The following is a 50535-nucleotide window of genomic DNA, read 5'->3' as shown; positions in this document are numbered from 1 at the left end:
ATCTAAATGAGACTTAAATTCGAATCTTTGGGGACGATCATTTGATATTCTGGGGGGGGGGGGGGGTGTGGGGAGGGGCAGGAGGATTTGTTTTGGATCGGTTATTTTTTTTCAAACTAAGAGGACAGATTATTCATTTTCTGCACTATTGAAGCAAGATTTTTCATTTTCATTAAAGCAAGGGACTGATTATTCATTTTCACAACTATATTTATGACATTCGAAAACATACAATTTTTAAATAATTTGTTTATTATAAATAATACATGTATAGTTAGGTCATTATGTACCATTTAATCAGAATTAATCATCATCATATGCAGAAGTGAACCTTCTATATTCCCAACTGCATATGCATGTATTGCATACATACATAGTATTAAAGTTTGTTTTTAACTAGCCTATTTTAAAAGTATTGCCAACATATTTGGCCGAGCGGAGCGAATCCAAAAAAAAAAAAATTGAAGGGTTATGGAGCCGCTGTAGGCTCAAGAAGCTATAGAACAAATGATGCAAAATCATGCTTCCCAGACACTTTCTTAATCTGAAAATGCAACTTTTGTTTTAATATTTTTTTTACCAATATTTTGTTCTCAAAGCAAAATGTATAGATTTAATGTAAGACTAAAATTTCTAGGGACAACATCAAAAGACCAATATGCATGATAAAGCAAAAATGGAATTCACATAGTTAAGTCTGTGGCTGCTGGTTTTTTTTTTAAAAACTCATGATCAATTGCATAACAAAATTAATAGATTACAAAAGGAATGCACTAACAGAATACAGAAGGGCAATCAATGAACAAAAGACAAATCAATAAGAAACATTGATCCAGAAAAATCAGGACTAAGTCTGAGGGAAAACAGAACTTGCTTCTTGCAAGTCACTCGCCGTGAACACAATTTGATATGGAGACAAGCGTTTGGTTATGAAATTTCCTACATGAGGCATTTGCCTCAATGTAGTAATAGCCCTGTAAATAAAAGTGAGGTAAGTGTTCCTGAGACAATATTACATCAAGTTAAGTGAAACCAATATTCAAACATTTCAAGTATATTTAAATAATATTTATGCTTTTATTATTAAAAGATTTGGAAAGTGTTTCCCGATTTTTTTTTGAAAAAAAAGATGAATTTATGAAGAATCTGGTGCCATCTCATACTTTCGATTAGACCTGCTGAGTTATTTAATTTCAAAACATTGCAAGTCAGGTCAGTCATTTTCAAACTAGCACAGAACAAACCATTTATTTTTGTAATTATCAAGGCTGAGTTATTTATTTTCAAAATCCACCTCCCCCCACAGAATATCAAATGATCGTCCCCTTACTCAAATTCTACCTCAAGAAGTGACTCAAATTCAAAGTTGTAACTAGAACTCTGCCTTTAAATGTGACTCGAACTCGAAGTACCAGTCGAAACTCAATGCTAACTAGAACTTTAATTCTAAGCATGACTTGAATTCGTAAACTAACTCAAAGTTTCACTCAAACAGTAACCCGAACTTTAATTTGAACACTAATTAGATGGATGGCCACACGCATTCAAGGCACATACAACGTGGAAATCTATCTAAAAATAGAACAGGTTTTTCCGAATTGGTCACGTGGTTTTACCTCATCAAGTAATGGTATAACCACATCAAAGAATGACAGGACAACATCAAAGAATGACAAGACCACATCAAATAATTAAAAAAACACATCAAATAATGAAACAAACACATCAAGTAGTGTAAAATCGTCAAATTTTGAAACATCATTACGTAATGTTAAAACCATATAAAGAATAGACAAATCATCATTACGAAATAACAAAACCACATCATGTAATGAAACAACTACATTACGTTAAGTCACATACACATCAAGTAATGTTAAAACCACATTGACTAATGACACAACCATATTAAATAATGATGAAACCACATCGAGTAATGACAAAACCATATATTTGAGTAATGACAAAACTATATCAAATCAATACGAAACCATATCGTGTAATATCGAAATATCATTAAGTAATGACTATTCCATATTGAGTTATATCAAAACATCATTACGTAATGTCAAAACCATATTAAATAAAAACAAAATATCATTAATTAATAATAAAACAACATTAAGTAATATCAGAGTTCCACATAACATGCATAAGACAGTTGTGGTGTTCCATAGTTACGTGTCCGTTATACATCCGTTGGAGGTCTGGAAGATAAATTCACAAACGGACTCCTACCGGACGTTTAACACTGGTTTTATAGAGTGTAATATGAGTTTAATTTGATCATAAGGTTACCATAAATAATTTTATTGATAACAATGGTCATTTATTCCAAGTTACATCAGTCTGAAAAACGAAGCAAAGTTGAAAACTGTAGAGATTTGTTAAGCGTGTAATCTCCGTGGAATAGCCAATTCTTAAAAAACATCAATTTTGAAAATAAATTCAACGTACAACAGATCGATATCGTTGTCAACATTAAATTTTAGTACAACTTCAATCTTTAGATATACATATTATGGTTCATAAATGACGAAATCGTCGAAATGTAACCTCCGTGGAATGTAATCTCCGTTGACATTTTGGTAAAGAGTGCTTTCTATCACGTCCGCACTTTTATCGAGTATGGCATGCCAAATAAACATATTAGATAGTTTTAATGGATGGCGGACAGAAGAAGACACCATGTAACAATTTTCATAAATCAATTGTTTGAGTGTAACAGAGTTGCTTCTTTCTCAAATCTAGAAGAAGAAAAAAAAAACGAACCGGATGTTTTTATATCAATTGTAATGCATGTAAATAATTTAGATCTGTTTTCAATATTTAAGATATAAAGCTTCTATGATTAATATAAATTTGATACCGAATTTAATACGATTTAACAATTATGCAATTGCAAGAAGCTATAAAAATTGTTCTTTCTTTTTTCGTGTTGCACAAGGAGAGAATTTAAGCTTTTAATTTCTTTCATCGAAATTAGGACGTCGGTTGAAAGGGCATGATACTTTGTCCGCTACATTTTATAACAACACATTGTACAACATTCTTTTCGAAATTAAAAGCAGTTAAATAGGTTAACAAAACTATCCGTCAAAATGCTATATATTACGGTCTGTATTAGGGGAGGAGATCTACGAGGCCCCTCATGGGGGGGTCCTAGTAATCACATAATCACCATTTTTTTGCCAATATAATCACATAATCATTAAATATTTGCTTATCTTTAGTAATCAAATAATCATAAACTAAAAATACAGTCCTAGGTAATCAAATAATCATGAAATATTTGGCTTAATAATCAAATAATCATTAAAAAAACGGCCAAGTAATCACATAATCAAAAACCCCATGAGGGCCCTCATCTACATTTCTGTATTCTATAATTCTTTTAGTCATGTTTCTCTATTCAGTTAGAAATATATGCCCTTCTATGTAAAATTTTTGGGTTCATTTCCTGCATTTGAAAACTTCCGTATATAACATTTTGACAATATATATTGTCTTGTCTGTATCAAAAATATACGTATGACGACACTACTCCGTATAGCCCCTCTTTTTTATTCTGTCACTGTACTGCATAAATGATACCATGTTTAAAATAAGTATAAAACTTGGTGAAAAAAAAGTATTTCAAATTCTTCGAAATATTTAGATATCTGGGATAATAAACAAAAGTAAAGATGATATGAGGTATATTTTATCATATTTTCCTTGCGATTCGAGGTACTAGTAATGAGGAGCTGAACGTTCAGTTTTATAACAGTGACAGTACCGGTAGCTAACAGACATTAAGAGAAATCGCAAATCGAATAAAATAAAAATTTGATCACCAAAAAGATTTTATCATTGATTACTTATCTGTCCAACAAAATATAGAAAGAAACATTGCTTACCAATCAATTGTTTTGGTGAATAGTGAAATATATTTAATATATGTTGGTACTAAAAAAATGTTACACCCAAAACATTGAAGGCAATGTCTGCCGTCCTCGAGCATCAGTATGAAAATTAAGACGTACGAATTATGACAATGTTTTGATTCTGCAAATCCTTACAATTCCAATCAATGGTCAATTTATATATTTTGGAATTATAAAGATACCTAAGGTTTTAAACTCCATCAATCAATGTTACATTCGACTGATTTGACTTTTCTTTGTGTGTCATTTTCGTCATACATTTTGTATAGCTCATCAACTCTTTCTATTCTTTCATATCTTTGGATTTCAAATACTTGTCGCTGAGGCGTAAATGATGAAGATAAATCAAAGATAGTGCCCGATTCGGACGCATGAAATTTATAACTTCTTTTTTCGACCACTATTGCAGATCTTTTTGTTGCTTATTGGATTATCGCGGTCTGACATCTGTCACGAACTATTTTTTTTAAGGTTAATAAAATTAAATAATTGCTGACGCAATGCACGAGAAGGATGTAAGGTTAAATTTGCTTACAATAGGAAACGAAATGACAAGTTAACTCATGCAAGATCGTGATTTTGGCGAAAAACACTGAACGGTTGCTTATGAATGTATAAAATTTGCGTCGCTTATTTCATTTGACCAGTTGCGTTTACAACCAATTTGAAAGTTCAACGTTTCTTTCGAAATGATCAACTAGAATATTGTCAATAATGCATTTATGTGCAGAAAACGGAAAGTTTCATTTATCTTTAAATCATTTATTTCTGTTATTTTTAATTCACCATATTCTTATTTTTCATAATTATTTTTTAATCTATAAACCACCTCCTATATCTTTGATTAATTCAAATAACTATATGATATTCACGCGGAATATGATGCATAGTACTATTAGTATAAGAGGATGTACAAAAAGAAGCTGTTCAATTGGTCGTTACTGGTTGTCTAAAAAGTCGAAGTTGCGAGATTAATAGGCTACAACTAACCAACAAAGAGGATGAATAAAATATCTATGAAAAATGATTTTATATTTATATTTTGCTGGATCATTTTTTGTCGTGTCTCTCTCATCATCTATTCTTTTTTTTAAATTCTTTATCAGCGAAAAACGCATGTAACATCTTATTTATTTGTTGAATATTCTTCTCCCGCTCATAAATCTGCATGAAGTATTTGCCACTGTACATTCAGAAAACATCAATCAATAAATCATATCTCCTCTAAAGTTGAAGTAATATACTAACTGTAAACATTATCAAATAAGTGATTCGTTTAAATTTTAGTCAGATATTATCAGTTACACAGTGTTAGTGAATACGATGAATTCGGGGTCAGTAAATTCCATAAGGGGTTTGAGCGAAAATTGAACCTCATATGGAATTTACTATCTTTATTAGTGGAATTTTAGACTCGAGTCTCATTTGCAATCATACTACATCTTCTTCATAGTTATATTCAAGTGTTCAATTGTTCAATTTTAAGAAACATACTCCCATTGGTCTGCTATATATATATAAAATACTAATAGACCCTTCTCGTCTCTCTCCTTATTGTTTTTCCAAATTTTTAATACAATTAACAAACAGGTATTAAGGAATATCAAAGGAAGTAACCCATCAAAGATATAAGATCATACAAGGGTTGTGCTTCGACTTCGAAATTTTTTTATTAAAACAGTTCAAAGCAAGAAATTCATGCGTTATACGCTATACTTGTGCATTTTGAAATTAAAACAGTTGATTTATATATATGTTTTCGATATTAATATGACCACATCAATGATAATTCATGGTAACACAGATTAGTAAATAGGATGATGAGGAAAGAGAGGATTCAGTGGCGAATTATATGGATATTTGGGTTAAAAGCATGTTAATACGATTTTATTATTTCTTCTGCTTTGTACAGGACTGAAATGCTAAGTCGATTGTTTATCGTACTAGTTCATACAGAAAAGGCCAAATTGAAGATTTATCACCTTTATATGTGTTAAAGAGATAACAAAAAGACTTTTATATATATATTTATATATATTAATAATAATGCAGACATGACTGAATATCATGCTTAAATTTCAACTAACAAGAAAAAGAAATAAAAGTTTACGTGAATCAATAAACAAAAAGTTTTTAGCATTTTGGCATTGAAAATCACGACGTCAAAGGAAGTAAAATGACGTTAAATGTTTTTCTTTTTAATTGTTTTATCATCTAAACTGTCTCGATCATTACAAATTAACGGTAGCACATTACATGCTGAAATTTATACGGTGGATAGAATATACTATGAAGATGTTCTATGTTCTTTATAAACAAGTTTCGCGGTAATTTATATTTTATCATTTTTTACTCTGACGTTGGGCGCTTTAACGGAGAACTAGTGTTAACGGATAAAACGGATGTTGAACGAATGAGAAACGTACATTTATCGGACGTATAACGGATAAAACGTTTCACATTCGGTCAACATCCGTTTTATCCGACGTCTAACGGACATGAACGGATTGAAAAAAAAGTTATCCGTTAGGCATCCGTTGGAGCTATCCGTTCAGGTGTGACCGAGGCTAAAAGTGAAAGATGTTATATAATTATGTTTGTTGCTGTTATACTGGTTGACAGGTTACATTTTGCAATATGAGTGCGTGGTTTTGTGCGGTTATATCCATGAGAGGATTTGGGCTATCGTTTAGATCTGTCATATATAGTGTTTTTACATAAGTGGGATATTTTGTGCTTCCTTTTAGTTGGAATGGTATTCCACACTGACAGCAATATCAACGGGGGCTTGATTTTTTAACAATATGGATAAAAGTGATATATTGGTAGTGCTTTCATACAGATGAGAGGTTGAATATTATCAAGTGTTTTTTGTATATTCTAAGGGTATGTGTTAATTCTTTAGCATCAACATAAATCAAATATATGTCTAATATTATGATTATATGACATTATTTGATAAATGTTTAAATTTGTCACAAAGATTGATTGCTTCTTCAACACGGAGCCTTGGCTTACATCGAACAGCAAGCTATAAAGGGCCCCCAAAATTACTAGTAAAAAAACATTCAAACGGGAAAACCAACGGTCTAATCTATATAAAAAAAGAGAAACGAGAAACACGCATGAAAACATCAACAAACGACAACTACTGAACACCAGATTCCTGACTTAGGACAGGTGCAAACAATTGCAGCTGTCCTACGTTTTAATAGCACCCTTATCTGAAACAATAGTGTAAAATCACAACATAGAAAGAAACACTATAAAATATCAAGTAAAATGAGTAAACGCAATCAAAAGACATATTAACACAAGTGAACATACAAGGAACGAATAAAATTTATCTTTGATACAATGTAAATACAAAATCAATAAAATAAAGGATGAATAATTAAAGTAACAGTATTATAACGCTGTGAAATGATACAGTAACCTTGAAAACAATATGCCATTAACAACAACATTTTACCCAGGTAAATGGAAAAAAATGCGTTTAGGTATACAGTATAAATGGAGAAAGGAAATATTTTTATTTACAAATTAAATAATTTTGATGTTAATAATACGAAGAAGTGAAAAATACTAGTAATAGTAGTAACAAATGCTTATGAAAGCTGGTATATAGACCATATATAACCCTGAATAAGTAAACATTAAATTACAAAAAAGCATTACAAATAGTATTAACAAGCCAAATTAACAAGAAAGTACAATTTGAGAGTACTTGCAGTTACTGACAGTTAGTTTAGTCAAAGGCCAAAACAAATCAATAATGAAAAATATTATGCATCAGAGACTAAAATCAACTAGAACACATCACAGGGATTTATTATTTAACGTCATGGACAGTCAAAAGAAACATGACTTGTGCAATGCCAAAAAAAAAAGGATCGACAGCCAGTAGGATAGTTGGGAGTCGACCTCTTAATAGGTAAAAATGAACATGGGTGTGTCTTTATACATCCCGTTTGAAAATAATACAAATTTAGTTATGTATTAATTTGCTGATAATAAAATCGATATTAGTGCCAATGTTAACTATATTCAAAGATCTAATTACAACATTGGTAAAATAACCATTACTAATAAGTATTTTTAAAGGTTCGATGAGTTCACACGAATCACATAGTGATTTTTGCGCTTTTGGTACAATATTGCCTTAAAATTTAGGATATGAAATACTGTTTTTAATAAGTTTCCTACAGGTACAGCCAAATTTACTAATCAAATGTTTGTATCTATGAAAGAATTCGGTAAAAGTTTAAAGTAATTTATGGTAGCGAAATCCCTTAATAATTTACTAGTGATGCATTGATTACATTCGTTAAAATCTATGACACTAATACACACGCATGCATGACGAGAGTTGTGATATATAAACACCGTATGCTGGAGCTAAATGAACATCGCCGTCTCAAAAAAGAAAATTAACAATAGGGAATGAATAATCGTCTCTTTTCTCGTAAATTTAAGTATGGAGTTCCATTTAGAAATTGAAATGACTGAATCTAGAAAAGGACAACTACTGCTGTTTATGTTAGATTTAGTTAAAGTAAGTTCTCTTGGGGTAAATTTCGGTATTATATTTAGAAAACTCTGGATTATTTAACGAGAAAAAATGTCATCCAGATAACGGTAGGTATCGTTGAATGTATCAACCAATTGTAACAATGACGTGTCTTTACTCAGTTTGGTCATAAACTGAGATTCATAGCAATACAGGAATAAATATGATATTAAAGGTGCGCAGTAAGTGCCCATAGGAATACCTACTACTTGTCGATACACTTTATCGCCGAAACGTACGTATATGTTATCACGGACAAAAAACAAAATTCGGTCTTATATTACAGCACTTAACCTCTCACTGTTATATAAATGGAAGTTTTTTTGTGTTGTCATCTCAGTGGAATAATGTGTGGTCATATAAATTAGTAGGAACTTTAGTTTACCTATGATCAATTATTATAAATCCACTAAGAAGATGCAAATATCCCTCTTATATGACAGCACCAAACCTCTCCTTTATACTGTGATTTTACTTGTTTTTTCGTATTAGCAATTTTGCTAAATTCAAGTCCTTTGGCACGTTTGCAACTAGCTCGAGCTACACGTTCAGACTTTGCGTCCTACTTTATAATACTATACAAGAGTCTTCGGGAAATTGTTTGTTATCACAAGGGGGATAGACAAAGTTCATAAACAAAATCGACGCTTGGTCAGAAAATGCGTTAAATTGCAAAACGTTGAAGTCTGCATTTGTATTGGAATTTTCTGGAAACACAAGAAGATAAGCATTAAAACTTTGACCTTTAGAAGAACAAAACATGAATTTTCACCATCGTAACCTAGACGACCATTCCCAATCATGAGACGCGTATGGTATCACTAAGATCTATACCAACTTTCGTCCTCATACGTTTATTACTTTGTCCTTAGAGCACCGTTTAGAAACACTTCGGCTATCTTTGGACTCAACACCATATAAACAGGTCAGAATTATAAGTTTCTAAAATATAATACGATTCGCATAGGTACGGCTGTATATATCTCCACAGACAACTGAAGATTTGCTTTTGAGGGGGGATATAAGCCAAACAGATAAAAGTATCATCAAATGAAATGAAAAATAATTTATCAAGTTTAATAATAACTACCGGTATACCACATTCAAACTTAAAAACCCAAATATACCATCAACTATACAATTTTTACATGAACTAGCTATACCTCCTACCAATAATTTGTTTATAACAAAAGCACTATAAATTGGCATTCAGTTTCTATTAAATTAATGTCTTTTAACCAAACCTCACAAGAAAAAAACAATAGTTGCAAACAATATTTTGAAATTCATTATCACCATAACATAATTAATCCTTGATGCTTGATTGTTACTCGCATTCATAATTGGTATTTGTTTATTGTTGAAGTATAAATCACACCGTTCAGAACGCAACATACGCGACACTGGCTATGTTTGAGACAGGGTGACGACTTTGAAGCGCAGAAAAAGCCATTAAAGTAAGTAAAAGCATTGAAATTTATTTTTTAAGAATTGTAAGTATCACATTATGTATTGTATTATTGATGTTGATGAAATTCAAAAGTGTGCTTATAGTTTATATAGTCTTTGGTAATAAAGATAAACCGTATAATATTGCACGATAGGAACCGAACCATAATCTTTTTCCATCAAGCAGAAAGAGTTTTCTAATGCTCCGTTTTCTCAAACACCTATCCCTAGTTTTCCGTGTTTCTCGTATGATTTATATAAAGATGAATGTCTTGAGTATATATTTGCACATCATATAAGAATATTTAATATAAAAAAGAAGATGTGGTATGATTGCTAATGAGACAACTATCCACAAAAGACCAAAATGACACAGACATTAACAACTATAGGTCACCGTACGGCCTTCAACAATGAGCAAAGCCCATACCGCATAGCCAGCTTTATATAAGGATGTTTGCACATCATAAGAAGACGTATGCATTTGCACATCAGATACGTATATTTACACATCACATATGTATATTTGCACATCATATAAGTATATTTGTACATCATATAAGTCTATTTGCACATCATATAAGAAAATTTACACATCATCATAGAATATTTGCACATCACAAAAGAATACATGCACACCATATAAGTATATCTTAACACCATCTAAGTATGTTTGCATATCATATATGTATATTTGGACATCATATAACGGTTTATGCACAACACAATAGGAATTGCACATCATATAAAAAATATTTGCACATCATTTAAGGATGTTGCACATTATATAAGTGTATTATCACATCATATGAGGATATTTGCACATCATATAAAGACGTAAGCATAACATCTAATATATTATAGGATTTCTACACACCGTTAAAGAATGTTTGCACATCAACTAAGTATATTTGCACATCATATAAGCATATTTGCACATCATTTAAGGATACATGTATGTGCACATCAATAGAGATATTTTTTGCACATCAAAAATAGGTGACTGCGCATCATAAAAAGGTGTTTGCACATCATATAATGACAAGTGCACATCATATTAATAGTCCGGAATGCGGTTCGATAAAATTGCTCCCCTTGTTTATTTCGTTCTCCTGTCAAATCATGTTATTTCGCTACATCCAATGGTAAACGCTACAACGATGGGTGTCGTCAAGAAAGGTACGATTAAAGAAATCAGCTAGGAATTAGACGATCACCATTGGTATAGGTGAGTTGTTTAAAAGTTGTTGCTTTGGGATAAATGCATGTTTTGGATTAATTCATAATCAGGAATAGCTGGAAGGGAAAGAAACGTGTTGCTACGTGAACCCGGAAAGCAATGGAAGAATTTAAAAAAAAAATCTAGAGACGATCGTTCTGAGTGTGCCACCTACACATTCAAACGTGTACACAAGCACAGTATTCCCTATATATGTAATGTGTTTTCATAATTATGTGATATAGGGCAAAAAAAGGTAGCAGTTTTTGTGTCTTGTTGTTAAGCATTTACAGGGGAGATAATGTTATTTTTCACGGTGTGTTCGATAGGTTTGTTACATTGTAAAATTATATAATACACACTCATATTAAAAAAAGTGGATTAAAATAGCCTCCCACACTTAATTAACTAAATTACAATTATTCTATTTACCGTAGTGCTATTATTTAAGACTTCGGCGGTTCATATCACTTATATTCAACGTTTTTATATCGTTTTTTTTACTATTGATGTTGAACGGTTCATAGTAAAAAAAAAAGAAATCCGATATCATAAAACCGTTGAATGTAAATGATATGAACCTCAGAAGTCTGACCGAAGGTTCATATCATTTACATTCAATATTTTTTATCGAATAATTTGTTTACTATCAATGTTGAACGGTTCAACGGTTCAACATTAGTAGTTAAAAAAATCCGATAAAAATTAACGGTTCAACATTGATACATGTAGTAAACAAATTATTCTATAAAAAATGTTGAATGTAAATGATATGAAACTCTGAAGTCTTACATTATAGGACTATCGTTTATTAGTTCTTTATCCTAACTAAATGTTTTTTTGTGGTGTATATTACAAAAAAAGGGTGGGGGTGCTTTTAAAAACACCAAAATACCTTAACAATCCTACAATATCTGTTCTGTTAAATAAGTAAAGACTTGATGTCTTGCAAATTTTCGACTGAAAGGTAAACTATTAAGAAAAGAAAAAGATATAAATAGTAAATACAAATCGTATGAATCGTATGAATAATATTGGCGAACAAAAAAAGTATCACATTATGTCGACGGACAATTGTAAGATGCTATAATAAGATAGAATAAAAATGTATCGAAAATATAACACAAGAGAAATCATGAAATAACATAGTGCAATCCCAATTTAAGATGCAAACGCATCAAAAGAAAAACAAAACCACACCATGTCGCCACATGACACAAAACAAAAACCAACTGTAATCAAAATAAGACGCAAAGAGTCACAAGAAATTAAAAAAAAAATTCATTCGCGAGGAACTACCGACTTATTATACTGTATGTTCGAACACAAACATAGCCAAAATATGACACCAAACTGAATTACAAGAAATTACAAGATCAATAAATGATGTACAAAAAAAAATCCGAAAGTACAATTGGTTAACACAAACAAAAGGAATATAACGATATAAATCTTTGCTACCCCAAAGACTCAACTTCACAATGGTCAACCAATCCGGATTACTGTATAACTAAGGTGTAACAAAATGTGTAACAAAACTTTTTAAAATAATACAGAAATTATGACTGTCGGTGTAATTGTAATTGTTTAAGAAAAAAACATGTCAAACATGCAAATATTATTTAATTTTTTTTTAGTGTTAACCACTTAAAAGTCATGTGATGTTACATATATAGGACGGGTGTGTTCGATGCGTAAATTAATTAACAAAACCCCGTCATATAACATCCAACTTTGAAATTGCGTACAAATGTCAAATTTAGGTGTGCCACTTTGTGAATGGTCTTAAACGATTGACAATTCATTTCTCAAATGCAAATATTTATAATGACTTTACGGAAAGTAACTTTAGTGACATCTTGACAACCGTATACAAATTTCATTTCACTTTTCTACCTTCTAAACACAAGAGGTAGAATTCTTTTGTTCTATTTAAACCGCATATCGGACTGTTAAGGTTAATGTACTTCATATAATGACCACTGCACATCATATTAGTTTATATTTAGGGGCCAAAAAGGGTCTTACATTAATCTACTCCTTTATTGTTTATCTTAATAAACAAAAATATTTCATCATAATTACAAAATTATGATATCAATTTATCCAAAATGAAAAAAAGTTAGTAAATAAAGTCAATAGTTATCAAAGGTACCAGGATCAAAATATGCCATAAACTTATTAAATCGATTGAAGTAGACACGTTTTTCATAAATTTGAATTGTTTTACATTGTCATTTCGGGGCCTTTTATGACTGACTATGCGGTATTAGCTTTGCTCATTGTTGAAGGCCGTACAGTGACCTATAGTTGTTAATTTGTGTCATTTTGGTCTTGTGGACAGTTGTCTCATTGGCAATCATACCACATCTTCTGTTTTATATCGTCTATAGTGCGTGATAACATTTTGTGACGGAATTCGATGTTTTCTATACCACGATTCATTTCAACGCACTGTATGGCAGTATATCTACCACTATAATAATCAGAATGAGTTGTTTTGCAGTGTTTTAAGAAATGATAAAATATTTTGTATCCATGAATCATTTGTGAAACAATAAATGTTTTGAAAGGGCGTATTTTCTGTATAAAGTCTGTATTAGAATTAGTGTTTGTGCATATATAATTACACGGGCTGATCATGATAGAAATATCACTTCAACTTCCTTGTTGGTGAGCGGAAGATGTACTTGTATTTGTTACCTGTATTTACTTGAAGTGTTTACCTTTCAAATAAATGCGCACAAGCGCAAATGTATTGGTAATGTGCGCAACGTAGTACATCGACCCAGTTTACCCATACTAAGTATTATGATGTGGGCCGGTCAGTGTTATTGAATCTTACGCAATTTGGTTTGATTATCTTAGATGCTCATAAAAAAATAACAAGATTGTTATTGGCAGGAAATTGCCACAGCATTTATCAACTGATATGATATATGTACTATTATATGAAATGCAATTTGTGATACATGTACTAGATATATGATATATGAACTAAAATTAACTGATAAAAAAGCATATGTGTCTTTTAAAATGTTATATGATGATCGCCGAATATGTTTGAGGTGGCAGACCATATATGAAAAGGGGAAGTTCAAGATAAGCTATTAACCCTGGAAATCAGAGGCTAATGCTATCCTACGATTACAATAAGTCTGTAAACTGCAATTATGTTATCTAAGCGCAGCGAAATCTGCCATAAATCAAGCGACTAACCCTGGATATCAGAAGTTAGCGGTACCAACGCAAAATTTAAATAAACAGCCACTAATTATACAATGTGATGTTTGAATGTTATAAATTTCCTTCCAAGTTATCCATTCAATTTCTATAAACATACAAGTCCACTCCTTGTCCAGGATTTGTCTATTTTCTTGAATGACCGTCTCGTCATTAAAACTTTTGTACAGCTTTCCACATTGAGTGATGATTTAATCGATGTAGACAATACAAATCTGAAATAAACGAACAAAACCAAACAGCAGTATCTTCCGTAGGAATTGCATTCTACTAATTTAAGGGAGGGTGGGCGGGTTTTATGAAGATAAATCTATGGCTAAAAAAGCGACGGTCTGCTTTTCCCAAACTGTCGGCGTCAAAAGGAGGATTATGGGTAAATCAATCACTTGCAAAGATCGATTATCCAACTAAAACCCAAAAACTATTAACTGACGAAGTAGTATTACGACGGACACAGTGGTATGAGCACTACCGATAACTGATTTAAAATTTAGATTTTAAATCCTATTAAGTCGTTATTAGTTTACCTTCGAACTGTTTATTTTTTTAACATTTATATTGATGAAACATGCATGAATGTATACAATTACTTCAATGACTGTCAATCTAGACACTTTTTTAAAATTTATCAATGAACGAAAAGGTATGAAAGGTAAGAAATGCCACTTCATATATTTTCACAAAATTTTCTACATATAGAATATAGAAGTTAATTTTTATAAGAGAATTGCCGAAAAAAACATTTTTAGCACGGCTACGCCAGGTAAACGTATGTTTTATCCCCCCCCCCCAAAAAAGAAGATTTTAGTCTTTCTTTAATATTATAGTTACAATAAATCCCAATCAAAAGAAGTCAGTAAATAAAGTCAAAATATGACCGATCTGCCTATATTTGGACATTAGAATTCAATAAGATCGTTTTAATTTCATCTACAAAATCTTGTTTGACACTACAGTTTCCAGTTTGAAGGTAATTTGATTAACCGTACACATTCATACACGTTCTGAGTTAATCAATATACATGTATGAAAAAGTAAAGTTTCAAAGTAACCTAACAATAATGTAATCCAACTAAATTACGAAAGATTCAATAACTGACCGATCCACATCATAATAAGAAATAGTTTTCGAATCTATTCAAGATAAATAGAAAGTTTCGATTTCAAAAGTCTGCATAATAATTGACATTATACTTAAAATTCGCCCTTTAAAACATGTATTGTTTTGCAAATAATTCATGGTTAAAAAGTAAAATTATCATTCAGAACACGGCAAAAAAAAATCATCTGGATTGGTATTGTGGTATTGTCATAAAGTGCGTTGAAATGAACAGTGGTTAAAAAGTAAAATTACAAAAATACTGAACTTAGAGGAAAATCAATTCGGAAAGTCCATAATCACATGGCAAAATCAAATAACAAAACGCATAAAAAACGAATGGACAAGAACTGTCATATTCCTGACTTGGTACAGGCCTTTTCAAATGTAGAAAATGGTGGATTAAACCTGGTTTTATAGCGCTAACCCTCTCACTTTGATGACAGTCTCATCAAATTCCGTTATATTTACATTGATGCGTTTACTAAACAGACACAATAAATAAAATAGTCAAAATATGGGTACATCAGTCATCATCGTATAACAATTTTAAAAGGAACAATTTAACAGAACACAAAAACATCAATCTACAAACACATTCATTGATTTGTGTGTCTGACGTCAGAAAATTTTATACGTCACATAGTTAGATTTGTCGTTCAATGTGCCTAACTTACAAACAATTTTAAAATTTACATAGGCAATGTTAGCGTACAGGGTTAAAAAATCAAAAGTATGTAAGAAATAAATTTCAGAAATAGACCCGAGATTTAAAATAGTCCAAAATTTATATATAGAATTTATAAGAATCCACAAATAGTTAATTCAACTACGCGATTGAATGATTTTGACGTTTGTGGTTCAACGTATTTTGTAAGGGAGCTACCATTTGATTTTTAAGGGGGGGGGGGCATTTTTTTTTTAGCTGTAATCTCTGTCCTGCCTTTTTATTTTTCACTCTGTTTGGTCCTGGTTTTTTTTTTTTTTTTTAGATTATCTTGACTTTTTTTACCTAAATTGTCGTCCTGACTTTTTTTTTGGCAATTGTCTCATCCTGTCTTTTTGAGAACTTTTTTTTTGTCCCCCCCCCCCATAAAAATCAAATGGTAGCTCCCTTATTCATAATAGAAATATATCATAATAACATAAAATAGAACAATATCGTACTGACGGGATCTTTTAAAGTACAGAGTCGATCACGTTATAAGAACCAAAAAAATACAAAAAGTCGCATATACAAAACACACCACCAAAAAATGAAAGACAATACAAACACATTGACGAGATGTATAAGTACCGAGCCACGTCAAATGGATATCACATAAAAATCATTCAACAGTAAAAGTAATATTAATAATAGAACAAGCAAACATCGAATTACTTCACAAAATGTTATCACACGGGTGTTATTTATAGTCTACACTTGTTTCCTGAAGTAAGATTGTATGTTTACCATGTATTTTCTACCTGCACTGAATTGAATGAACGGTAAGTGTATATGCGTTATAACCTTATCAAACTGAAATACTCCGATAATTCAAATTCAAGTTTATCCGATGACTCTGTTTTAAGGTTCATGTGGACCCTTTGGCTAAAATGGCCGTATTTTCACCTCAAAATTTACTCTGAGTACCGACAAGCCTGTTCATCTGGAAAAGTTTTAAGGCATAGCATGCCCTAATAGAATTAGAATAAATAGAATAAATAGAATTCAAATGCATTGTATGATTTAGAAAATTCATAACTTAACTGGATTTTGCCGTGCACTTTTTTTCGTCCCTGCAGAAGATGATAAAATCAACAAACAGTTGAGTTTCCCTTGATACGGTCCACTCAGGTACACAGTTTAAATCACCAATTATTGTCAGGTATCTATTGTCCACCTATTGTCCATGTCAATCAATACAGCTCACTTCAATTATTACCTGTGGGGAAGTTCTCAAACCTGTTTCCCAACTTAGTTTATTTTGACACCTTCATGAGGATTGAAAAAAAGTGTACTGCAAAATCCTGGTAAGTTTTTATTTTTCTAAAACATAAAACATATTTGAAATTTATTTATCTAGGGCATGCTATGCCTTAAAAAAATTACAGATGCGTAGGTTTGTCTGTACTGATCTGTACTCAGAGAAAATTTTGAGGTGAAAAAACGGCCATTTTAGTCAAAGGGTCCACATGAGCCTTAGGCAGCAACCATTTGATTTTCTGGGGGGGGCTATGGTTTTTTTTGGAAAAAAAAGTTTGTTTCCAGGATTTGGTGAAAAAAATAATTTGTTTTGGACCCTGAGAGAAAAAAAATGTTTGTTTCACCCTCAGCTGCCACTATATGTAATGCTAAAATTGAAAGAAAAAAATTGTTTTCGGTTTGTCGCTAAAAAAATAGATTGTTCTTCGCCGAAGGCGAAAAAAAAAGTTTGCACAGAAAAAAAAACCATAGCCCCCCCCCCAGAAAATCAAATGGTTGCTGCCTTAATTAATCTATTCATTTTATTCACAATCAAATGATGTGCTTTCCGCCATTTTTAAATTTAAATTTAGTCAGCACAGCATTTATGTTACAGTAATCTTTCTAGACGTGGTTGATTTCACTCGGTACAAAATTATCGCATTCAAAATCTTCAAAATGATTTGAAATCAAACGAGAGCGCGTTTTATCAGATAAATATTTCAACGATTTTTTACGTGACGGAAAGATTTGTCCAAGGCCACATCACTTAATTATGTAAACTCAGTTTAAGGTCAAAAGTCAGAACCACGAAATATGTGTAACTACATTGAGATTAATGGGGTCAAACTTTAAGGGCTTATAAGCTTTAAAGAAAATTTTCAAAGTCATGTGAAATTAACAGCATTCGTGTTTGTTCAAGAGCATGAATAGATTTAAGAAAGAAAACAAAAATAGTCCCTGCCAATGTAGAGAAGAAAAATTGCAAGGGTTAGTTTGAACTTTTTTTTTAAATATTCACCACTTTGTCAATTTTTTGCGTTGTATACATGCATATTATATTCATTGGACATTATACTTTTTTGTTTACCCAATAATGAGATCTTGTTAGGCAATAAACATAAACATCATATTACAATAATCATTATAAAACTTGCAAGTTTTTATTGAAAATACACAAAGAAATAAAGAAAAAGTAAAATGATAGTTATGATAACATTATGTAGTGTTGTTTAGTGTAATGAGGTCCATTTTATAAAATATAGATATCAAAAGTATTTAAAGAAACAGTTAAACAAGAAATATAGCACCTGATATGTAGTTGTTTTCTTCATGACAAGTACATAGCTGTGAGGAACTTAACATCACACAATGCAGAGGTCATCAAAGGGCGGTCAGTAAGAACCAGCTACAGATATTATAATGATTTTCTCCCCAATAATGGTTCTCCTAATGACTAATGCACAGCAGCAATGGTTTGGCATTGATACTGTGCAAGATTCATTAATGGGTGGTGCTCTAAAACTCAATAAGGGAAAATTATAAGTTCAAATGATATAAAGAGAAGAAGAGGATTAGCCCATTCAAAATTTTCACATTTCTGAATGAATCTTTACAATTATGATAACAAATTCTCATTTGCATTATCCATTAACCAAATTGGGAGTTTGGAAGAGGCTAGATCTTTAAAATTCTTGCAGCAATTGCATTTATATTTACCTCTTTCTATAAGTAAATAGTGATAAAATCAACGGTACCAATTTTGTTGCACCAGATACGCATTTGGACAAAATATGTCTCTTCAGTGATGCTCGTGGCCAAAATATTTGAAATCCAAAGCTTATATAAAAGATGAAGAGCTATAATCCAAAAGGTCCAAAAAGTATAGTCAAATTCGTGAAAGGAATCAGAGCTTTGCATGAGGGAGATACATTCCTTAATTTATAATAATTTCTAATATTTTGTAACAGCAAATTTAAATAACACAAAAAATCCGTATTTTCATGCCACCATTTATATGTAAATCTTGTTAGACTTGATTTTTCCTCAATTTTTTTTTAACAATATCAAGATATATTTCGCAACCAAAAATAAATAAATAAGTAGCATATGGATATAGTTTCCTTTATGCATGGTTATTGAGATATTTATGTGCCCAATTTTTCAACTTGTCAATTTTAAGTTTTATGTTGTCAAATTATTTCCCCTTGTCAGAGGATGTTAACACTTATGGGTCAGTGAAAAAATTCCTGAGATGACATGTACCACGATGGTGTCTTTGACTCATACAATTTCTTAGAATCTAAAAATGCATCACATAACAGCGGGAAGTTGGACCCTGATTTTTCTAATCTGTAATAGTATGTTAAACCAACTGCATTTGTATGCACCTGTCTTAAGGCAGGAGCCATTCGTATATATATAGTAGTTGTCGTTGCTTGGTGGTTTGTAGGTGTTTCGTTTGAACGTTTCTCTTTTTTTATATATAAATTAGACTTTGTTTTTCTGTTTTATTGTTTTAAACTTGTCTATTTTGGGACACTTTATAGCTTGCTGTTTGGTGTGAACCAAGGCTTCGTGTTGAAAGCCATACTTTGACCTGTATTTTTTTTTAAAACTTTTTATACATTGTGACTTGGATGGAGAGTTGTCTAATTGGCACTCAAACCACATCTTCTAAAATATTTTGGCAGTCTTCCCAGCTAGGTTAAGTATTAGATAAAATACAAAGGTAACAAAGAAACAGGCCGGTAACAACCGTTGCCGGATAGTTTTTCTGCACGAGTAGTCAGGTCAAGGTCCGAGGCGATAGCCGAGGACCTTGACCTGACTACAAGTGCAGAAAAACTATTCGGCTGGTTGTAACCGGCCTGTTTCTTTTGTTACTTTTGTTTTTTATCTGACTTGTACGACGTTTCAAGAACGTAATAATACTTTTAGCAAGACTAAACATTTGAGAAACGTAGACAGCCATAAAGCAGTAAATGTAAGTTATAGCATAAACACATTTGTTTTTCATTTCCCTTCAACCGAGATTTTTTTTCATTAAAAAAAACCAGGAATTTAATAATTTGATAAAAAAAAAGAACCATTTCAAGTAAAAGATAAATGTTTTAAAATGCAACTTCGTAAAAAAGTAATTTATTAAAGAAATATTTTAGTGGTAAGTAAGATAACGTTTGATTTTTATGAATAAAACGGAAACCGGGAAAAGGGGGGGGGGAGAGGGGCTAATTCATTTTAAAATAAACAGGCTGTGATTTTTATTTTTGATGAAAAAATGCAGGATGTGCCATTCCATACCCCCATTCCCCCTTAAAAAAAATCGTATAAATCGCGCGTTTGTTGCCAAATACATGAATTTAATATGCAGTGGTGGGAGTCCAGGGGGTTGGTACAACCCTTTTTTTGACGATCAATGCATTTAAATGGGGACATACAGTTGGTCCCCCCCTGTTTTGTCCTTGATTTAGACCTGGATCCACCACTGATATAAATTCGATAAAAGTGAATTAAATGTTTATGAAAAAAATGGATTTTGTCTATATTCAGCCATATACTTTGATTTTTTTATAAATTCATGCTCGTCTCTAGATCTGCAAGTGTTGATCGGGATTAAACACGTGTTACTATATGATCCAATCGCAGCTTACCGCCCAAATTGATGACATAAGTTGAATGATTTTCTTCTAGATTTGCTGCTTATTTGGACGTGTATTACATGAACACTTTTTGTTTATAGGATCAATCGTGCATTGGTGAGTTGATAGGGATTTTATCTTTTGATATTAGATTTGATTTTTATTTACTTATTTCCTGTCTTATTTTTATTGAAATATACACGTCAGTATCATCCTTTCTTTACTTTAAGCATTGTCCAAAATACTATTCATGTCCATATATTGAAGAAAACATTTATTGACCGAATATTTTGCTTCATAAAGGGGGAAGTATGTTCTTTTTTTAGTATATTAACTATTTACTTTTCAACGCCATCACCCAAATGTTTTTGTTTAAATTAGCACCAGGGGCGGATCAAGCCATTTTAAAAGGGGGTCCAAGCCAGGACAAAGCGGGAGGGGTCCCAACCCAGGATAAAAGGGGGGGTTCCAACTATATGTCCCCATTCAAATGCATTGATCGGCCAAAAAAAGGGGGTACCCCCTCCCCCCCCCCCCGGACCCGCCAATGAGCACTATTAACGGTATTCGGAAAATCAAGAATCATGCAAAACATTAATTTGTCATCTGCTTGACCATAATAATTTTTTTCTCATAAAATTTGGGATCAAAATATCTATTTTAGGAGAAAACCCTAAGTGTACTGATATGAATAGTATTTAACTGGAAATGTTTGAAAAAAAAATATTGCAGCTAACGTAAATATTTTGTTCAATAAAAAGACAGGAAATAAGTCGGTGAACCAAAAAGTTCAAATCTAATTAAAAGTTAAAGTGCCCATGAACTCACTGATCATGCACGAGAGATTCTATTCATAAAAAGTGTCCGTGTAACAACTAAAAAGAGTCCGTGTATCGTCTAAAAAGAGTCCGTGTAACACCCGTTAATGTACTGTTTTTCTATAGCTCTGCGGGGGGCAAAGTCGTACAACACAGCATATTTAGTATTCTTTTTGGAGATCTAAGAATACATTTACAGAATTTAGTATGAAGTTTTTTCAGCAGGTAATTTAGATTTAATAAGGTTGAATGAAACAATCCCATTTCTGAATTAAGAAGACGTTTAGCGAAAAGTATCCAATATCTCACAACTGTATAGAAGGACGGGTTTGATGGTATGATAGAATACATGCATGCTTGTTTTGAGTAAAAGATGCAAAGATAAAACAAGAACTATCTTTAAAAAAGATATCCGACGTATTTAAATTTGAGTATATGTAATAAAACTATCATTTCGATAACCTTCAGAAGCACAAAGATACCATTTAAATAACGTTTTCTCTGTTTGTGTTCAGTATTCTCGGTCCTCGTATCTTTCTGTTTACATTCACCAAAACCCCGCGGAAATCTCACATGCGTAGGTCATGTACGTTCGTACAACAAAGTTTACATTAAAAATTATATAATTGTCCCGAATAAACAGCTGTCACGGATGCAAAGAGCTATTGGAAAAACAATTATTTTAATAAAAAATATAAATCTTTGTAAGATCTAGTTCAAATATTTATAGTTTTTCACTTGCTTTCTATCACGATATAATTAACGAGACGTTTTTTCAAACACAACCAAATAACCCACCATGACAGCATTTTGTCCAATTACAGAAAGGATTTTCGAGCACATGTAATCTGTTGCCATAGTTAAGCGTCCTTAAGTTCAAAGGGGCACAAACCAAAACTATACCGACAACGTCGGAAAAAAAAATAATCTTGAGACAACCTAAAATAGGCTATAGGTTCATTGTTTTTTTTTTTTATTGTTTAACATCTCACAGCGGTATAGAATGAAATTCAAAACAGTGTGGCTGTGGCCATTGATTGACACATTAAATTCATCCATTGACTGGGACAATTTAGGTGAACGTTTGTATGTAACGACCACTGCTCACTGTGTACTTTTTAAAGACACTTAAACTATGGGGTCACCAAAGTTTCTCAACATCTTAATATAGTAATTCGAAAAATTAATCAGAAATAACACGATGTTTTGATTTATATCAATTATATAAATCAAAACATAAAGGTTATTCCTGATTAATTTTTAGAATTCTTTTATAATTAAAGGCGTTAAGAAACCTTTGGTGACCCCACAATTTAAATGTCTATCGTAGGTACGTCGTGAACAGTGGTTGTTACAGACAAACGTTCACGTAAATTGTCCCAGTCAATGGATGAATTTAATGTGTCAATCAATGGCCACAGCCACACTTTTTTGAATATCATTCTAAAGTAAAATCACAAAAATACTGAACTCCGAGGAAAATTCAAAAAGGAAAATTCCTTATCAAATGGAAAAATCAAACACATCAAACAAATGGATAACAACTGTCATATTCCTGACTTGGTACAGGCATTTTCTTATGTAGAAATGGCGAATTGAACATGTTTTTATATACTACTGTACCCCTTATTTTATTTTATTGAATTTGTATTTATATTGTACCATACATCAAATTCCTTCGTTCAGTGAATGTTCACTAGTATTAATATGTCTGGGTTTGGTACCATAAAAAGGTTTAAACTTGCTGCATTTGTTTGCACCTGTCCTTAGTCAGGAATCTGATGTCCAGTAGTTGTCATATGTTGATGTGGTTCATAAGTGTTTCTCGTTTCTCGTTTATTATATACATTAGATTGTTTGTTTGCCCGTTTGAATTGTTTTATACTAGTAATTTTTGGGGCCTTTATAGCTTGAAGTTCGATGTGAGCCAAGGCTACCGTACTTTGACCTATAATGGTTTACTTTTACAAATTGTGACTTGGATGGAGAGTTGTCTCATTGACACTCATACCACAACCTTCTTACTAGTATATCTTTTTAGTGCCTTGTATACAATTAATCTTGTGCTACTGTAAATGAGCCAGATGCATAAAATTGTATATCCAAATATTTATATATAAACAGACTCTAGTTTTGCACTTTTTTTTCATAAATTCATATTTGCGATCATTCTACCTGCCTTGTTATAGAAAATAACCATGAATAAAAAATCATTTAAATTTAGAATTTCAGTTTTGACCCCTATCTCCAGTGTTCCGGTTGTTCATTTGTTTTCCTCTTATAGTTGATGTGTTTCCCTTGGTTTATGTTTGTAGCCCGAATTTGTTTTTTCTCTTATCAATTAACGATTTTAGAACACTGGTATACTACTGTTGTCTTTAATTAAAGAAGGGTGTAGCTGTGTCTAAAATTTGACCAACATAACTATAAACTTAGTACTTTCGAAATCACAAATGATTGAATTATAAATATTAAGAAAACGCAAAAGATAAGTTTTTTGGCTTACTTTATTTTGAGTCAGTAGTTCTAAACGTTTTTCGAAAAGTATAACAAAAATTGAAAAAATCCTCGACGGTCACTTTCAATGTGATGGGAAATTGACTTCTCGGTTATTTTTTTCATAAAACTACCGCATCGCCTTACCAGAATTGGAATTAGACGAGGAGTTAAATGTCTTCTTCATAATTTAAATAAAAGGTAATGAATTGTAAACATATTGATTAAAATGCATTCCAGTATAAACTATCAGCTATGTTTTTGTGGACTTCTCATGACAAAAAATTCGACGCCTAGTTTTCAAAATGGTCCAAATATCTGCCTTTGGGATATACAAATCCCTCTCAATGGTCGCCATTTCGATACTCGGGGGAAAATATAAGTGCATTATAGCTCGGATGGAATCCTGTGAATATTGCTGGAAATTATCTAAAAGCTAAGAATAAAACTGTTGATTAATAGGATTATTTAACACAATAGGATCAAAACTGTTTAAGACAAACTTTGCTTTGGGGAATTGCAACTTTCGTTTCAATTACATAGAAGTGGTTTTTTTCTTGGTTTTTCTTATCCTTTGAAATTACTTGAAAAACTTAAAGCCTCAGATTTCTTGTAGAATAAACTTAACTGAAAGGTGGTATTCAATATGTATGGCAAATTGAGGTGAATGCAATAACATTTATACTAGATTTATAGTACCCGTTGTGCGACTGAAAAATAATATTCTGTCTGCTCAAATGATCATTTGGATTAAATTGAAAGGGAGAAGGGACTTACATGTTGGGTTTCTTTAACATGAGCAACACGACGGGTGCAACATGTGGAGCAGGATCTGCTTACTCTTCCGGAGCACCTGAGATCACCCCCAGTTTTTGGTTGGGTTCGTGTTGCTTATTCTTTAGTTTTCTATGTTGTGTCATGTGTACTATTGTTTGTCTGTTTGTCTTTTTTTCATAATGCAATAACATTTATACTGGATTTATAGTACCCGTTGTGCATACTGAAATGTTTTAGTTTATATAGCTACCGTCATGGAGATTCTCCAATAAACACCTTGCGACTGAAAAATAATATTCTGTGCTCAAATGATCATTTGGATTAATTTGAAAGGGAGAAGGGACTAACATGTTGGGTTTCTTTAGAAAAAAAGCAACCAAAGAAGCAGTCCAGAAGGCTAAGTCATACAGAACAAGAAATGTTAATTGTGGTTAAAATGCTTCACAGAATAGGTGGGGTGATGGGTAATTTTCCACTAGTTACAGCAGAGAAATTAATATATATATTATGTATTTTTATATAAAATCTGTTGTAGAGTCGTCACTGGTTCATACGTACTTAAAATATAATTATTTCTGTGACTGCATCTTACATTAATTTGTAGGATCCTTTACAATAGATTATTCAGCTGATCTTTAACAATTCTATCTTCATGTCTTTTATATCATGGAATGGTTACGACGCTAGATTAAAACTGACGAGGAAAGGTAACACCCGGCCACCGAAATCTTTTTTATTTATAGAGCCTAGGCGGTCGAGTGGTCTAGCGCGTCGGGCATAATGCAATGCGATTTGTTGCCCTGATATCTCAGTAGCATGAGATCGAATCCCGGCGTGGGAAGCACAAAAACCCTGCTTCGATGTGATTAACTAAGGTTATAATTTATGTAGAATATTAATAAAGGAGATGTCGGGTATATGCCAACGAGCCAACACAACCGCGACACAAATAGCACAAATACATCAAAACATTTCCTGTCAAAATAATACGGAAAAGGGAAATGTAAAAATAGGCAAATTCTTTCACCATCTATCATGTCAGGGCTTTTTATAGATTAAGTATAACTGAGTATCAAGGCACTGGCTTCAAAAGTCGTACTGTATTAGTGGTAGCAAAACATATTTGAAGTCCGTGACACGTATTTTACCACATACTATAGGAAAAACGTGGTTTTAAAATAACATTCAATCATCCGGCTTGACACGATAATTAATAAGCAAAATGCACCTGATATTTTCAGTACTGTAGGTGTCAGACCACCAATTAAAAATCCCTATCTGTTCAACCAAATTTTGCAATTTTCACAGCTTTCTAAATATTTTACCTTAAGTTTAACTTCATAGAAACCAGGTATATCCTGAATTGTACATGTATCAGCTTTCTACATGCCAATTTTCACCATACCTTTAAAGCCTTCTAACAAAATAACTGACCTTCAAACAGAGGTACTCCAAAAAAAAAAACTGGTTTTCTGGAAATCTAAAATTAGTATACTATGGACCGCATTAATCCTCAATTTTTAATGCAAACTCATAGACAAGTAAATTTTGGCTCAAAATGATCTAGATATATTTCTCTTTCACCAAAAGTTTCACTTCTGCAAATTTGTTGGTTAGTTTAAGTAAACAAGGACATCAAAAGCACTATTTTGTGTCAGAGTAGGGCTACTAAATTGGAGGAAGTAATTGGTGGTCTGACACCTGTAACAATATGGAATTTAGTAGAACTGGAACACTACTGATTTTTGTCGAGCCTTCGACTTTAGTCGAAAAAGCGAGACTAAGCGATCCTACATTCCGTCGTCGTCGGCGTCGTCGTCGGCGGCGGCGTCCACAAATATTCAATCTGTGGTTAAAGTTTTTGAAATTTTAATAACTTTCTTAAACTATACTGAATTTCTACCAAACTTGGAGAGAAGCTTGTTTATGATCATAAGAAAGTATCCAGAAGTAAATTTTGTAAAAATAAAATTCCATTTTTTCCGTATTTTACTTATAAATGGACTTAGTTTTTCTGCGAGGAAACATTACATTCACTCTGTGGTTAAAGTTTTTAAAATTTTAATAACTTTCATAAACTATCCTTGGTTTGTACCAAACTTGGACAGAAGCTTGTTTATGATCATAAGATAGTATCAAGAAGAAAATTTTGTAAAAATAAATTTCCACTTTTCCGTATTTTACTTATAAATGGACTTAGTTTTTTTGCCAGAAACAAACCATTCACTCTGTGGTTTAAGTTTTTAAAATTTTTATAATGTTCTTAAACTATCCTGGATTTCTACCAAACTTAGACAAAAGCTTGTTTCTGATCATAAGATATTATTCAGAAGTAAATTTTGTAAAAAAAAAATCACTTTTTCCGTATTTTACTTATAAATGGACTTAGTTTTTATTCCAGTTAACATTACATACAGTCTGCAGTTAAAGTTTATAAAACATTTATTAGATTCATAAACTATCCTGGATTTTTTACCAAACTTGGAAGCTTCTTTCAATCAAAAGACAGTATCAAGAGGGAAATTTTTATTGATGTTTTTCCTCATTTTTGTTGAGTCTGCGATTAACAGCAAACGTAGGCGAGACACTGGGTTCCGTGGAACCCTTACGAATTTTTTTTACAGTAGTGTAACAGTAATATATATATATATAGAATAATAGGTAGTTTCGTTTTTGATACTGACTATATCATGTGGAATATCTAGACGAGCCCGTTAGTCAGTATCAAAAACGAAACTACCTATTATTCTGTTTATCGGTAATTATGACGTCACACAATGTATTGGCTTATATTTTCAGTGATACAGCCAATACGTTGATACTCGAAAATATTAGGCAGTAAAATCAAAGGGAAAATATACGAATTACCGATAATTTGCAGTATTGTAACACTACTACTTTTTAGTATTGTGATTCGTGGACTGGTTTATTTTCCCAACGAATTGAAAACTTACCATTCAGTGCTAACCTCATTTTGGTCAATACTCTGTTTAAGTAAATGTTACAGTCTGTGTTTTCAATGTCTTTTTTATACGCCCGTCTTTTAGACGGGACGTATTATGGTATAGCGTTGTCCGTCCGTCCGTCCGTCGTCCACACTTCGGACAATAACTCAAAAACACTTTCACCAATTTCCATGAAACTTAAGTGAATTGTTTATATCTATTGACGTAAGCTCCCTTTCGTTTTTTTTTTAATTTCAGATTTTAAGTTTTGGATTTATGGGGCTTTATTCATAAAAAAGCGGTGATTTTCAACACTTCGGACAATAACTCAAAAAGGCTTTCACCAATGTCCATGAAACTTTGGTGAATTGTTTATATCTATTGATGTAAACTCCCTTTCATTTTTTTTAAATTTCAGATTTTAAGTTTTGGATTTATGGGGCTTTATTAATAAAAAAAAGGGGGATTTTCAACACTTCGGACAATTACTCAAAAAGGCTTTCACCAATGTCCATGAAACTTTGGTGAATTGTTTATATCAACTGATGTAAGCTCCCTTTCAATTTTTATAAATTTCAGATTTTACATTTCCGTGTTATGAATTTTTATGCTTAAAAAAGGGGGGATTTTCCAATTTTGGGACAATAACTAACACTTTCACAAAATTTTATGTAACTTTGATAAATTTTTTATATCTATTGACATAAGCTCCCTTTCCAATTTTATAAATTTTAGATTTAACGTTTTCTTAAGTAATGAATTTTATACTTAAAAAAGGGGGATTTTATGAAACTTTGGTGAATATATTAATGTAACATCCCTTTTGATTTGTATATATATTTCTAGTTGATCATATAAATTCATTTAAAGCATAAAAGACAAGTTAAAAGAGCAACGGGCGTATCATGCGCTAAAGCGCAGCCCTTTATTTCTCTATATCTACTTTAATGAAGAAAGTGTGGATTGTATTTTGATTTGAATGCATTTAATAAATAAATTTGTATTATCATAATTATAAAAAAAATACTGGGAACCAGTTTCACAGATGATATCGGATATGTTCCTTACGTCGCAACTACAACCCCCTTCCCTTTCATGAATTTGACCTACCGAATTAGACTATTTACCGGATTTGTTATAACATGAGCAACACGACGGGTGCAACATGTGGAGCAGGATCTGCTTACCCTTCCAGAGCACCTGAGATCAACCCCAGTTTTTGGTTGGGTTCGTGTTGCTTATTTTTTAGTTTTCTATGTTGTGTCAACGTGTACTATTGTTTGTCTTTTTTCATTTTTAGCCATGGTGTTGTCTGTTTATTTTCGATTTATGAGTTTGACTGTCTCTTTGGTATCTTTCGTCCCTCTTTTATACATTTCATAATTTACATGTTAAATGTTTAATTGCCTTTAAAATAAAAATTTGTGAGTATCGTCTTTTAAATGTCTTTGTTTATTTGTATTTGATACAAAACACTATCATGTTGTGACAACTAAAATATAGTTATTATTGTGATTTGGAAAACTGGAGGCTCTAAAGAGCCTGTGTCCCTCACCTTGGTCTATGTGCATATTAAACAAAGGACACAGATGGATTCATGACAAAATTTTGTTTTGGTGATGGTGATGTGTTTGTAGATCTTACTTTACTAAACATTCTTGCTGCTTACAATTATCTCTATCTATAATGAACTTGGCCCAGTAGATTCAGTGGAAAATGTAGTGAAAATCTACAAATTTTATGAAAATTGTTTAAATTGACTATAAAGGGCAATAACTCCTTAGGGGGTCAATTGACCATTTTGGTCATGTTGACTTATTTTTAGGTCTTACTTTGCTGTACAGTATTGCTGTTTACAGTTTATCTCTATCTATAAAAATATTCAAGATAAATAACAAAAAACAGCAAAATTTCCTTAAAATTATCAATTCAGGGGCAGCAACCTATCAACCAGTTATCCGATTCATCTGAAAATTCCAGGGCTGATAGATCTTGACCTGATCAACAATTTTACCTCCTGTCAGATTTGCTCTCAATGCTTTGGTTTTTGAGTTATAAGCCAAAAACTGAATTTTCCCCTATGTTCTATTTTAGCCATGGCGGCCATCTTGGTTGGTTGGCCGAGTTACCGGACTTATTTTAAAACTAAATACCCCAATGATGATCGTGGCCAAGTTTGGTTTAATTTGGCCCAGTAGTTTCAGAGGAGAAGATTTTTCTAAATGATTACTAAGATTTACGGAAAATGGTTATTGACTATAAAGGGCAATAACTCCTGAAGCGGTCAACTGACCATTTTGGTCATGTTGACTTTTTGTTAATCTTACTTTGTTGAACATTATTGCTGTTTACAGTTTATCTCTATCTGTAATAATATTCAAGATAATAACCAAAAACAGCAAAATTTCCTTAAAATTACCAATTCAGGGGCAGCAACCTAACAATGGGTTGTCTGATTCATCTGAAAATTTTACAGCAGATAGATCTTAACCTGATAAACAATTTTACTTCCTGTCAGATTTGCTCTAAATGCTTTGCTTTTTGAGTAATAAGCCAAAAATTGCATTTTACCCCTATGTTCTATTTTTAGCCATGGTGGCCATCTTGATTGGTTGGTCGGGTCATCGGACACATTTTTTTTAACTAGATACCCCAATGGTGATTGTGGCCAAGTTTGGTTAAATTTGGCCCAGTAGTTTCAGAGGAGAAGATTTTTGTAAAAGTTAACGACGACTGACGACGACGGACGACGGACGCCAAGTGATGAGAAGAGAAAAGCTCACTTGGCCCTTCGGGCCAGGTGAGCTAAAAATGAGCACTTACTAGACTATATATAGTAGTTGTTAAAAACTATTGTATGCTCATCTGTTTATGTTCTTGAAATAAGTCATATACACAGGCACTTGTCTCAGAATTTTTTTCCCTATATACCTTAATATAACAAATTCCATCAAGGTCTCTTCTGTGGAACTGTCTTACGGGCTTCAAAGTCGACAGGATAATATATAGGTCAATTTATTCAGGTTGATTTAAGTTTTGTGGTACAATGAGTAAATGTCTGGTTAAAATATATCTTATCTTTGATGTGCCGCATAAGCATCTCTTTGAAGTAAGACTGTCCGTGCATGACCCATGACATACGATATTTTATGCATGATTTCATTGACTATTTACTAACAAAATTCAGACTATGTATAAATATATATATACAACTCGTCTAAACAACAATGTTAGATCTGTAAATTTGCTTTCGCAAATTTTTGGTTCTTCCCTCGCCGGGATTCGAACCCATGCTACTGAGATATCGTGACACCAAATCGCCTGCACCGTAACCGGTGCGCTAGACCACACGACCACCTGGACTTCATAAAATGAAAAAAGAACCAAAAATTTGCGAAACCAAATTAACAGATCTAACATTCTTGGGTTGATGTTTAGACGAGTTGTATATACATAATGTACACAGCCATGTATTACCATCAATGCTGGTGATCCGATGGATAAATCTGTTGTAGAGTTGTCAATTATAAATATAACTATTTTCTGTGACTGTATCTTACATTAATTTGTAAGATCCTTTACTATAGATAATTTAGCTGATCTGTAAAAATAACATCTTCATGCCTTATATATCATGTACTGTAGTACGACGTTAGATTAAAACTGACGTGGAAAGGTAACACTCGGCCACCGAAAGCTTCATTTTATGAAGCCCAGGTGGTCGTGTGGTCTAGCGCACCGGTTACAGTGCAGGCGATTTGATGTCACAATATCTCAGTAGCATGGGTTCGACCAGGACGCCAGACTAAGTTCATATGACCTCAGTTTAATAAAGGCTTAGCAATCCATCACTTTTATCCAATCAACTGTCCTTCATGATAAAGATTGCCGTGCGATTGTAGTCGAAACAATGTAATTTATATAATGACTTTGTAATAGTTTTAGGACACAGTTATTATTATTGTCGAAATGCGCATCTGGTGCAGGAAAACTGGATCGATGCCTCTACTGGTGGACTGTTAGTCCCCAAAGGTATCACCAGCCCAGTAGCGAAGTACTGGCATGAAAATACGGATTTTTTTGTGTTACTCAAATTTGCTGTTACAAAATGTTAGAAATTATTATAAATTAAGGAATGTGTCTCCCTCATGCAAAGCTCTGATTCCTTTCACGGATTTGGCTATACTTGTTGGTCCTTTGGATTATAGCTCTTCATCTTTTATATTAGCTTTGGATTTCAAATATTTTGGCCACGAGCATCATTGAAGAGACATGCATGTCGAAATGCGCATCTGGTGCAGGAAAATTGGTACCGTTTATGTTATTACATTAACATCAAAAGGTAATGTACTTTATTGTGAAAGCTGTGGATTACGAGCTCAAAATAAAATTGATTTATCTAAGATATTTTGTAACACTGTTATGATGTTGGGTGTAAAAAGTCTTTTTTATATTGTTCTTTTATCATTTCAGTATTAAATCTTAAAAATGGCAAACAGTTCAATAGTTAGTACCGAGGAAGAAAATTTTGTCAGAATTTTTATGCTCACGAACGAGATTTCACCAAAAGCCATTAGGAAAGTATTTAACAGAGAATTTAACCCAAATCAATTGCAACAACAACTTAATGTGTTGTACTCCAAAATAATGAAACTACGTAATCAACATATTATCAACCAATCTCAGTATGACATGCTCTATCCACTTGGAGGTAAGTAAAGTTAAAGATTGTAACATATAATACCATATTGACATTTTCGAGATCCATTCACTTATAGGCAAGTATCTCCAACAAAGAGTATTCCAAATAATACAATAATGATACATTTGAACAAAGAGTACATGTAAATAGTTGTGTTCAGATAAATAACAGTATAAAAAGAAGATGTGGTATTACTTTGATTGCCAACGGGACAACTCTTCACAAGAGAGTAAACGACACAGAAATTAACAACTATACTAAGCCAAAAAAGTTTTGCAACAAAAATATAAAATTTTATTACAAAATCATAACAACATATAATTTTAATAATAATAAAAATTGAATGAAGACATGTCAGTTGCAACATGCATGATTATCGCTAATATTCACTAGGAATTTCTTTGTATGGAGCGCAGTAGGGTCAAAATGCGGAAATGAGTATAGTGTTATTCAAAATCGATTATTCATCCATGCTCCTCATGCATCGATAACGGATTGGCAAGCACACCAGTCTGTCCTTAGTCTATGCACTATTCCTGTGGCCGGAATAAACTTGTCACGTGTTGACGTTAAGCGAAGGTAGCGCTCCTCCCTTGACGTTAGGTTTTTTGGGTCTACCAGATCTTGGCATATCCTGTGCAGTTGTAATTTGTCGATATCTGTTTGTTAGTCTCTAAACTGTTGACTTAGGCACATTAAATCGAGCCGCGACGTCCTCAACACTCATCCCGACATCAACCATTCTAAGGTCTTTCCGACGGTCATTTTCGGGGAGGACTGGTTGACGCCCCATGCAATTTTTCTAAAGTTTATGTGTTTTTCTTACCAATGGTGTGTCTCTGAACGTTAGTGAAAAATAATTTTGAAATATCGTTTTTTTAAAGTACAGGTACAGAAGGTAAAAAAAACATCAATACAGTGGCGGATCCAGGGGGGGGGGGGGGGGGGGGGGGGTTCCGGGGGTGCGCACCCCCCCCTTTAATTTTGCCGATCAATGCATTTGTATCGGGACATATGTTTTGCACCCCCCTGCACCCCCCCTTTGCCCTGGGTTAGCACCCCCCTTTCGAAAATTCCTGCATCCGCCCCTGCAATAACACGTGCAAAGCTTAAATGGTGCGAAATCAATCACCAGGAAAAAAGTACGACTGTCTAAAATAACAGGTAGACCTTAGGATTATGTCAATGACTTTTCAGAAACATCAAAAATAAAATTTGAAAAAAAAGTGTTGCTACACTTTTTTGGCTCAGTATATAAGTCATCGTACTGCCTTCAACAATGGGCAATCATATAAAAGACCCCGCATAAATAACAAATGTAAAACAATTCAAACAAGAAAACTAACAGCCTTATTTATGTACAAAATAATGAACGAAGTAAATACGGTTCAACAATGAGCAAAAAATGAACAAATAGAATGAACATACAAAAATAAGTTGGAAAGGGCTTGACTTATCAGATCGATACGAAGCATACAAAAATACAACTAACACAAAGACATCCATCTAAAAGTATCTATGTAAGAGCACTGAAAGCTACATCACAGCCAATTACAACTTAAATAAATCATTCTTTCCGAACTAAAATTCAATTTTTACACATTTAGTAGATTTTGTGTAATTAAAAAGACCCCATAAGCATTTGCAATGATTAAAGGCTGCACGGACTTACACATCTTATTTGGTTTCATCTATTTCAGGAATAGACTTAAGGTTTAATTAATCTAGTTTTGGTTAAACATACTCAACCTAATTTATACCTTATCGATCATGATCAGTCTTATCCCCACATATCTAATAAACCACTCTAAAAAGCAATGTAATGTATTTCCAAGTCAGAGATGCCTTATATCAAGAATAAACCGACTGATCACAGGACATTCCAATACCCCACACAAGATTTCTTATACTGGTATGAGGACATTAACCATTCATTCAAGAATGCTTTAATGGTCATGTATGAAATTAGTTCAAATGTTGGTTAGCCAAAACGAACATTTCAAAGCCCCATAGGCACAATTGTGTCACATAGCTAGCCAAACCGAAACCCATTTACAAATGTATGATTATGAATTTTTATTGAATGCGAAATTGAATATCAAATTTCTGACTATAAATCGACAAAATTAGTTATAAAGGAATTATAAAATTGTAGTTTTTGTATATATATATATATTTTTTTAAATCCAAGGGTTGTAATGATGTCATTGAGTAAACGTGAGCGAATTAAACACGTAATCTGTAAATCCAATCATACAACGTACAAAGCTTACTACCATTGAATACTTGCACTTTCATTTTATTGGGTATATTTTGCATGAATGCGATGATCGATAGGTGATATTAAATCCGATGTGTCGGGAAGAGACAGATTACCATGCTCTATTCACGTTAAATTCCGTGCCACTCACTTCATGTTGTATTTGTTCTGCAATACATAAGAAAAGTATTTTATATTTGCAACTAATAAGCAAGTTTAGTAGAATACAATTTGCGATGTCTTTTGTTTATTTGTTACTCTCGATTCCAGAAGTCTTTTGGTGTTGTCCATACTTGCCGTTTTTTTCATTAAGAGTGACTTATTTGACATGTGAACAGTTAAACGTATTGCTTACATTTACAGGTGGACCTAAATCGGAAACTTTTGATATTTCCCTAATGGTGACTTTTTTGAGACACTTCACCAAAATCAGCCGACCAAAAAAGGGTTTTGACCAGTTACCAGATAAAGCCGATACTAAAGAAGGGGATGATTTAGCCAGAATAAAGTTCTACAGAAACCAAATAGCACACAAGAGTGAAACTAAGATGTCAACAACACAATTTTCTGAAGTTTGGTCGACTGTTGCAGCGGTAAATTTTTATACCATATTAGAATAGACAGCGAAAAGAAAATATTTCTCTTGTTGAATATTGTTTTGTGAACTAGTTATTTAAACGAAACAGCAAACTCCTGAAATATTGGTTAAAACACATCTAGTATGTCAAAAATTGGTTAAAACACATCTAGTATGTCAAATACTGGTTAAAACACATCTAGTATATAATTAAAACATTTTGACGCTGTCATTTATCTTGATGGCAATTTATCGATGAACTTGAACCTTAGAGTAAAATTAAAACTATGTTCCGTGTTTATCGGAGAGAAGCATTGGATGTCAATTTTAAAGACCGGATTGTGTTTAACTATTTGCAACTACCTTGTGGGACACATATTAATTGTGTAACTTTCATTGTTCAATTTAAGATATAATTTTTTATGTCTTCTACTGTTCTTTATCATCTCATAGTGCTATTATTAACTTACCGTACTTCTAGAAACAATTTCTCCGTGACAAACAGAATATTTACACCAACTAGAACTAGTTGTACTGGTAAAGTTTTATCAATAAACATCCAACCAGTTAGAATATCGCTTACAAGGCACATGGACAGACTGACGAATGAACGAACGGACGGACACATGGTGCTTCGAAAACTGTGTAATGAAAGTAGTATGTTAATAAGTTCTGATATTACTACATGTATGGATATAGGTATGCAAGCTTAAGACAAAGACTGAGTTTCTATCAAGTTGCACAAATTTTAACTTATGAGAATTATATTCTACAAAAATCACCAAATGAAAAATATTTAGATGTAAGAATCGTGTCTATAATCTATCAAGGACTGGCCATGTAAATTACTTATGTTCATCAATATCATCTCGACTCCACTCACTCTCTAAGATTGAGAAATTTCTAAATGTTGATTCAAGAAAGTTGATTTATAATGGATATATTCTCCCACTGATTAGTTTTGTTTTATTTGGAGTGGTTGTCCTAAAGATGAGCTAGTCTAAGTACGAATAATAAAATTTCAGAAAATTGCTGCAAGACTAGTATTAAATGCTAATCCTTTTTATCATTAGCACCACTGTTTAAAAAATCTTCGGTGGATGACAGTAGGAGAACAGTATATCATACCATAAATGCCGTAGATATGAAGCCCCTGAATATTTTACTGAAATTTTAAGAAATGTCAAAAATAAAACAATAATACGTCTTACAAAAAATTGCAAGTTCCAAAATCAGAGTTCAAACAGAGTTTAAGTTCTAAAAGCTGTTTCAGAAATCTTTTATAAATCTGATTATGTAGAAATAAATAGGTTTGTCTTTATCTCTTATCTCTTTATCTAGGCCAAAGTATTTACAAAAATATCGTTTTTTCATAATTACTTATTTGTTTGAATTTCATAGGCTGCTGTGAGAATAGGTGGATCAGATATAGCACAAGAATGTAATAGTTTACGATTTGCTGTGTTTGCAAGCGCACATCACGAGATATTGCTTCAACTGAAACTTTTCAGATCTCAATTGACTGAGATAAAAATGGAAAGCATCCCTCAAAATATTCGAAGTGAGTGTTCTATTCTTTCTCATAACGATCTGTAGTATATTATGTTTATTTAGTTTTGTGGTAGTTAGTCATTAAGTAATAGTTTCCTTCCCTTTGCTTTGTAGACTCCTGTAATCATGAATGATAGTTTGGACTTAAGTTGATAAATAAATCATGTATCTACTTGAACTCTTTTAAATGATTATAACTACACTACACGATCTTTATAGTATTTTGTACTAAATGGACCTTAGTAGAAGCAAAAATAACACAATCAAAATGTTGCATAACTTCGAGTAAGACACTATCGAGAGCTATTAATGCATTTTCAGCCCTCATGCATGTTTTTGGAAAGACCACCAAGATTGTTTACCTTTGTCATTCAACATTAAGGATACATTTATACAGGAAATACTAAAGGTGCAATACAATTCAATAAAAAAAATAAACCACACAAAGGAAAACTCCCTACCCCACGAAGATATAAAACCTCCAACAACCTGATTAGTTACAGTCCTCAAAACAGAGCACAGAAAACTAAAAAAAGCAACTCGATCCAAAATTAAAACCAAGGTGAACTCAAGTACTCCAGAAGGGTAAATAGGTTTTGCTTCGTCAGTTGCACCAAATGTGTGACTATTTTTTAAAATACACTGTAGAGTCATTTCTGCTCAGAAAGTACCACGAACAAAAACAATTATGGTAAATATTTCTTGGCCATCCTAAACAAAGACTTCAGCAAATTTAAGAACTTCCCGTCAATTAAATGAAATTCACTATATAGATAGAAATCATCACTTTCTTATAAATTAAGTTACAGTCATTGACCAAGCAAGTCGATATATATCATTTATTCTGCACGGGTCGGGTGACCCTCATTAACCCGAACGACGTAGGAGTGTGGGTTAAAGTGTCGTCTCGACAGTGCTGATTAAATTATATATACCGGTTTGATAGGCCATTACTATTTCAACACATGAAGCCATCAATTTACGTGAACATTTTGTAAATATGCGGACGATATTCCGCAATCCATGACTCCTATGAAAGTTTCTCGTAGGGGAGAGAAAGGGAGAAAACGCTTTTATGTAGTTAAAGGTTGGTGAGTATTTAATTACATATCTAAATAGTCGTAATAAAATTGAACACAAAACTAATCCAAAACAGATTTTATTTATTTGGATATTCTAAAAAAAAACTTTTTAGGCAGAAATTACCAAAAATAAAAAAAATAAATTATCAAATATTTTATGTCCCACGCTCTGATTGGAAAACATATTAGTTTTAGCATAAAATCATCTAAAATAGTTTTTATTCTGTCAACGCTCGGTGATAGTTTTTTATGCCCCACCTACGATAGTAGAGGGGCATTATGTTTTCTGGTCTGTGCGTCCGTTCGTCCGTCCGTCTGTTCGTTCGTTCGTTCGTCCATCTGTCCCGCTTCAGGTTAAAGTTTTTGGTCAAGGTAGTTTTTGATGAAGTTGAAGTCCAATCAACTTGAAACTTAGTATACATGTGCCCTATGATATGATCTTTCTAATTTAAATGCAAAATTATAGTTTTGACCCCAATTTTACGGTTCACTGAACATAGAAAATGATAGTGCAAATTTCAGGTTAAAGTTTTTGGTCAAGGTAGTTTTTGATAAAGTAGAAGTCCAATCAACTTGAAACTTAGTATACATGTTCCCTTTGATAAGATCATTCTAATTTTAATGCCAAATTAGAGAATTTATTCCAATTTCATGGTCCACTAAACATAGAAAATGATAGTGCGAGTGGGGCATCCGTGTACTGTGGACACATCCTTGTTAATTTCAATTTTAGGGTTCGCCCCTAAAGGTCAAAGTACTTTCGAACAATGCTATATATATCTGAGGTAGTTAATGCACACCTTAGCTGTGCATTATCCAGATTATAGCACAGGAAGAACAAAGAGATTTAACCCATGTCATGTGTTAATATGCAGTGTTGTAATACTATGAAAATGAATGTTAAATTTTTAAATTAAATCTATTCTTTATACAAGGTATTGAAACTTAAACATCAAATATTTTCGTATCTTTAACGTTGACAAAAATTTAAAGAAATATTTTTGTAGGGATCTCCCAATCTTTTTTTAATTCATCTGCATTGTACTACTAACTATGACTTAGTATGATGTGTACAAAAACAAACACTAAGTATAGTGTTCAGTAACCAAATAAAGTGGTTTCTTTTGAGAGAAACTGCATGGGGCAAGACATCAAGGTGCAATGATAAATCGAGAAAGGCAAATGCATTAACTAAAAGAAAACAGAAGTACAATCTAACAATTGTGGATATTCAATAATCACAGACATCGAGCAATGCAAAAACCCTCTAAATGCTCTCGAAAAAAATTTATAAAAAAAACAAAATTCAACACCAGAAGCATTGTACATAATGCATTGATATGAAAAAATCCTTAAATTCTTTCAGGACTTCATTTGATAGAAATTGACAAATGGAGGAAAGAGGATGAAAATTATGTTGAAATAGAGGCATCAAGGTATGTGTATGAATGCATACAAAGTAATCCTTGTATGATTATTGTTGGAGTATCAGGAGCGGGCAAAACAGCAACAGCTCATCATGTTGCATTATACATGCAAAACCATCTAGATTACGTAATTGTTCCGATTAAGTCACCTTCTGAACTTGAAAAGTATTTTAGCATCTCGAAGAAACAAGTGTTTTTAGTGGACGATTTTTGTGGTCGTTATACTGTTATCCAAAATGACATAAACGAATGGTTGAAATATATGGAATCAACAAAGAGTATTCTGAAAGAATTCAGTGTGAAGTTGATACTTACTTGTCGATTGCAAGTTTTCCGAGAAAGCCAATTTAAACATTTAACGTTTCTGACACAGTGCCTTTGTAATATGTCTGCTGAATTTGTGTTATCCGAAGAAGAAAAAAAATCGATAGCAAAGATGTATCTTCCAAGTGAGGCTGATAAAATTCCTGCTATGGGATGTTATGATGCATTTCCGCTGATGTGCAATCTTTATTCGAAAAATCAGCAGTTACTTTTGAAAGAGTTCTTTACCAATCCATATGAAATATACGAAAGAGAATTTCAGATGCTTTTTGATCAAAGTGACAAAACAAAGTTGTGCGCACTAGTGTTGATTGTCCTTACCAATAATCACATAACAGAAACCTGGGTTACAGAATGTGATAATCCATTCTTCAACGCAATGTTTGAAAATGCGTGTGACGAATGTTGCATAACTCCTGCAAGCTCAAAACGGCTGATAATAGAACACTTAAATTCGTTTCTTCTCACATATTTGCAAAAGATTGGTGACATTTATACAACTAAGCATGATACAATATTTGATTTTTTAGCATGTTTCGTCGGGAAAATGTTTTCTGATTGCGTACTAAAATATGGAAACTATTCTTTAATAAACGAGAGATGCATGCTAGAATCCATTTTTTTTTTAGCATGTTTCGTCGGGAAAATGTTTTCTGATTGCGTACTAAAATATGGAAACTATTCTTTAATAAACGAGAGATGCATGCTAGAATCCATTAACGAAGAATGTAACGAATTTTCTATAATTATTCATGAAAACAAAGAAAAATATTACTTTGACAGATTAATCTACGAGTTAAAGAATGGGCAGTTACTTTCAATATTTTCGAGTACACAAATGAACTCTGATGACTATCGAAGGACATTGATGACAAATTTAGAAACCAAGTTAGCCACGAGTTTTGCTTCACTTCTTGACCAAGAAGATAAAGAAACTGGTTATTCACCGTTGCTGTTTTGTTGTTTTGCAGGATATCTCGACATGGTAAATTTTTTAGTCAAATCTCGAGTTGATGTTAACAAACACTGCATAAAGAATTATGACATTTCACCTCTTTACATCGCATCACAACAAGGAAATCTTAAAATTGTCCAAACTTTGCTTAAAAATGGTGCTGAAAAAAATTCCTACATTGAAAATGGTTCAACACCTTTATACATTGCTAGCCAACAGGGACATATCGATATTGTTCGATTGCTGCTCAGTCATGAAGCTGATCCTAATCTCAGCCGGGAAAACGGATGTACACCGCTTCATTCAGCTTGCCAGGAAGGTCACTTTGATATTGTTTGCTTGCTCTTACACAATAAAGCCGACGTAAATCTCTGTAACGCAATGAACGAATCTGCATTGTTTCTCTCTTGTCAAGAAGGTCACGGGGAAATTGTTACATTTCTTTTGAAAAATAAGGCTCTTGTAAATAGTTCCACGAAAGATAAGCTTACTCCTTTGTTTATTGCGTGTAATCAAGGACACCTATCCATTGTTGAACTGCTGTTGACGTTTAAAGCAGACGTTAACGCATGCAGCGGAGGTTTATCTCCATTGATGATTTCATGTCAAAATGAAATGTACGATATCGTTAAAGTTTTGCTTATGAATAAAGCAAATGTAAATTTTGAAACTACAACTCAATCTACAACTCTTTTTGATGCATGTGAATTAAATTCAAAGAAAATAGTTCGTCTTCTCCTAGCATATGATGCACAAGTCAACCATATAAGAGATGATGAATCAACACCATTATTTATCGCATGTTGTAATGGCCAATCAGGGATCGTTAGGATATTGCTTATGCAAAATGCAGATCCGACATTATGCCGAAACGATACTTCCCCTTTATATGTTGCCTGTAACAATGGATTTGTCAAAGTAGTTGATATACTTGTTCATCATGAATCTAATTGTCGCATGATAAATAAATGTACAGATGATAATACGTCTCCGCTATTTATTGCTTGTCAGGAAGGATTTGAGTCGATTGTAGCTTTACTACTGAAAAACGGTGCAGATTGTAATATATGCAGATTTAATGGCATTTCACCATTATATGTTGCTTCAGAATTGGGTTATGAAAAAATTGTAGAAATGTTGCTGCAAGCAATTAATAGTACTAGTAAATCCGTTGATGAGTTTGTATTTGAAGAAACAACACCATTATTCATTGCGTCACAAAATGGTCATTCGAAAATTGTTTCAAAATTAATAGAATGCTCCGCAGATGTGGACTACTGCCGTGTTCAGAAAAACGAGGAAACGTCTCCACTTTTCATTGCATGTCAAGAAGGACATATCAGAATCGTAGAAGATTTAATTAATGCAAAAGCTAATACTGATACTGGATGCAATGATATATCGTGCTTATTTATTGCATGTTCTGAAGGTCACAACGATATAATTAACTTATTACTGAATGCCGGCGCAAATGTTAACTCTCTGACAAATGATGGTGTTTCTGCGTTATACGCAGCATGCGAAAATGGGAATTCTACAATTATTACCCGTTTGCTTGAAAAGAATATAGATATCAATCAAAGCATAGCGGATGGATCTACTCCTCTTTTCAAGGCATGCGAAGAAGGCTATTTAGAAATAGTAATCATGTTACTACAAAAAGACGAAGAACTACAAAAAAATCAGCAATGTAGACCAACAACGGCAGAGACGTCTTTATCTGACATACAAGAGTTGCCGGAGGGAGAATCTATCAATATAACTGAAACAAAAAGTAGAATTCAACGGGCAGTAGATATGCGTAGAAATGACGGTGCTTCGCCGTTATTCATTTCTTGTGCAGAAGGAAATATAGACATTGTCCAGGAACTATTAAAACATGGCGCTAATGCTGAACAATGCACTAAAGATGGTATAAGTCCTTTAGATATGGCATTTGAATCAAACAGCTTAGATATAGTTGAAATGCTTTTGGATGGATACGTATCCGTAAACAAGCAATCGGATAAAGGGAAAACACCACTTTATATTGCTTGCAAATTCGGCTACGTTAAGATTGTCAGATTATTAAAAAACAGGAAAACAAAAGTAAATAAGCATAAAAAGAACAAAACAACTCCTCTCTATATAGCGTCTAAGAAGGGACACATATCTGTGGTTAAGGAATTGATAAAATGGGATTCTTCTGGTAAAAATGCTATTGATATTGATTTTCAAAGAGACGATGGTAACACAGCTCTGTTTATTGCATGTAAAAAAGGATTTACATATATTGTTCAGGTGTTACTCGATGCAAGTGCCACTGTTAACATTCAAAATAAAATTGGCGAAACCCCACTTTTTATATCGACACTAAAACAAAAAGTTGAATGTTCTAACATTCTTCTTTCTCGTCCTGATGTTGAAGTCAATTCCTACAGGCATGATGATCAAACGTTTGCCTTATACCAAACATGTCGCTTTGGAAATTCAAAATTAACTACAGTTTTATTACAACACAATGTAAATATCAACCAATGCAATAGCGAGCATGAAACGTCTTTATTTATTTCTTGCCTTTATGGACATGAGCAAATTGTTGAGATTCTGCTTCAAAATGAGTCCATTGATGTAGACAAGTGTAAGGTAACAGGAGCATCTCCATTATATGCAGCATGTCAAGGTGGATATGAGCGGTTAGTACGTATGCTTCTTCGTAGAGGAGCTAATGTCAATAAAAAAACTTTAAAGGGTTCTACTCCTTTACACATAGCGTGTGAAACAAATCGGCTCAAAATTGTTCATATTTTGCTGGACAACAATGCTAAAGTAGATGTATACACCAATGATCAAATATCGCCATTATACCTAGCAAGTCAAGAAGGATATTTAAAAATTATCAAACTTTTGATGAAAAGAAGTATGGAAAGTATAAATTATTTTTCTGTTGATAACACGACTCCCCTTTATGCTGCTTGTATAGAAGGACATGTAGACGTAGTGTCGCATTTATTAAGAAATGGTGCTGATGCAAATATTACTCCGTTCGATAAAAAATCTTGCTTATTTGTCGCCTGTGAGAAGGGGAGAAGTGATGTTGCAACATATTTAGCTCAGGAAACCAATCTTGTTCATCAATACTCCACGTATGAAACATGCCCTTTGTATATAGCTTGTCGTAACGGTTATCTTGATATTGTAGAACGACTTGTTTGTTTTAAAGATTATGGTAATGATATACAAATAAATTGCATATTAGCATCATGCGAAAACGGATACAGAGATATTGCTGAAGTTCTTATAAAGTTTTTTAATCTTTATGCACATAACTACACAGGAACTACTCCCTTACACCTATCATGTGAAAATGGACATGATAGTATTGTGCATCTACTGCTTCAGAACGGAATCGATGTAAACAGTCATAATTATCAAAACGAAACACCGTTGATGATAGCTGCTCGAAATGGTTTCGAGGATATGGTGTGTACATTGCTGGAATTTAATGCAGATGTCAATAAGACTGATAATGATGGAAATACTGCATTAACACTAGCAGAGTCAAATAATTTTCCTGATGTAGTTGATGTTTTGAGACAAAAAATGTTTAGACATTGAGAAAGACACGTGATTCATATATAAAAACGAAAAGTCGTTTTCACAATATGGAAGCATGTTGTGCTGTTATATATATATATATATTGTTCAAAGAATGAAATCACGAAGGATATTATCATGCACTTATATTAATTGGAGTTTAGTTTTCATATATTAAATACATCGTTTTGCTAAGCATTTAAACTGCTTTTTACATTGCTGCTTCAACGAACAAATAATTTTCCTGATGTAGTTGATGTTTTGAGACAAAAAATGTTTAGACATTGAGAAAGACACGTGATTCATATATAAAAACGAAAAGTCGTTTTCACAATATGGAAGCATGTTGTGCTGTTATATATATATATATTGTTCAAAGAATGAAATCACGAAGGATATTATCATGCACTTATATTAATTGGAGTTTAGTTTTCATATATTAAATACATCGTTTTGCTAAGCATTTAAACTGCTTTTTACATTGCTGCTTCAACGAACAAATGTGAAAGTTGACATCTGTCAGAATTTAAATTTAAATGGAGACTTAATTATATGCACATTATAATATGGAACAGATATATATATTTTCTTCATTTGATGTGATTTGTCATTTGATGTGATTATGGACTTTCCGATTAGATTTTCCTCTGAGTTCAGTATTTTTGTGATTTTACTTTGATCTGTATATATAGAGGACATACGATAAAGTTTCGATCCCATGATGATTTGTTTACGAAAATTTACAACCAAGCTATTTTTCATCTAAGCAATTTAAATATGAAATAAAACATATACCCTTCATGTGCTACTTTAAGAGATAAAAGGGGTCGATATTTTAGACATTTACTGAAAATTTCTCGGGTTTTTTTTTTATGACATTTCAATCTTATGGATAGACGCACCTAACTTTTTTTTTTAATTCACCAGATAGACACAAGAGAATTTTTGTAGAAACATAATAAAATTCTTCTTAACATGACATGAATATGCTCTTTATATGTATAACATTTCTGTGGAAATAATTAATTTTTGACAAAGTTTTAGGCTTTATGAAAAAACCGCATTTTGTGCAGTATATTTATCAATAAGAAAAAATATTGACTTTTTCATAAAAATTGTCAAAGATAACAAGATAATCTTCAAACGTAATCAAACCTAATGACATTTAAAACAAAGGGGTTCATGTACTAGTTTTCAATTTAAATCAGATTAAGTTATAAAAAAACAGTCGAAAAATGTATTTTTTCCCGATATTTCATAGTTTGACGTCGCGAACGTTAGCAAAGTCGTCAACTCTCCTGTAACTATTGTATGTCATTAACGTTTTTTTTTAAGGTGATTTTCTTGATTTACCTTCATCAGAGCTAGAGAGCGTTCTTGTTATTTTAAGTTCGTTCTTCGTATGACATATAAGCACTTAAAATTATTTTTTTATTATTCTTCTTGTTGATAAAGGCTCTGATTGGAGTCTATGTTCTACAACTTAAATTACGATTTAAGCTTTCTCATCTTGCACTATCCATTTTTCACAAGTAACATATACCCTCTACCTAGTGTATGGGGTTAATTTATCTAAATGGTGTAACTCGTAATTTTAGATTATACGAACTTCATTACACGGAGTTTGTCCATGACACAGAAACTGCTGCAGCAGGTCATAAGGAAGAATTACTAAATCGACATTATAAACGTCTAATTGTCATCATCGGAAATTGATTACCAGATACACGGTTTCTGTGTCTAATATCACAAGTGATAGTCTTCTATCTACCAGAATAGTCGCCTGATCTGTAAATTTACCGATTGCGTCCAATCGGGTATTTTTTTTACACTTCAGTGTTCTGTTGTTTCGTTGTTTTCCTCTTATAGTTGATGTGTTTCCCTCGGTTTTAGTTTTGTAACCCGGATTTTTTTCTCAATCGTTTAATGACTTTTAAACAGCAGTGTACTACTGTTCCGTTTATTCATAGGGCTCTAAGTTTTTGTGTTTTGAAGCTAGGCAAGCTTACAATCAGCTATTTAGTATCTAGCATCAAAAGTACATTTGTTATTTATGGTTTTCAACGAGCATTTCAACTGATTATTTAAACAAGTTGATACGGTACTACGTACTAATACAACTGGTAAACTTTAAATACACTCTTTCATGGTGTTTTTTTCTATATATTTCCGTTTTTGTTATTAACCAGATTTTCGAAGGAAAACAATCGGTTATTGATTTGGAATGTGCGTAGGGCGCGAGGGCGACTGCCAAACTGTCCGTTCATTAACATGAAAACGCTTTGACAATTTTGTTTTTAAATTTTGATATGTTTTGTATCCTGTTACTAAATGAAGGTCAAGTTCAATTTTTCACGATTTTAGCTTTTCTCGTTGTCGAGAGGTAGCCGTTTTCAGTAGCGAGAAGTGGTATTTATTATGTGATAGAGTTATTTCCCTTTGAACAGAAATGGTTAATCACATATAAAAAGTTTGATTACGATAAGTCTTTTTGAATGATTTTCACCTGTTATCAGATTATAATGCATATGGTAAATATCAATCACAGAATTGTCATTTGGGGGATAGATTTATTTGAAATTTTCTGTTTCCTGAGAGTTGATGATTATTAGCTGTGTAGGACCGTATAAATGTAGTTAGAAAATTTACTGTTCATATTTTGAAGATAATTACAGATTTATATAGATTTTATAAACATTTAACAGACATTGTATTAAGGATAAATGATATTTTGTATTGTTTATTCTATTGCTCAAGAAACTTTTACGATTTTAAATAATTTATCCTATTTGAACAGTCTTCTAATATCTTATTCTACATAAATAGTCTTTTAGATATAATGATAATTATATTAAATGTTCCACGGTCAAAAGTATATATGTATGTATGGTACATTGTGGAACGCCGTCCATACCATTTCATGACGGATTTGTTTGTTTTCAATTCAAAAACTTTATTCAATCCTTGAATGGTTCTAAATGTCGATGTTCTGTGTGCATTTTATTATAAACCTTCTATATTATACTTTCTGCTGTGCAACTCATTTTGAAATAGTTTAATTTTAGAATGCTTTCCCTTGTATATTTTTACCTAATTTCTTAGCCCATATGAACTCCTTTGTTCTCTAGCACTTATTCTAAACTTGTTAATTTATGCCGCTGCTGGCATGCTGTCAGGTGACTTATAGAGGTGCTCACAAAATGAGCTGATGATGTTTTTTTTTGTCAAACAGTTTAATAAAAAAAATATATTGTGCATGATGCTTTGTTTTATTTGTTTTGTTTACATTTTTTAAAGTCAGTAAAAAGCTCGTCGGAGCTTGTGGTTTTATGTTTTATGCTATGCCGAATCAACATAATGTTTTATATGTTTATTTCTATGTATATGATAAAGCCCGGTATCTATGATGAGTTTTTGTCGAAAAAGCGAGACTTATCGATCCTACATTTCGTCGTCGTCCACAAATACCAGTTTTTCCGTATTTTACGTATAAATGGAAATTTTTATAACTTTCTAAAACTAACCTGGTTTTCTACAAAATTTGGACAGATGCTTGTTTTTGATCATGAGATAGTATTCAGAAGTAAATTTTGTAAAAAAAAAAATCCAGTTTTTCTACCAGGAAACATTACATATACTTTGTGGTTAAAGTTTTTGAAATTTTAATTACTTTCTTAAACCATCCTGGATTTGTACCAAACTTGGACAGAATCTTGTTTATGATCATAAGATAGTATCCAAATGTAAGTTTAGTAAAAATACAAATCATTTCTTTTCCATATCTTACTCCTGGATTTGTACCAAATTTGGACAGAAGCTTGTTTATGATGAAAAGCTAGTATCTAGATGGAAATTTGGTTAAAATGTTGTACCTGTTTTTTCGTATTTTACTTATAAATGGACTTGGTTTTTCTTCCAGTTAACACTACATACAATCTGCAGTTAAAGTTTTTAAAACATATATTAGATTCATTAACTATCCTGGATTTTTACCAAACTTGATCAGAATCTTCTTACAATCAAGAGATAGTATTGAGAGGAATATTTTTATCAATCCCCCCCTCCCGTTTTTGTTGAACCTGCGATTAACAACAAAAGTTGTCGAGACACTGGAACCCTTACAAATTTTTATACACGTTACCTCTCTTTATCAGTATAGAAACATCTTTTTATTGAGTAAAGAATGTGTCTCAACTTTTTATATACCTGTACAAGAATTTATAAAATTGTGTAGCTCCCTAAACAATTGACAAGAAGTTCATTGAAGTCGGAATCGCTCATTCCATATTGCAACCAAACAATACAACCATCAAAGTTAAAACTTAAGTATATTCGTACGCTATTAAATAAAGATATATCTCCAAAATGTCAAATTAAGTGGGAGGAAATATTTGGAAACACTTTCCCTTGGGCAAATATAAAGTAAAAGAATTTCAATGAAGATCTATGCACAATATTGATATACTGAAGAAATACTAAACAAAATGAAGATATCAATTGGAAAATGCCACATTTGCCAAAATGATCAACAACATAGAAACCCTGCAATAAATAATCTTGTTATTGAAAAGGACATACTGTTAGGTAATGACACAGTAATACTCAAATATGATAATTTTCTAAACACAATTATCATATATTCTAAATGGACTCTATGGAAAATTAGGAATTCGATAAAATATAACAAAACGGCTTAAGCACCTAAAGAAATTTATGATATCTGGAAACATAACTTGAAAAATAATCTTAAATTTGTTCTTCAATTGAAAGGCATTGACGTCATCGATAAGACAAAATTGAAGTCGGAAGTCATGAAAATTTAGACAATGAATATCGTATTAACTTGAGACAAAGTCATTTTTTTTTCTTGTTTGTCGTATAAGAATATCTATACATACATACAAAAATGATAAAACAAAAGTGTTATAGTCTATGTATCTAAGTAAATGCACATCTTTTGTGTTGGTATCTTATAAATTATTTACTAAGATGAAATTAAGGTATAGAACTGTTTAGATGCTTCTAACATTAGGTGGATTTATTTTTGAAACTAATTGTAAAAAAGTGGACTACTTTTAAGCCTTCTATTATATAAACCTGGATAGATGGTTTTTTTTGTAAACAGGGACCCTTATTCTGTTACCTGGAGGACTAAGGTAAATGTATACAGGAAATATTTAAGAATAAAACGTTTATATGTGTTAAAACATTAACTGATAAATGAAAACAACAGACAAACCTCTGACAGTAGCCTTGAGTACTTAAAGTCTGCTTATAAAAATACACAAGAAAATTAGATAGATTATTTATACTTCTGCTTACACAAGCTTTGTCCCAAAGTATGAAGTTGAAAACTGTGCCTGGGTTGTTAGCAAGAACACACACATGTACAGTTGACACATATGATATAGAATGTATTATGCGGAAAAAGTAACATCACAAAAATACTGAACTCCGAGGAAAATTCAAAACGGAAAATCCCTTATAAAATCGTAAAATCTAAAGCTCAAACTCATCAAGCGAATGGACAATAACTGTCATAATCTGACTTGGTACAGGCATTTTCTTATGTAGAAAATGGTAGATTAAACCTGGTTTTATAGATAGCTTAACCTCTCACTTGTATGACAGTCGCATCAAGTTGGAACGAAAAATATAGCTTGAATCTGTTGGATTTGAATTTTTATCCATCAAATTACCACTTAATATATAAGTTGCCTCCTAAGTGCTTCTCTAAGTTTATCTTACAAGGACGTAAAATCATTTGAATGATTAAGGAGCTATATGATCGAAGGGTACCTTAACTAAAAGCCTAATACTCCTTATGTCAATTATACTGTTTAATTAATGCGAAGTGAACGTGATTAACGACTCATCATATTTTTTTCAACAATAGAATTTTGCGCATAACAATACACAAGAAAATAAGATAAAAATTACGTAACCGTTTTTG

At 32.4% G+C, this 50535-nt stretch overlaps 1 protein-coding gene and 1 long non-coding RNA gene across 3 annotated transcripts; both read left to right on the top strand.

The window, feature by feature from the left end:
- Positions 1-16888: 16888 nt before the first annotated feature.
- On the top strand, positions 16889-40664 carry LOC143068102 (uncharacterized). Of its 2 annotated transcripts, none has more exons than XR_012976115.1 (5): positions 16889-16994; positions 32602-32839; positions 35454-35683; positions 37069-37228; positions 39667-40664. It is a non-coding gene; the product is annotated as an uncharacterized LOC143068102 (long non-coding RNA). The 2 variants fall into 2 exon arrangements; XR_012976114.1 differs by lacking the exon at positions 16889-16994 and adding an exon at positions 17214-17519.
- A 14-nt stretch (positions 40665-40678) lies between these two features.
- LOC143068101 (uncharacterized) lies at positions 40679-48058 on the top strand. Its single transcript, XM_076241872.1, has one exon. The coding sequence runs from the start codon at positions 40698-40700 to the stop codon at positions 44601-44603; it is 3906 nt and encodes a 1301-aa protein (XP_076097987.1). The 5' UTR covers positions 40679-40697; the 3' UTR covers positions 44604-48058.
- The last annotated feature ends 2477 nt before the right edge of the window (positions 48059-50535 follow it).

This window comes from Mytilus galloprovincialis, chromosome 3 (genome assembly GCF_965363235.1).
Source record: "Mytilus galloprovincialis chromosome 3, xbMytGall1.hap1.1, whole genome shotgun sequence".
NCBI lineage: Eukaryota > Metazoa > Mollusca > Bivalvia > Mytilida > Mytilidae > Mytilus > Mytilus galloprovincialis.
The sequence above is the reverse complement of the archived record's forward strand: the minus strand, read 5'-3'. Positions and strand labels throughout refer to the sequence as shown.

Bases quoted from the DNA above. Each gene is read 5' to 3' on its own strand.
- LOC143068101 (XM_076241872.1), top strand. From the start codon at position 40,698: ATGTTTTCTGATTGCGTACTAAAATATGGAAACTATTCTTTAATAAAC.